The sequence below is a fragment of the Microtus pennsylvanicus genome, chromosome 8, assembly GCF_037038515.1.
Source record: "Microtus pennsylvanicus isolate mMicPen1 chromosome 8, mMicPen1.hap1, whole genome shotgun sequence".
NCBI classification, from domain to species: domain Eukaryota; kingdom Metazoa; phylum Chordata; class Mammalia; order Rodentia; family Cricetidae; genus Microtus; species Microtus pennsylvanicus.
This window is the reverse complement of record NC_134586.1, coordinates 104,639,375-104,711,463: the sequence shown is the minus strand read 5'-3', so window position 1 is coordinate 104,711,463 and position 72,089 is coordinate 104,639,375. Positions and strand designations below refer to the sequence as shown.

The window sequence follows — 72,089 nt, the reverse complement described above, 5'->3', positions numbered from 1 at the left end:
TACATGGCAAATATGCTTTATGTTTTGAAAAATATAAAGTAACTCATAGAGAAGAAAAACTTTTTGTAGGTAAGCATTGTGGGAAAGCCTTCACCAGTTCCACTTTTCATAAAATTCATGAGTGAATTCACACTGGGGAGGAGCTTTATGCCTGTAAGCATTGTGAAAAAGCATTTACCATTTGAATTGATGCAAAGAAATCATAGTGGAGAGAAGGCTTACACTTGTAAGCATTGTGGAAAAGCCTTTACCCAATCCAGTTATTGTAGCATTCATGAAAAGAGTCATACTGGAGAGAAATCTTATGTATGTAAGCTTGATGGCAAAACCTTTGCCATTTTGATAATGTGTAGTAATTATGAAAATATTCACACCGAAGAGAGCCTTATACATGTCAGCAGTGTGGAAAAGCAGTCACCTATTCTAGTGGGTATAACAATAAGAAAGGGGTCACACTGGAGGAAAGTATTACTTCTGTTAGCATTGTTGAAAAACCTTTAGAAGCTCTAGTTATTGTAACAATCATGAAAGCATTCCCACTGGAGGGAAACCTTATGCATGTAAGCACTGTGGAAAAAGCTTTGCCATTTTGAGGTCTCTTAACTCTCATGAGAAAATTCACACTGGAGAGATTTCTGCATGTAAACATTGTGGGAAAAGCTTCATTAGTCCCACTTTTTGTAGCATTCATGAAAGAATTCACACTTTAGGACATTCAAAGAGTTCAGTTGCTTAACAAGGAGAGTCACTTACAAAATTACCACGATTAGTCAAAACAATGACCTCTCATATGAAGAATATTTTCTTTTTTTAAGATTTATTCATTTATTATGTATATAATGTTCTGTCTACGTGTATGCCTGCACACCAGAAGAAGGAACCCGATCTCATTATAGATGGTTGAAAGGCACCTTGTGGTTTCTGAGAATTGTACTCAGGACCTTTGGAAGAATAGCTAGTGCTCTTAACCTCTGAGCCATCTCTCCAGTCCCTGAAGAACATTTTAAATGGTTATGATTAGAGGTCAAATTTGGTAGACTCCTGAATTAAATATTTGTGACTTTTACTCTTTACCTCTGTTAAATGGACAGTGTGAATAAGGGATGGAAAGATGCTCAGTATTTAAGAGCACAGACTTCTTTCAGAGGACCACAACATATGCATGGTGGCTCACAACAGTCTGTGACTCAAGTTCCAGGGGATACAATACCATCTTCTGGCTTTCCAGTTCACCAAGTGCACATGAGGTAATATACAAGAAAAACATTCATACTCAGGAAATTAAGTATATCCCAAATGTGCATTGGCATGACATTATTACTTTAGTGAATATTATGGTGTTGAAGGAATTATTCCATGACCCTGAAAGCAATAGCAGGCATGATGAGGTCCCAGGTTTAAATCTTTTAGTGTCTCTGCATCATCACTAGAAATGACCATTGTGGGGATCTTTGTTAGCAGTCAGAATGTTCCTGATAATTGGGAGAATTTACTCTAGTGAATGAAGGCTTTCTTCATGACCTTGGGCAAGGAACACCTTTTCTGAAGTTCACGGATTTCTTTTCTTAACTCTGAATCCATAGTGGTGTACTCTTGGTATCTATGTCTATTTTATCCATCCACTGAGAATTGTATCTTCCTGTTGGTGTGCTTGAATTTTCTTGGCAGATAAAGGATACAATGAAATATCAAGTGTGAGATAGCAATGGGCTGTTGCCTCATCCCTGATCTTTGTATTTTTCTATCAAGCCCTGTCTCAATTAGGGCTTTTTTTTTTTTTTTTGCTGCAACCAAAATCCATGACCAAAAAGTAAGTTGGGAAGGAAAGTGTTTATTTGCCTTACACTTCCACATTGCTTTTCATCACTGAAGGAAGTCAGAACAAGAACTCAAAAGGGCTGGAATCTGGACTTCCCTCTGAAACTTCACAAGCCAGGTCTTCATCGGTAGCAGTCTTCTTTTGGGACATTAACCAGGTGGTATTTACCTTCAATCCTCCTGGTCTATCCTGTGTTTTCTGTCTCAATTTCTCTCATTCTGACATTTTCTTAATCTTGTACCCTCTCCCAGATACCCCATGCTGATTCCTGTTGGAGTGGGTTCTGGCAAACAAATGTAGCATTTTTACATAGTTAAAGTAATATTCCACAACATGTACCCTCTGCACCACTCTGAACATTCTTACCTTCCAAGTTCCCACAGAACACCCCACAGAGCTTATAACACACAATGGCTCTTCTAGCTCGAAGTTCCAAAGTCCTTTCACAAGTCTCCCCAACACACAGGTCAGTTATAGCAGTACTCCACTATGCTGATAGTGATATGTCTTAGTGTTTCTATTGCTGTGATGAAACACCATGACCAGAAAAGCAAGTTAAGGAGGAATGTTATTTCCCTTACACTTCTACATTCCAACAGAATTAAGGATATTTTTTTTAGTATCATCCATTTTCTTGCAAATTCATGATGTCATTGTTTTTAATAGCTGACTCCATATGTAAGTGAACCACATTTTCTTTATTTCTGTTTTGGTTAAGGGACATCTTTGTATTTTCAGGCTAGTATGAATAATGCTTCTCTACTTATAGCTGAGCAAGTGTCTTTGTTATAGGATCAAGTTAGGGTCTGGGACACAGTGATGAGGAGGTGAAGTGTATTGGGGTAGAATGCAAAAACAGTAAGAGAGTGGGGTGGTCCTTGGAGAGGGTAGCCTACCTGAATTTCTGCTGGCTGATGTGACCTCTGGTATTTCTACAGGAGTTGGGGGCTGGGACATGATGACAATGGGAGGGTTATTGGGGATAGGGTGTGAGGCACTGCAAAAGTTTGGGGTCCTCAGGCTGGCAGCTTTCCTGTAGTTATGGTTGCTGGCATAGTCTCAAGACAAGTAGGGTGCTTCCACTGGAGTTGGGAGCAACACATTGAGTCTTAAGTTTATTTAAAAATCTCTCACTGGCAAGCTTTAGCCAAGTTGTATACAACAGCAAAATTATATTTTAATTAAAAATGTTAGGCAGTGGATAGGTTGAAGCATAAGTTTAGAAAAAGCTGCAAATGTGTTTACCTCATTCCAAGTTCCTGTGTTTGCATAGCAAGCCTTCCTCATTGTTCCTGTGTCTGGACAAACCTAGTGATTTCTTCTACCCCACTGTCTTAGTTAGGGTTTCTATTGCTGTGAAGAGACACCATGACTATAGCAACTCTTGTTGGGGGAGGCCCCTTGTTCGTTCCTGGCTGCCCAGACCATGAAATAATCACACAGAAATTATATTATTTAAATCACTGCTTGTCCAATCACTTAAGCATACTTCTAGCTTGCTCTTATACCCTAAACCAACCCATCTCCATTAATTTGTGTATCACTGCATGGCTGTGGCTTACCAGGTAAAGTTCTGTTTGGCATCTGTCTCCAACAGGGCTACATTGCTTCTCACTGACTCTGCCTTCTTTCTCCCAGCATTCAGTTTAGTTTTCCCTGCCTAGCTCTGTTCTGCCCTGCCATAGGTTCAAGCAGTTTCTTTAGTCATTAACCAATAAAAGCAACACATATACAGAAGGATCTCCCACACCAAACTCTTACAAAGTGTCAGAGCTCATGGATGTGAATCTGTTTTACCTTGATAAAAGGCCAACGAGTTCAGGCCTATTCCTGCTCCTTCAGCGTTATGACAGGTTTTCATGGCCCCTGACAATGTATTAGAGCCACAATTTGGTAGAGTCCTGGAGAAAATATTTGTGAAATTTACTGTTTATTTTTGTTAAAATCTTAATGTGAATAAGGAATGGAGAGATGGCTCAGCTGTTAAGGACACACACTTCTCTTCCAGAGGATCACAGTTGATGCTCAGCACCCCACATGGTTGCCCACAACTGTCTGTGACTCCAGTTCCAGGGGATAAAATAGCCTCTTCTGGTATTCCAGGGCACCAAGTACACATCAGGTACACTGAAATATGTGCAGGAAAAACATGTCTAATAACGTGGGCATGTGTGACATTATAACTCCGGGAAATATCTTAGTTTTGAAAGAATTTCTTCATGGGCATGGCAAGATGAGGTCCCAAGGATAAATCATTTGGTGTGTCTGCATCGTCACTAGAGAATGACTTTTGTGGGTCTCATTATCAGCAATCTGTGTCATCCTGATGCTTGGGAGTATTTACTGTAGTGAACGGAGACTTTCTTCATGTCCTTGGGCAAAAGAAAATGCTTGAAGTCCAAGCATCGCATTTTATGACTCTGAATCATTAGTGGAGAATTCATGGCAAGCATCTCTGTTTTATCCATCCATTGAGTAATTGTACTCTCTTGTTGGTGTATTTTAATTATATGGGCAGAGAATGAATATATTGAAACATGAAGTGTGAGAAAGTCAGGCTTTTGCCTCATCTCTAATCTTTGGGGTTTCCTATCAAGTGCTACATATAGTTCCTGTGCTTAGGGACTGTTTCTGCCACGAAGTCCCATTTATTCCTTTGAGGCAAGAGATTGGGATGTACAGAGCAAAGTTAATGCACTATCTTTACAAAAAAAGGCAGGTGGGGAATACTAGATTTTGAGGAAGTGAGTGAGTGCACCCCAAATCCCAGATCCTATTGTCCTTCAATGCAGTGCGATCCCAAAAGGGAACAGGTCCACTCCAGAGGGTACAAATGATATATTAAAGTATTTTAAAATTTGTTATTATTGTTTATTTTGTTTCTGAGAGAGTCAAGGAGCCAAACCAATGCCATGACAGGCTCCTAATAGCCTGCCAGGGGCCAGGCCTTAATTTAGGTTTACTGGAAGTGAACAAGCAGTTCTTGGAAAGGCCACAACTCAGGGGCAACTAGTCAGTAAGCAACTCTGCAGCCTTCTGCCATCTCCAGAAAGCTAAAGATAGCTTCTCCCACCCTGATGCTGTAAAGTCCCTAACCACTAAGCCACCAATCAATCTTAAAACAAGCTGTAAACTTAGGGTTTAAATCCACCAACCAACTACCAGACTAACCTCCCCTCCTCAGAATTTCCCTAATATTGCTTAAAAGGAGCCTATGAGCTTCTCTCGGGATCATCATTTTTGTCAGATGGTTTGACTTCTGCATGCAGGAATTAAACATTCTTTTTGATTGCATATGTGTCTGCTGATCTTTTATGGGACTTATCATGGGCCCTAACAGCTTCCTTGTAGATCCCAAAAGTAGAAACGTACAAATAAAGAAATATATAGTCATAAGTCTAGGAGAAGGAGAACAGACTGTCAGCAGCTTTCTCAGCAACTTGAGGATTAACTATTAACAGTGGGGTATTTCCCTTTACAACCCATAGCTCTGTTTACAAGGCAGGAGCTTCTCTCTGCAAACTGAGAGTAGTGTCCTGGCCATCCTTGATAAACCTTTAGGAGACAGAGATATGTGACCTCTGGGTTAGGCACTGTCTCTGCTGTGGGAAACTGACGCCATCAAAAGGAAGGCATGGGGCTTCAGTAAACACTGCCTGAAAATACCGGAAGTGACAGTGGATTAATACAGACAGTGGTTTGACTAATGAACTCTGTTAATGGAGGTTGTAAAGTCAAGAAATCTGTATCTGAGATTTACCTTGAGATAGTGTGAAAAGCTTTCTGCTATCTTCTAAATTTCCAGCCTAAGAACCAATTATTCTAATTGTTTAACCTTCTGATATTACTAGCTGTACCCCCCCCTTTTTGTTTTTGCTTTTGTTTTTTTCGAGACAGGGTTTCTCTGTGGCTTTGGAGCCTGTCCTAGCTCTGTAGACCAGGCTGGTCTCGAACTCACAGAGATCCGCCTGCCTCTGCCTCCCGAGTGCTGGGATTAAAGGCGTGTGCCACCATCGCCCGGCTTTGTCCCTTTTTCTAACTAATTGCTAAAGACATTTGTTTTCTTGCAATTAGTGACTTTCGCTTTAATCTCCTCTGAAACATATTTCATGATAGCTGCCTAGTTACCCATTGAAGTTAAAACTCACTCCCCTACTTAGGGTCTATGTTTACTAAGCCGCGGGTGGGGCAAGATCATAAAAATTCCTTTGTTCAAACCTAATGCTTGGTGTCCTAACTATAAAAGATGGGTTCAGAAACTGGCCTTTTGCCACAGCCTAACGAACACCATCTCTGGCTGTGGTCTCAGCTAGCTGATAAGCTTCTGTGCCCCACGGTGTTTTTTAATTTTATTTTTATTTTTAAGTTTGCTTCTGAGCTGGGCGATGGTGGCGCACGCCTTTAATCCCAGCACTCGGGAGGCAGAGGCAGGCGGATCTCTGTGAGTTCGAGACCAGCCTGGTCTACAGAGCTAGTTCCAGGACAGGCTCCAAAGCCACAGAGAAACCCTGTCTCGAAAAACCAAAAAAAAAAAAAAAAAGTTTGCTTCTGGTTTTCCTGGAATCTGGTTTCTGGAATAAAATTTGCTTCTGGTTTACTAGTCTTTGGTGGTGAAAGACCCTCAGAGAGGACCTTTCCTCTCTGATGAAGACCCCAGAACCAGGACACTCCGAGACCAGGCCACAGGATGCAATTAGCAAGAGGTTTATTGAGTAAACACAGGTACCTGCGGGCAGCAAGTCTTTCGGAGGACTTGCGCACCTGCCAACTGGAGGACGGGCTTTTTATAGGGAAGAGCAAAAAGCAAGTTTACAGAAGCAAAAGCGTGGTTATCGATCGACCGGAATGAGGCGGGGGCATGAATGGTTTCCCCTCTTAGCATGGGTGTCAGCAAGAAGCAAGTTTACAGAAGCAAAAGCGTGGTTATCGGAATGCGGCGGGGGGCATGAAAGGTTTCCTCTCTCAGCATGGATGCCTGGCAACAGTCATCCTGTTCCTATCTTATAACTAACCTGCTTTGTTGACATCCTATCTTATTGACATCTTGCCTTGCAGTCTTCCTATCTCTATCTCCTGTTCTCTCAGGCACCTGGGATGTTCTTACGGGAGCAGGCTGGCTGCTGATCCGGAGATTTGTTTAAAACAAACAGGACGTTCCCCCGGGAGCATGCTAGCTGCGGATTTTGAGGAGGGGGTCTGTAGGGTCTTTCATTTCCCCCTTTTTCTTTTGTTAATGAGTTAAATCTTTTACTCAAAGCAATTACAGAACCTCGGTATCTTGTTGTGGTAACATGTGATACTGATGGGTCAGTACTAGGGCCTGAATGACTGACAGCCTATCTTTTATAAACTGGACCAGGCGGTTTAAGATGCAAGGCCCAAACAGGAGTAGCAGAAGGAGGATAATCAAGGGACCCATCAAAGAAGACAATAGAGTTGTAAACCAGGGAGACTTATTAACCCATCCGTCGAACCATCCTTGTTGTGATTCGAACAGCTTTGTCTCTGTCTTAACCTCTCTCTAAGCTTGGTCATGGATCTTCTAACCAATCCAGTATGGTCAGCATAAAAGTAACATTTTCCCCTGAGTGTAGCACAAAGACTCCCTTTCTTTAAAAGCAACAGGTCCAGGCCCCTCCTGTTATGGAGCACCACCTCTGAAAGATTTGCTCAGACAATAGCCATATGAAAACTAGTACAACTGATGGGACAAAATAACTTATACTTTACAGAGCAGTATTGGGAGAAGATAGTAGAACATCTCTAGGGTGTACATAGCTCTTAACAAAATTATCTGAATGAGGCTTGAAAGTAACTACATGGTAGACATTGTGAACCACTGTAGACCCGAGAATAGCACCCAACACTGTGGCAATAATAGTCTATTGACTACAAAGAGCTTAACTCAGCCCTAAGAAACACATGGATGCCTTCTCATAAGAGGCAAGTTCAGTATTATGAATACAAATCTCTTTTGCTGTAGACACCGGGAGTGTTGTTCCTCAACTCCAGAGAATGTGCCGGAGAAGTCAGTTTCGGTCCAGCTGGCACCACATGGCATCTACAGGTTTCCATTGCATCCTGTAGCATCAGCTTTATCCAAATGTACAGGGTTGTGTCCATTGTGAGAACTTTAACAAACAATGAGAGAAAATACAATACAGGATGACAAATGTTTAAAACAAAACAAAAAGCCCTAAAACCAGAGGACAGCGAATGAGGACATAAATATCTTTTTGAGACTGACTTACTCAGGCTTTACATTTGTAAGTACAGCATTAAAAAAAGTTTTAACATCCCATTGATATCTATTTTATCATATATTAAACCATATCTGTTTATCTTTTGAAAGCCATATCATTTCATAACCCCACAGATTAAAACAAGATTTTCCTGTAGAAAAACAAAACCTATCAAGAGGTAAGGAAGCTTTAGGTGTGTTTGCTTTTTCTCTGAAGTTATCTGCACAAAACGGTCTGATCCGGAAAAATCTCAAACTGTAAAAAAATAATTCCTGTCAATAGGTCCCAGACACACAGTGGAGGAACAGAACAGAATTGCCTTTTGCTTCTGCTGTCTGATATTGTGCTTCAAAAGACCCTAAAAAAATGAGCAGAGCCCTGTGGGTTTCTGACTCTAGGAAAGAAGAGCCTTAAAGGTGATATAAGCCCACCTTATAGCGGATGTGCCTGCCCTGTGTAAGCCTTGAGCTCAGGATTTCATCACCAGGGTCAGCCACTGTCAGCGGATACATGAGCAGCAGCTAACTAGCCAGGCAACAGAACTAGTGGCAGCGATTGCCGGGGTGTTTTGAACCCAGGACAGGACAGGAGGGAGGGAGGTCTGTCCAGTCATTTGCTGGTCTCCAGGGCCAATTATGTCAATTTGTTCTTTTAGAATCTTATTTATCCTATCTATCTGCCCTGAGCTTTGGGGTTGGTAAGCTTAAGTTCCAATTGATCCCCAATGTCTTGGCCACACCCTAACTTACCTGGGCAACAAAGGCAGGTCTATTATGGGACATGATTATCTTGGGCATCCCAAACCTTAGGATGATTTTTTTTTATGATCTTCTTAGCCATTACATTGGATGTCTCAATCTTGGTCAATGTATGATGGCTGTCTTCTTTGGCAAATGTGTGGCCTCCTGGAGGCTCAAAATTTCAGCAGATGTCAACAGTCCTTTTTGTCTGTATATTGCTTTGAAGCATACCTGCTGTTAGTATAGACGTTCCCTCTGCCATCTGTAGAGCTTGTATCAAAGCCACAAGTTCAGCGTTCCAGTCGGGCCGCCATCCCTGAAGGGAGGTTACTGGCCCAGATCATTTGCTTCCTGTCCACCAATGTTGCCCCCGCCTTCCGCTTACCTTCAGTCTTGTGTACCTGCTTAGCTCGGACCGCCAGCCTTGTGCCCCTGGCAAGCTTCGCCCTCATTTTCGGCTCTGCCTGGCACAGCTTAGCCTGCCATTTTGCCATTCGCCTGTCCTTTATGCAGATGCTGGCAGGATCCATAGTCCATCGACGTCAGCCCAGCACAGGAGCAGTAGTCTGGCACAGGAGGGCACCTGTGGTAGCATGGTGACTGCTGTATCACAGTCTGACATGGGTGAGGGGAGCAAGACTGTAGAGTGAGCAGTCAGAGCTCATGCAGGCTTTAGAGCAAGCACAGCACCAAGGCAGTTGCTAGGAGGTGAGGATTTCTTCAGCGGTGATGGCAGGGAGAGGTGGTCATCCTGGTGAGGAGGGCGTGGTAGAGGCAGAGGCAGACAAGCAGCCTGCGTCTCCTGCAGAACTGAAAACAGCAGCGAAAGCAAAAGTCCCTCGTTTGGTCAACAAAAGGCTTTGGTCATACATTCAGAAGTGACCAGGGAGGAACGAGTCATTTATTTGTCTTTTTCCCAAATTTCTAGTTCGTACGGTGTCCAGTTTGTATTCTTTACTCAGTTCCAGTGTTCCTCTTCATTTGTCTTTGATCTTCTGTTGCCCAGGCTCCTAATCTGTCTGAGTCCTATCTTTCTTTTGCTTCCCGCCTCTCTCTCTTTCGCTTCCCTTTCTCTGTCCCTCGTTTAACATTTTTTTTTTGGTCTCTCCAAATTTTACTAGGTATAATCTTGTGACCTATCTACTTGCTGTAACTTTTTCTTATATCTGATGTTGCCTGTCCTATGTAGGCCATGGCTACTGCTGTCTGCTGACCTTCAGAGGTTGGGTAAAATGCCTGTAAACTTTTATTAATCATTTAAGGAGCATAGATTGTAACTGGTCCCTGGAGAACCTCTCTTACCTTGGCCGAATTAGTGGGGTGCCTTGCAGCCCCCCCCTGAGATTTGCCATGAGCCCAGCATTTTGACTGTCAGTTTCTCCCTTTAAGAATTAATTAGACATTATCATGTAGAAGAATGAAGATAGATCCATATTTATCTCTATGCACAAAACTGAAATCCAAACAAATTAAAGACCTTAACATAAAACCAACAATATTGAACTTTTTATAGAAGGAAAAAATGTTTAAAATTCATTTTCAAACACAGCCTCAGTGGCATAGACGTTGAGAGAAACAATCAATAAATAAGATTTTTAAAACTGAGACGCTTTTTGTATAGCAAAGGATATAATCAACGGAATGTAATATCAACCTGTAGAATGGGGAGGTATCATGAGGCATATAAGGAACTTAGGAACTTAATCCTCATAAAAACAAATATTTCAGTACAATTATGTCACAGACCAAAACTGTAAATTCTCAACAAATGAACTTGAAATGACTGAAAGATATTTAAAATTTGCAAATTAAACAATTCTGAGATTTTATCTTATTCCTGTAAAACTGACCAAGATTAAAAATATCATTTGACAATTTATGCTTACAGCTACTTTTAACATTAGCATGGTGGATTTTCAGAATTAGATAACATATTACCTTAAAAACTTAGCGACATCCTTTATATTATCATTGACAGAATCTGAAAACAACCCAAAATGCACCTTTTTTATATTAATAATAAATGAGAATCTTTGCCATGTTTTTTTTTAAATAGCCATAAACATTATAAAGAGTCAAAAGGGCCATTTTAACTCAACCTCATCATTCAGTAACACCCCCTTTGCCATCGTAGTGGGGTGAGAGGCTTTAGCAGATCTTTGCCTTGTGGGGCAACTCGGGGCCCCCACCTTATCACAAGCATTGTGAGCAAACAAGTGTTAAATTCAGATCTAAACATGGGCTGGCTTAGAAGCTCAGCTGGGCTGTTCATATGGCCCTGGCCCTGTGCCAGGCCTTTTACAGCAATAGTTCTTGAAGACAGTGTAGTCCTGCATCCATCTAAACAGAGCTGGGAATTTACTTCCTCTGGACACACTGCATAGTAAGAAATATAGAAACCAACAATCTGTAGGTTTTTTTTTATAAGCATATTATTTTAAAGTGACTTAATTTAATTTTCCCAATTTTTAAACCAGAGGCTTTTACCTGGATGCAGCACATGATGACTGGTATAGAGCATCCCCGGAAGACAGATGTTATCAGGGCTGGTAGGCCCTTTTAATGTCAGCTTACTCCATTACCTGCCACTCCTGAATCCACATTTACCATTTACCAACAGCCACAGGGATATTTACTTGCAATCTCTTGCCCTACTGCCAAAATGGAAAGGTCCAGGTTCTTTAGGGGACCTTTGCTTTTTAATAGGGTATCCGACCCCAGAGAAATAACCTACTGTAGGTTCCCAGGCTTACTGGGTCCTGTGGGGAGGAATTAGCACCAGCTTGGACCCAACTGGCTGGCATGTGTCTCCACAGGAGGCCTTAGTTCTGTGACCCTGGCGTTAGCACCAGCTACTTCCCCTGGGCAAGGGCCACAGATCTTTGGCACAAGGTTTTACATGGCATTTGCAGATGGGGGCTGCCATTCAATCTCTAGCACCTTATTTTCCAGGGAAAACAAGCCTTCTCCACAGGGAACCCCACTGGGGATCCTCCCAGGACCTGGCTTCAGTCTCAGCTCTGTCCATAGTGAGCTCCTAGTTGTATAGCACAAGCTTCCCATACCCCACCTCAGTACTCACAGCAATCTAGCAGCTTTTCTCTGAATGGGATTCCAGAGGCCCCAGGAGGAATTCCCTCCAGGGAACTTGTGAGGTCAGGATTGGTCCACCGTCTGGAAGCCTCAACTCAGTTCCTCTTTAGCCCTCACACTGCCAGTAGCAGCTGTGAAGACCTTTGCACTGGCTGTAGGGGGAGGGAACACCTTGGACTGTCTAAGGCAGCCCTCCTCCCCCAGTCCTCCCCTGCGGTGCTGGTGGACTTCAGGTCAGCAAGAGAGGACGTCACTCTCAGCACAAGGATTTCAGGGGGTGCCCACAGCTGCCCCCTTCTCTGACTTGGGCCAGGGTTGCTGCCATGCCCTGCCCTGCGTCCTGCTGAGAAGTTTGCTCAGAGGCTGGTTGCCCGCCTAGGCCTGGCTCCAGGCTGCGCCGCAGATCACAGCCCTGCTCCCTCCCCCCTTGCAATAGCAAGCAGGGCAGTTCAGCAGCACAGCCTCAGCAAGGCACAGCCTAGAGAAGTAAAGGAGGGGCAGACTGTCAGCATTCCTTTTGAATTTTCATAGAGTTGGGGTCAAAGAGGTGGTTATTTACTGCCCCATGGTACCAGATTTAGACTCGAGTACAAACAGATATACAAAACAAAGAACATATTAAGCACAAAAATACACAGACAATACAGATGCGCCGGCGCGGATTCGGCGTAATGCCGAAAGCAGAATTTCAGACGGAGACAATGGGAGTCCAGACCTCCCTTCTCCAACCAGATCCACGTATCTTTCCGACACGGGTTGAGCCCCGAAGGCTCCAGACGCCCCTGGAACGTCTTCCAAAAGGCTGCGAGGGAAAGTCCGAACTCGTCAGTTCCTTTCTACCTCGCCAGATTCAGAGCACTCAGATCTGAGCGTACAGAGCTTAACAAAGAACACAAATGACACAGACACAGACTAACGAATGGGTGCTGGCCAGCTTACCTCCCGGTGGTGGGTCGGTAGCTCCTGGGTGAAGGTCTTCAATTCCCGGCCCATGCACCAAATGAAAGACCCTCAGAGAGGACCTTTCCTCTCTGATGAAGACCCCAGAACCAGGACACTCCGAGACCAGGCCACAGGATGCAATTAGCAAGAGGTTTATTGAGTAAACACAGGTACCTGCGGGCAGCAAGTCTTTCGGAGGACTTGCGCACCTGCCAACTGGAGGACGGGCTTTTTATAGGGAAGAGCAAAAAGCAAGTTTACAGAAGCAAAAGCGTGGTTATCGATCGACCGGAATGAGGCGGGGGCATGAATGGTTTCCCCTCTTAGCATGGGTGTCAGCAAGAAGCAAGTTTACAGAAGCAAAAGCGTGGTTATCGGAATGCGGCGGGGGGCATGAAAGGTTTCCTCTCTCAGCATGGATGCCTGGCAACAGTCATCCTGTTCCTATCTTATAACTAACCTGCTTTGTTGACATCCTATCTTATTGACATCTTGCCTTGCAGTCTTCCTATCTCTATCTCCTGTTCTCTCAGGCACCTGGGATGTTCTTACGGGAGCAGGCTGGCTGCTGATCCGGAGATTTGTTTAAAACAAACAGGACGTTCCCCCGGGAGCATGCTAGCTGCGGATTTTGAGGAGGGGGTCTGTAGGGTCTTTCAGTGGTCTGTCCCCATCTTTTCGCGACCCTCCTGGACCCGACAGTTTTCTTTGGTACTGTTTTCTGTCCTGGAACTAGTTCTCTGGTCCAGGCTAGCCTCCACTTAGTGATCCGAATTAGAAATGCCTGCCACCAAGCCCGGCTTCTTTGTTTCATTTTGGGACAGGGTCTCACCATGTAGCCCTGAATGGGTTTGAATTCACAGAAATTCGCTATCCTTTTGAGAGCGGGCAGTCAAGACTCGCACCGGAACTTTTCTAAAAGCATTTGTTCTGATACTTTTCGCGAACTGAGTACAGTTCGCCAATCAGGGACCATATTACTAAAAGATGCAAACTGTCCAATCAGGAGCACATATAGTAGCAGCCTGGTCCCGGAAGCCTTTTCTAAAGCTTCGCTTAGGATAAGGGGATTGTTTTGAGGATCTGTGTTGGGCTACTGTGCGTTCTGCCGGGTGCAGGCCTCTTTGGGAGGGAGGACACCAGGCACATCAGACGCAGGGAATGGTGAGTGTGCCTTGGGCTCCTGGAATCCTGACTGCTGTGCGGCGCAAGCACTTAAAGTTTTCCCTGGAGCTGTGCAATCCAGTGGAATGTGGAATCTGGTCCAGCAATGCCTGTGCCCACATACGCTTGAAGTGTGCACCCCACAGACAGCCTTGAGCCCAGAGTTCACCACTGTTCTCTACTGGAATCTGCCCCGTCCTTGCCATCAACCAGCGCCTACACAGACCTTGCAGCGCTGGCGAGGTGGAGTTGCTCAGTCCAGATGCTGTGAAGGGATTTGGGTGTTCTGTGCAGCAGTTTCCCTGCTCATACTTCTGTTTGGGCTTATTTAGTTTTGTGTGTGTGTGTGTGTGTTGTTTGTTTGTTTTGCTTTAGTTTTTTATTTTAGATTTACTCATTTTATTTTGTGTGTAGCCTGCCTGAATACATATCTGTGCACCACGCGCATGCTTTGTGGCGCCTTTGGTTCCTATGAAACTGGAATTACAAATGGTTGTAAACCACCTTGTGGGTTCTGGGAACTGAACCCAGGTCCTTTGCAAGAGCAACACGTGAGCCACTTAGCACTGAGCCACTTCTCTAGCCTCCTTGTTTTGCTTACTTTCACAAAATGATAATGTGCAAGAATTTTTTTCTTGTTCTGACTGCAGTTGCCAAAATTGCCAGTCTGAAGGAGAGAAATTTCAATTTGGTTCACATTTTATTTGTTTGTAGTTTTTTATTATTATTTTTAATCTTATTGAAAACAGTTTCCATTCTCATACAACATATCCTGATTATCATTTTCCCTCCCTCTTATCTTCCCAATATGTTGCATCCAATGTAGACAGTGGGTTATTATACACAGTCACAGTGTGTCCTTTGCATCCAGTGTAGATTGTGGTTGATTATTATACACACAGATAGTCACAGTGTGTACTTTGCATCCGGTGTAGATAGTGGGTTGAACACATTGAAACAGTGTGTACATTGGATCAACAGGTGATTTTTAAGCACAGTGAATTTTCAATCCACCCAGTGTCCTGATGATATTCAGATGTGTTTGATCACCAGACACCAGCTCCAGTGGCTTTGTGTTGTGTTGATAGTCTAATGCTGATTCTCACCATGGTGACTTGATGGAAGTGCATATATGTGTATCTAGTCTGGAAACTTGGTCCCTTCTCCATGCCATCTTTTCTGGCTTTAATATCTAATTTCTTAATTTATTCCATCTCTTGAAAATTAATCTGTGGCCAGGATTTTTCTTGTTCATTTCCCAGTTTTTGGATGGCTAGATCCTTAAATATCTTTAATATCAATAGTAAATTTCATTTTGAAGATTTTTGGTTATTGAGTTGATACTGAGCTAAACCTTGCCTAGAGATGCCCCTTGCTTCCGCCTCCCGAGTGCTAAAATGGCAGAAATGTGTATTCACAGTCATGTGGAAATGATAATTTTTAGTTTGTCTAAGAACTTGTGTCTTGGTAAAGTAGGAGGAAACTACAGAATGATGAACTTACCAAGAACATTAGTATGGAGCTGGAAAGCTACGTCAGTAATTAAGAGCTTTTATGTTCTTGAAAATGACTTGATTTCATTTCCCAGAACTCATGCTGGATGGCTCACAGCCACTGTAACTCCACCTCCGGCGAATCTCTGTCTCTCTGTCTCTGTTTGTCTCTCTCTCTCTCTCTCTCTCTCTCTCTCTCTCTCTCTCTCTCACACACACACACACACACATTTAAAAAGAATGGCAGCTTAATTCCTATGGCTTCTTTCTGTTAGAAAGTCCCATTGCTCTAGTTCTATTGATATCCTTTGTGCCGCACAGTCCACAGTAAAGGCAAATGAACATGTGTGAGAAGAAATGACCAAGAGACTCTGGCTCTTAGAGTGAGTCAACCGTAGGGATAATTCACTTCTTTCCTTTCATGTTGTGAGAGGTGAAGGAAGGGGAGGAAAAGGGGTGAGGAAGAGAATGAGTGTCAATGTAAATTTGGGCACATGTGTCCCATAGCATGTATATGGAGGTCACAGGAAAGCCTAGTGATCACACAGAGCAGACATGTCCTTTAGGCCAGTTTCCGATAATGACACTGTGGTAGAACTAAGTACTGAACGTATTACAAATGGCATCTTTATAATGTCAAAAGTAAATTGTGGCAAACCCAGTTTGTATTAGAAAATTAGATGAACTTCAGGAAATGAATGTGTTTGGTGTCGTAGTGCACTGATAAATTTTTTATTGCCAATTTTGTCAAGTTACATCATTTGGGAGAAGGAACTTGAGTTTCAGGAATTGTATTGATCAGATGGACCTGTGGCCATGTCTGTGAGGGAGTCTTTTAATTGATGGGGATATGGAGGGCTGGTACAGAATGAGCAGCATCCTTTCACATGTGGTACTGGACTATATGAAAAAGTTATCTGATCATGATCCAGTCATCAGGGAGCCACTAATCAGGTTCTTTCATAGTTTCTACTTAGCTTTCTGTTATGGCTTTTCTCAGTGTTGGATTGTAACATGGATGGATAAGGCAAATTAACACATCCTTTGACAATGTTGCCTTTGGTCATGGCATTTATCACAGCAATCAGAAGCAAACTAAAACACAGTAAATTCAGAAAACTCTACAACAGGGCACAATCTTCAAAGATATTGTGGGATTATTTTATAAGTGATTAAATTCCAGTTGTCTGAAGTTGCTCTATAATCCAGAAATGGTAGCTTTGCTATAAGAAGGTAGGTTTGTGCAGCCCTGTTCCAGTCTCCTTCCCTCTTGCATTTTGAGGAGAGGGAGACGTAGGTTTGGATGCTTTCTATCTGAACAGTGATGCAATCAATAAATAAAGGTTCTATCTTCTCCTCAGTTTTAGTTCCTTTCCAGTTACTTCTCACCTCATGTTTTCTCTAAATTTATTGACATAATCTTAAAACTTCTGGTAATCTTTATTGAGAGTAAGGGATTATATAAATGTAATTCTAAGCACAGAGGCAAGGAAAACATCCTCTGTTGGGATCCTGATCTTCAACAATTCATTTCTCTGGCATATACCATGACCCATGATGTAGTCATGTGACTGAGGGAAACTGTAAGCATGGTAGAAGTAAAATCTAGCAAGATGTCCTTTGGGACAAGCCTGGGCCATGGGATCTCTCCCTTAAAAATATAGACTTGAAAGTCATCATCAAATAGCAACTGTCTAGTGATATAAATGTTTAAAAGGCATTATATATCACACCTAAATAGTTATCATTCTGAGTGTATTAGATTTTAGATTATTTTTAAATCATTTAATGATGATGTTCTCCTACAATAGATACAAAGAATAGAATACTAGACCCCCGGAGTTGGTAAATGGTATCTGTCAAGAAATGTGTCCATTTCTTTTAGATTTTCCAGTTTTGTGGAGTCCAGGTTTTTGAAATATGACCCGATGCTCCTCAGATTTCCCATTGTCTGTTATTTTGTTGTCCTGTTTTCTTTCTGATTTTGCTAATTTAAAGATTCTCTGTCTGTATTTTAGTTTGGATAAGAGCCAACTCTTTTATTGATTCTTTGTATTGTTCTCTTTGTTTATATTTTACTGATTTCACCTCTCAGTTCGATGATTTTTGTAGCCTACTTTCCCATTAGTGTATTTTGTTTCTTTTTGTTTTAGAACTTTCAGGTGTACCATTAAATCCTAGTATAAGATCTCTGAAAATTCCTTGTGTAAGCATTTTGTGCTACGAACTTTCCTTTTATCACCGCTTTCATAGTGTCCTATAAATTTGGATATGTTGTATTCATTTTCATTGAATTCTAGGATGTCTTTAATTTCTTTCTTATATATGTCTTGACTCAGTGGTAATTCAGTTGAGAGTTGTTCAATTTCCATAAGTTTGTTGACTTTCTTTAGTTTGTGTAGTTGTTCAACTCTAACTTTAAGCTTTTTGATTTAAGGTTTTTTTTTATGGTAATCACCTTTGATTTCCTTCCTCTCTCCTCCCTCCCCCACCTGCTTTCTCTAGCTAAGTATTCTCTCCAACATCTCCTGGTGTTGGGGGTTTTCTCACAGAGCTGAGGATTTACCTTTTCACACCTCATCCAGTATGGGGTTTGCATGTTTACTTAAAAAAAACCAAACAAACAATGTGCGAGATTTTTTATTGTCGTTTCTCCTGCAGTGTTCAAAATTACCACTTGGGAGAAAGAGAAAAATTTCTATTCGCTTCATATTTTATTTCTGTGGAGTGATTATTTTTGAGGTTAAAATTGGAATTTTGAAAGCTATGCCCAGATTTGCTGAATGTGGAAAGGGCCTGGAAAATCTTGTAAAGATCTCCATGAAATTGGAATCATATTTCTGTTGCTGTTACTTGTTTTGCTATAGGTTGCTTTAAACAAAAGGGATTGGGTGTGTGAATTTGTAACTAGTAAATTCTCAGCATTCCAGTCCTTGAAAAAGAACCAAAACAGAACATTAACAATTCATCTCTTTGCTTTTGTCTTCAAAAAGTTGGTTTTGTAGGTATTATAATTTCTGATCATTGGGAATGCTTAGGAAAGTTGAGAGAAAGATATTTGCTTTCTGCCTGCTGGAGAAAATGCTTTTAATTTGAAATTAGCATTGATTGTGCAGTACATTAAAAATATATTTATTACTCTTGTGTGTGTCATTACTTTGATTTTCATTTTCATTTATAATTAATGTTTAATTTAGTATGTTTTTTTTTTTGTCTCTTTGGTGACAGGGTTTCTTCTGTGTAGCCCCGGAGTTCCCTGTGTTGACCAGACTAGCTTTGGACTCAGATAACACCTTTTTGCTTTATGTATTCTGGAATTAAAGGCTTGCATCAACATCTCTGACTTTCTTTTCCTTTTTAAATTTTTTTTTTGAGTCAGAATTACTTGTGTGCCACTAGGCAGGTCTGTAAATCACTCGATAACGGAGGATCACCAAGAGCCATTATATTCCATCTCCTCCTCTCTTCCCTTTCCAGTGCTTGTTTTATCCTTTAAGTCCTAGTGTGTTGACCATTCTACTTGCATATTGTGGTGGTTTCAAAGAAAATGGTCCCCAAAAGGGAGTGGTACTATTAGAAGGTGTGGCTTTTTTGGAGTGGTCTCGTTGGAGGAAGTGTATCACTGTGAGTGTGGGATTTTGAGGTCTTCTTTTCTCAAGCTGTGCTCGGTGTGGTACACAGTTCACTTCCTGTTGCTTGCAGATCAAGGTGTAGACCTCTCAGTTTCTTTTCCCACACTATGCCTGCCTGCACGCCGCCATGTCACTTGCCCTGATAATAATAGAGTAAATCTCTGAAACCATAATCTAATCCAAATCAAATGTTTCCTTTATAAGAGTTGCTGTGGTAATGGTATCTCTTCACAGCAATGGAAACCCTAAGAAAGACACCAGTTGGTACCAGGAACAGGGGTATTGCAATAGACCTTTGTTTGGAGGAATTTGGACTTTGGGAGTTTGGGTTGGGAAAGAGTTTCTGTGATCGTGGTGTCTCTCCAGAGCAATAGAGACTAATTAAGACACATACCTAATGCAGTCTACAATACCTGCAACTTTCTACCTATCCGCAGATCTCATGAGCCTTTCTCCATGGTCTCTATGGACACTCAGTATGGAACAGATGGATAAGAGGTCAAAGAGTGAATACATACATGAGAGAGATAGCATTTGACTTTGCATACTTAGCTTACATGGCTCAGTATATTTATACATTTGTAGTTACATCCATTTTCTTTAAAATTTCATTGCAGCATCAATTCCCATGTGTTTAGGTGCCACAATTCCATTTTCCAGACGTCAGTTGTTAGACCTCCATGCTGATTCTTTTTCTACCTGTTGGTACCGGAAGAGCAATGCACATAACTGTGCATGTATCTGTGGTAGTGTAGGGCCTTTTTTCATCACATTTGGAGAGATGTTTTTACTTCTGAGCTGAGCTCATGCTGATTGCTTGTTAATTGCAGCAGTTTAAACTCCGCTCACAGTGCCTAAGTATTCACTTTCCCACACATTGCCCATAGGATTTGAAGGCTTGCATGACAGGCTTTTCACCTGCTTATGTGTATCCTAGCCCTCTGGACAGCTGTTTTGTTGTTTTGCTATTAAAAGGCTAATAACTCGGGCTGAAGAAATGGCTCAGAGGTTAAGAGCACTGACTGCTCTTCCGGAGGTCCTGAGTTTGATTCCCAGCAACCGCATGGTGGCTCACAACCATCTGTAGTGAGATCTGGTGCCCTCTTCTGGCCTGAGGGCATACATGGAGGCTGAACACTGTTTACATAATAAATAAATAAATCTTTAAAAAAATAAATAAAAGGCTAATAACTCTTTCAAATAAATGTTTATTGTTGGGAATTTTGTACATATGAGGTATTTTATTAGTATTTAGTATTTTATTTATACCCTTTGCACATGTGTCTTTTGTTTGGTTGATTTGTTTTCATTTTATTTTTGTATTTTATAACCCATTTCATTCAGTTAGTGCTGTACAAAAGTGTGTGGCCTCCCAGGTACCTGGACAGCATATTAGTGGCCATATTCCTAAAGATAAATGACTTTCCATGCCCCCAAAGCCATCAGTTGCCAGTAACTTCTTAGCTAGTGGTGGCCTTCTTGAGGACCAGTCACTTTCAACCCAGTATTTTCACTGTCATGACGTAAAGTGTTTGGGGATTTTGGAATTTGATAGCAGTATCGTAGAATATTGTATGAAACTGACCTCCTTCTTAATAAGGGTACTTTTCTTTCCCTTGTGTCTTTGTCCATTGACCTTCTAGAAACTACAATGGTCATACTTGTAATAAATAAATTATTATTTATGTAACTGGTGCAGTATTTTGTCAATATGAAATCCGTAGTTTCCAAATGATTTGTTCTGAATGACACAGGAAGAAAAAGAAAGCAAATGAGACAAAGACAAAAGAAAACATTTCTCATAAGTGACAAGTTACTGTAGATCTAGGACAGAGAAATTGTCCTAAATTGAAATCAAGTATTCCTACATTGTTTGTGATTTGGCAGAATGATCTATTAATCCACTTTCCTTGTGTTTTCTATTGATTTCTTATCCATTTCTGGTGAACAACATAGAGGTTGCAAGCTGTATCATAGGACATGGAGGCCTTGGGTTGGATTCCTTTAGTCAGAACTGATTAGTTCAGTTAGTTGTTGCAGCCAGAGGTACCACAATAAAAATGGGGCAGAAAATATGGAGGATAATTTTTAGTTGTTAGAGGAAAATTTGTTTACTTCCCTCTTTGCCCAGTACTTAATTGGTTGTTGGAGTCTGGACAGGGAATTCCCATGTAGAGGAAGGTAACTTTGTTCAAAGCAAAGACATACTGCAGGACAGAAATACGCAGTGAAAGGTGTCAGCAGGCACCATAAGTAAGGGTAAACAAAGATATAAGTTATCTTGGGGGGCTTTGGGAGAAAGGGAATTTGGTTGCTAAGAGACACAACATGCACAGAAGAAGGTATGGCGTTTTGACTGACAGGATTGCATTTGGTAAGCCTTGCTAACTGCACATGACACTTCACATAGTCATCTGGTTTTTTTTAATTTTTTTTATTTTTATTTTCATTTTTTTATTGAAAAAAATTTCCGTCTCCTCCCAGCCTCCCATTTTCCTCCCCTTCCCCCTACTCCTCTTTCCCTCCCCCCACTCATCTCCCCCTCCCTCTCCAGTCCAAAGAGCTATCAGGGTTCCCTGCTATGTGGGAAGTTCAAGGTCCTCCCCCTCCATCCAGGTCTGGGAAGGTGAGCATCCAGACTGGTTAGGCTCCCACAAAGCCAGGACATGAAGTAGGATCAAAACCCAGTGCCATTGTGCTTGGCTTCTCATCAGCCCTCATTGTCCGCCATGTTCCGGTTTTATCCCATGCTTTTTCAGACCCAGCCCAGCTGGCCTTGTTGAGCCCCAATAGATCAGCCCCACTGTCTCAGTGGTGGGTGCACCCCTCGCGGTCCTGACTTCCTTGCTCATGTTCTCCCTCCTTCTGCTCCTCATTTGGACCTTGGGAGCTCAGTCCAGTGCTCCAATGTGGGTCTCTGTCTCTATCTCCATCCATCACCAGATGAAGGTTCTATGGTGATATGCAAGATATTCATCAGTATGACTATAGGATAGGGCCATTTCAGGTTCCCTCTTCTCAGCTGCCCAAGGAACTAACTGGGGACATCTCCCTGGACACCTGGGAGCCCCTCTAGGGTCAAGCCTCTTGCCAACCCTAAGATGGCTCCCTTAATTAAGATATATACTTCCCTGCTCCCATATCCACCCTTTCTTTATACCGACCATCCCATTCCCCCAAGTTCCCCCCATCCTCCCCTTGTCATCTGGTTTTCAAAATGTGCAGTCCCAATTACTTACAGGCAAACATTTTTCTTTAAAAAAAGAGAGAGCAAAGAGAAAAAGTCTTTAACATTCATTTTGAGAACAAAGTTTACCTTATTGCACATGCACCTAGAGCTACTTAATTTCAGGTCAGCCTGTTTCCCATGGGTTCCTTAAGTTTACCAAAAGCCATCTGAATACAAAAAGAAGTTACTAAGGCATTGCTAAAGGAACTAACTTGTTATTTTTTTTAAATCAGATATAGATACAGCCCACTAAAGATGATTTTCCTAAGAAGGATACCCATAGGCTGCTAGGTGCATTGTTCAGAGAGGACTGTGCAGAGCCCAAACTAAGTAGAGTCCCAGGTTGCTCAGTTTTCCCTACGTTGCCTGCTTCACTATTGTCTCTGCATAGTGACATCTGATAAACTTGTTATCAATTGAACTGCTTTCCCTGTTTAAAATTCTGGTTTGCTCAATTCTTTTCCTCTATTAACGTTCTTGACAATCTGTACATTCACATTAATTTCAAGTTCTCTGATGTAAGGCACAATGAGCTATAGTCTTGACTACACTAGCACGGGAATGGCCCTTACTCTAGTTCTCTGCAGAATCCTTGATCCTACTGACATTTCCTGATTCACACCTCCTCTGTGATCATTTCTTTTAGCATTTTTGTCTTTGAAGCATTTACCAGAATGTTGTATGAGGCCGCTTGTTTGTTCCCGACTGCCCAGACCTGAAATAACCACAGAGAAACTATGTTAATTAAATCACTGCTTGGCCCATTTGCTCTAGCTTCTTATAGGCTAACTCAAAGTCTTAATTTAACCCATTTCTATTAATTTGTGTATTGTACGTGACTGTTACTTACTGGGTAATGTTCTGGCTCGTTGGTCCCTGGTGTCAACTACATGACATCTCACTGATTTTGCCTTCTTTCTCCCAGCATTCAGTTTAGTTTCCCCACATACTTCTATTCTACCCTCTGCAGGCCTAAGACAATTTCTTTATTAGCCAATGGTAATCACAGCATACAGAGGAGAAGCCCACATCACCTCCCCTTTTCTGTTTAAATAAAAAGGAAGGTTTTAATTTTAACATAGTAAAAGTACATATAACAAAACAGGTATCAAGCAAGAATTACAGTTACAATATTTATATCTAGTTTATCTTTCATCATAGCTAAGGAAAATTATAACTATATATTCTTTAACTTCATCAAAGACTCCAGAAGGATATACTATTACCTAAGTAAACAGGAAGTACATTGTAAATAACTTCCAAAACTCTAGAATTGACAGAGACATCTTGTTGCCTGGACAGTCACCCAAAGTTCTTCTGTATTGTTGGGGCATCCAATTGTCAGTCTACAGACCCATAGCATCCAGCAGTCTTTTCCACAAAACACAAAATTTCAAAGACAGTTCAGCCTAGTATTAGCAGTTTGTCAGTCACTTTCTTCTGTGTCCTGCAGAATGTCTGGCAGACTCTTTCATGAAGCAGAAACCCCAATGGACTGTCTCACCTTTAGGCAAATTTTGAAGACAAGGTACCTTTAAAGTATATATGTTGGTTACTCAGCTCCCTCATAGTAAAAATATTAAAAGAAAATACAATAATTACATAATCCAGATTCTCTGTGTATTTTCCATCTTTATGTGGTTTATTTTTCTTACTCTATTACTTTTCTACAAGCTTAATATTTATTTTATTATCTTTACTCCTTTAATCTTTGACTGTCTCTTTTTAATTACATTTACTGTCTCTTTACTCTTTTTCTTCTTTCTCCCAAGCCTATGTACATTTTTTAAACACAGTATTCTCATTTAGAGGTCTTTTATGTCTGAATCTGTCCGTATTGTGTATCTGTAATCCTTTTCTGACCAGGATGACTTCTTAAAATGCTAAGCACGAATTAAAAACTTAGGCAGCATTGCTAGGACAAATATGGCTTTGCCTGCTTGCTCCACCCAGTCCATGCACTGCCTCTGAGACTGCTGGTGGGAGCTGTGTTCACTCTGGAAACCAGCTGGCCCATGCTGCCACCAAGTAATGTGCAGCATGCTGCCCACACACCCCATTTAAATGCTCAGCCTCCTGAAAGAGCCAGAGTTTGCACTGGCAGCATGGCCCAGAAAGCTGCTGTTTGAAAACTGAGTGGCATTTTATCTGCTGCCGCTGAATCAGTAAGGCCTTCCTTAAAGGAACTGCAGCATGCCACCAGCAAGCAAGGTCATTCAGGGGGAAACAATATGGCTAAACTTTGTTTTTTAGTGTCTAGAATACTTTTCCAATCCCTCTCTGACTTTATGTGGATTTAGCTAGCACATGTTGGAGCACCAAGGAATCCCATTATCACCAGAATAATTCTTTAAGCTCTGCTTTTAGTGTGCTCAAGCTTTGGTCCTTTCTAAAGAAAAACTTCTTGCCAATTCCTCCACATTCCTTCCAAAACAAATTCTAACTGGAAACAGAAAGAACCTGGTTAGATTTGCTTATACCAGTGGCCCCAGTCTTTCTTTTCGAATTCTTATATTAGGCTTTTCATTTGGTTCTCAAAAATGACACTGAGAAAAGTGACTTAAAGCAAAAAGAATTTATTTTAGCTCACATTAAAGGGTATAGTCCATAAAAATGTAGCACATTGAAATGGCTGGACAAATCCTACACAATCAGGAATTGAGTGATATATGGTTGTCTGTGTCTTAGCTCCCTCCATCCACTGATGTAATTTCTCTACTGTTGATAGGATACACCCTCTCATGTAGGTGTATGCATTACTTTGAATGTAACTGACACCACCCCCAATATGCTCCTCTGTTTGGAAGCTTGGCCCACTGTTAGTGGAGCTATTTGAAAAATACTAAGAGATGTGGTTTTATTTTAGGAGGTGTGTCAATGGGGGTGGTATTTTAGGTTTTAAAAGTCCATGCCAGGCACCGTGTTCACAGTGTCCTGCTGCCTTTGGATTAGGAATAAGACAATCAGCTACTGTTCCTGTTTCATGCATGTGTGCTTCTTGTCTTGAGTCTCACTGAGCAATTCTCCTAAAGTGTAAGAAAGCCCTGACTAAATGTTTTCTTTTCTAATAGTTGCTTTGTCCTGATATTTCTTTTTATTTTTTCTTTTCTTTTCTTTTTTTTTTTTTTTTTTTTTTTTTTTTTTTGGTTTTTCGAGACAGGGTTTCTCTGTGGCTTTGGAGCCTGTCCTGGAACTAGCTCTTGTAGACCAGACTGGCCTCGAACTCCCAGAGATCTGCCTGCCTCTGCCTCCCGAGTGCTAGGATTAAAGGTGTGCGCCACCACCGCCCGGCCCTGATATTTCTTCACAACAGTAGAATAGTAACTGTGTATCTTCCTTTGAATAAAAATCCAAGGCAGCATCCCACAGATATTCTTGGGTTAACGTTTATCTCCATAATCACTTAGCAGTGTCTTCAGAAACATCTGCCTAGATCATTTGATTCCCTTCTGCATATGTATGAAAAGTAATCATTCCAATATGTGCACTATTTTAGGAGCCAGTGACCATTGAGGATGTGGCTGTGAACTTCACCCCAGGAGAGTGGACTCTGTTGAATTCTAGTCAAAAGAAGCTCTACAAAGATGTGATGAAGGAAACATTTTTGAACCTGATTTTCATTGGTAAACACAAACATGTTCCTGCTGCATATTCTATCAGAGAACAACTGTTTTGTGTTTTTTTGTGTAACAGTATGATTTGAATTCTTGAATGGAACATTTGATGACTTTAGTATGCATGCTCATCTCATAAGAGCTAGATAGTAATAATTTTTAAAATCTTGAATATGTCATAATGAATTCTTTTGGCTTATTTCTAGAGAAAACACTGGAAGAAAATATTGAAGAGGACTACAAAGATCTCTGCAGAAATCTGGGGTAATTTACATTCAATAGAAAGGAATTTTCATCAAACATTTGGGAATGGTAGAACAAGTGAGAACCTTGAAGATGATCCCAATATATCTAAATGCAATATTACAGAAAATCCTATAATGGAGTATTAAATTGTATCATTTAATATTTAAGTATCTCCTCTATATAATCTATGAATATCACTGACATGGATGCCACATTAAGCTACAAAAGAGATTTTCAGTGAATTATTACATAAAAACTTCCCTTTATAGCCAAAGGTATTTACTATCTTTTTATATATTCTTTTGAACCTTTGAAAAAAAAGTTTTTTTGCTTTCTTGTGCTGTGACAAAAAACAACTCTGTGGCGCAGCTCATTGTTAGTCATACTTCCTTGCCACCGTCCCTTCATAAAGAGAAGCTAGGGCAGGAACTCGAGCATGGAAAGAATCTTGAGGCAGGAACTGAAACAGAGGTGATGGAGAAATACCGTTTACTGGTATGCTCCTCATTCCTTACTCAGCCACCTGCCTGATTCAACCCTGGCCCACACCTCTAGCGGGACACCACCAACAGCGAGGCTGAGCCGTTCCATATCAGTCACTCATTAGGAACCTGTGCACACAGATTCACCTGAAAGTCAATCTGATAGAACTGTTCTCTCAGTTGAAATTTCCGATTCTCGGAAGTGCTTTCTAGCTTGTGTCAAGCTGTGAAATGCAGTCCAGGACAACTGATCTCTTGTCAGGTGACACACAAATACATAGCTAGTAATCTCTACTCTTCCATTCACTGTTTGTCCCTAAACAGTCCTGATAGCACAATATAAAGTATAACATGACATTAGAAGTCTCCCAGTGTTTAAGACACTAACATGCGTCTTTCACATCGTTCTCAGCATTCCTATTCTCTAAGCTCCTGCAAATGTTCATTAACCTCTGACCATTCAATGATTTTTTTCTTTTTCTTTTTTTGGATTTTCAAGACAGGGTTTCTCTGTAGCTTTTAGTTCCTGTCCTGGAACTAGCTTTTGTAGGCCAGGCTGGCCTTGAACTCACAGAGATCCATCTGTCTGCCTTTGCCTCTCGAGTGCTGGGATTAAAGGCATGCAACACCACCACCCAGCTCAATGATTTTTTTTTTCTAGCCCAGTGTTCTAGGCATTCTCACAGTCCTTGGTACAGTGATAAGCTCAGCTCTGTCAGAAAAATACCCCACGAACCTGGGAAACAATTTGTATTTTAGAGTGCTTTTGTTCCTGTGATAAACACAATGACTAATGTCATCTTTGGGGGTAATGGGGCTTATTTTGGTTTATACTTCCATGTTACATTCCAAAAAGGAAGGCAGGACAGGAACCTGGAGGCCAGAACTGAATTGGAGGCCATGGAGGAATGCTGCTCACTAGCTTGCTCCTTTTCTACACAGTTCAAGCCATTCTGCCCAGAGACACACCATGCAACATGGTTTAAGCCCTCTTGTCACTCAGAAATGAACAAATGCTCCCATAGACTTGATTACACACCAATCTGATGAAGCCATTTTCGCAGTTGAGGGGTCCTGTCCTTAGATGGCCCTGGCTTGGGTCTACTTGATCACAAACTAAGCAACACAGGCAGAGTATATAGAATACCAAAATACCACCGTGTTACATACTTTAAGACATTTTTATAATTGCCTCATAATGCCAGCATCTTTGCCTGAATGTTCACTCCTTTGATGTCCGTTGATTATGTTATGTGTATGTGTGCTTGTGTATATGACCTGTACAAAAAAAAAAAGAACTGTGGAAGGCAGAAAATGGCATCAGATCCTTCAGATCATATAACAAGAATTTGTGAGTCCTCCTCATGGATGCTGGTAAGCAAACTGCAGTCTGCTGGAAGAGATCGGATTGTTCTTAATTTCTGAGCTTTCAGCTACTTTGTAATTCTTATAAAAGTTAAGTAAACACTATACTATACATGTTAATACATGAGAGGGTCTTTACATGCGGTCCATACTGCCCTGAACAACCTTCAACCTTTCCCTTGTTTACACTAATGCTCTCTCTCTTTCTTGCAGAACTCAGGTGATTGAGAAAGACTGTGGATATGAATGTGGTAGTCAGTGTGATGAAAATCAGGAGCCATTGCCAGAAAATATTAATAAAGACACGCCTTCTTCAATTAGAGTTTATGAAAGCCAGTCACATGTAAGAAACATCATTGGTCATTCATCCTCACATATTTGTCCACGAGACCAAACTGGAATAAAACAGTCTGAATATATGGAAGCTGTGGCAAAGGCTTTCAAACATGAGAAACATTGGAAAGATATCAATCAGATACTTGAAACTTTTGCAGAGAAGTCCTGTAAAAATCAATATAATGAGGTCTGTAGGAATCTCCCTTCTGGTAAGTCTCAGGAGAGAACTCACACCAAAGATAAACTCATTGTAGAAGTCTTAAAGAGGTACAAATATGGCCAGAAAGATGAAGGGATCCATACAGAAGTGAAACCATTTGTGTATAAGCATTGTGAAGAAGCTTTCATTGATTCAATTGACCTCATCAGCCATGAAAAAATTCATACTGGCGATAAAAGTTACATTTGTAAGCAATGTGGGAAAACATTTAAATATGCTTCATGTTTTGAGAAACATAAAGTAAGTCACAAAGGAGAGAAACTTTATTCATGTAAGTACTGCGGGAAAGTCTTCACCTGCTCCTATAGTCATAACATCCATGAAAGTATTCACACCGGAGAAAAGCTTTATACCTGTAAGCATTGTGGAAAAGCTTCACCAGTCCCACTTATTTTAAAATTCATGAAAGACTTCACACTGGAGAAAAACCCTACACATGTAAATATTGTGATAAAACGTTTGCCATTTTGAGTTCTCGTAATACTCATGAAAGAGTTCACAGGGCTGGGAAGGCTTTTCCATGTAAGCATTGTGGAAAAGCCTTTACCAGCTCCAGTTGGAGAAATATTCATGAAAAGAGTCACACTGGAGAGAAGCCTTATGCATGTAAGCATTGTGGAAAAACCTTTTATGGATCTAGTTCTCGTGACTCTCATGAAAGAAGTCACACCGGGGAGAAATCCTTTGTTTGCAAAACGTGGGAAAATGTTCCTTCTCTCTCATCATCTTATCAGCCATGAAAGAATTCACTCTGGCAAAAAACCTTATGCATGTAAGCATTGTGGAAAAACCTTCACCAGTTCCAGGTGGCGTGAGACTCATGAAAGAAATCACAATCTAAAGAAGCCTCAGTTTGTATGTAAGCATTGTAAGAAGTCTTTCACCAGTTCAAAGCTCTGTGCCATTCATGAAAGAACACACACTAGAAAGAAACTTTATGCTTTTAAGCATTGTGGGAAAACCCTCAACAGTTCCATGCACTGTAACATTCATAAAAGAACTCACACTGGAGAGAAGCCTTATCCGTGTCAGCATTGTGGGAAAGCCTTCCCTAATTCTTATAATCGTAATATCCATGAAAGAACTCACACTGGAGAGAAGCCTTATCCCTGTCAGCATTGTGGGAAAACCTTTGCCAGTTCCACTTGCCGTAATATTCATGTAAAAACTCACACTGGAGAGAAGCCTTATACATGTAAGCATTGTGGAAAAACATTTACCCGTTCCAGTCATCTGGATATTCATGAAAGAACTCACACTGGAGAGAAGCCTTATGCCTGTAAGCATTGTGGGAAAGCCTTCCCTAATTCTTATAATCATAATATCCATGGAAGAACTCACACTGGAGAGAAACCTTATGCACGCAAGCATTGTGGAAAAACTTTTCAAACTTCTTATAGTTGTAACATCCATGAAAGAACTCACACAAGAGAGAAACCTTATGCATGTAAGCATTGTGGGAAAACCTTCACTAGTTCTACTTACCGTAACATTCATGAAAGAAATCATAGTGGAGAGAATCTTCCTGCATGCAAGCATTGTGGAAAAACCTTTCAGACTTCTTATAGTTGTAACACCCATGAAAGAACTCACACAGGAGAGAAATCTTATGCGTGTAAGCATTGTGGGAAAACCTTCACCAGTTCTGCTTACTGTAACATTCATGAAAGAATTCACAGTGGAGAGAATCTTCATGCATGCAAGCATTGTGGAAAAACCTTTCAAAGTTCTTATCATTGTAACATCCATGAAAGAACTTACACAGGAGAGAAACCTTATGCATGTAAGCATTGTGGGAAAACCTTTCAAAGTTCTTATCATTGTAATATCCATGAAAGAACTTACACAGGAGAGAAACCTTATGCATGTAAGCATTGTGGGAAAACCTTCATCAGTTCCATTACTTGTAAAATTCATGAAAGAACTCACACAAGAGAGAAGCCTTATGCATGCAAGCATTGTGGCAGTACCTTTGCCATTTTGAGTTCTCTTAACATTCACGAAAGAACTCACACTGGAGAGAAAACTTATGCATGCAAGCATTGTGGAAAAGTTTTCACTTGTTCCAGTTATCGTAATATTCATGAAAGAGGTCACACTAAAGAGAAGCCTTAAGTGTGTAAGCATTGTGGAAATTTTTGTCAATTTCAATTGGTGGAACACTCCTGAAAGAATTCAGACTAGTTAAAAACCCTTTGTGTGATTTCTGTTCAGTCTGATGATCTTACTATTCATGGAAGAATTCACATGGGAGAGAAGCTTTATGCATGTAAGCATTGTGGAGGGATCTTCAGTTGCTCTTGTCATAAGAATCATGAAAGCGGTCACTCTAGAAAGTAGTATAATACAAGTAAATGTGGGTAAATCGTTCACAAGTTCCACTTGCCACAGGAGTCATAAAAACATTCACACAGGAGAAAAACCATTTGTAAACCATGGAAAACTGTTTCTTTGCTCTAATTATTTTACTAAGCATAAAAGATCTCATAGTGGAGAGGAACATTACTAATGTCACCATTGCGAGAAGCCTTTAATGCTTCCAGTTCCTGTAGCATGCAGTGGAGCAACTTACACTGGGGAGAAGCCTAGTGCATGTAAGCATCTTGCAAAAGCTTTCACAGTTCCATTTGCTGCAACATTCATAAAGAATTCACCTGGAGTGAAGCTGTACATGTGTAACCATGTGGAAAAGCCTTTGGCAGTGATGTTTTCTATTATACTCATGAACACACTGATGGAAAACTTTGTAATAAATGTGCGTTGACTGAGTTTTCTGTCCTGCCTGGTTTCCACAATCATTAAGTCCCAAAGAAATCACACAGAGGTCTATATTCGTTATAGACTGATTGGCCCATTAGCTCAGGCTTCTTATTAACTCTTACAACTTATATTAGCCCAATTATTCTAGTATATGTTAGCCACATGGCTCAGTACCTTTTTCAGTGAGGTAGTCACATCTTGCTTCCACTGAGGCTGGGTAAAGGACTGCAGAAAGAACTTTCTTCGTCCCAGAATTTTCCTGTTCTCCTTGACCCACCTCTACTTCCTGTCTGATTGTCCCGCTTCTACTTCCTGCCTGGCTACTGGCCAATCAGCATTTATTTAAAATATAACTGACAGAATACAGACCATTATCCCACACCAAATGTGGAAAATGATTCATAGAGTTTAGAAGCTTCTGAGTAGTGTGTGCCTATATTTCTGTTTTTCATAGCCTTACACAAACCCATAGAATCTCAAAGTGAAAAGGAGTGTACTGGGTAGAACTTATTCCAGTATTAACTGTGGCAGTGCTTTGGTCAAGTTGCCTATAGTGTGAAATATAAAAGAAGAATGTTGCTGGACATGAGATGTATCAGCTAGTAATGGTTCTTTCCAGAAAACCTGATGATTTCAGTTACCTTCCTGGGTCTTATATGGTGGAAATAGAAAACCAATTACTGAATGCTGTGTTTTGACAATCATATGCACACTTGTAAACGAACAGAGAAAGAGATACAAATGAGTAGAGTAAAATGTGCAAAGGAGTGGAGACAAACTAAGAAATATGATGTATTAAATATGGAAAGAAACAGATTGGGAGACTTCAAAACTAATTTCAACTATCAATATGTTAGTATATATAGGATGAAAACCACTTGCAGTGTGTGTAATAATATGGATCATTTTTCATTCCCTAGGACAATAGGCTTTGAATACAAGTGTAGTAGTCTGAATGAGGATGCCCCTATAGGCTCATAAATGTTAATGCTTTGCTCTCAATTTGTGGGACTCTTTGAGCATGTTTAAAGGGTATGGTAGGTTGAAGAATATCTGTTAACTCTAGCAAAGTTCTGAGGTTTCAAAACCCGAAACTCCCAGTGTTTTCTCCATCTCCTGATTATGGATTAGGAGGTGACCTCTCAGCTATTCCTGCTACCATGCCTTTGCTGTGCCATTGTGGACATGAAACCTCTGTGACTGTAAGGCCAGTGTAACCCTTCCTTTTAAAAGTCGCATTAGCATTTGATTTGTCACAGTTATATAAAAGAAACTTTGACAACCAACTTGGGGCTTTAACAAAAACCAAGTTCAATCAAAAGAAACTTTCATTATAAAATTATGAGAAGGCTTGGTCTCGTTTTAAATGAGATAAAAATTTGTGAAAAATTTTTAAGTCATTAAATTTTATATCAGAAATAAATATTTTGTACAAGTGAGTCCAAATTATTTTAGAAATAAATAGCTTGGAAGAAGTACAGTCACATTCTCAGCGTTTTTATTATTCATTCAGTCCTACAGAGGAGTTTTACATTGCATTATGTCTTTATTAGGAAGGTAAGATGTGGCCTCTCTAGTTACTCTAGGTTATATTTTAATATCTGAAGATAATGGAGCTGGGACCCGTATATGAGTGATGATAAATGGTATTTATCTTTCTGGGTCCGGGTAACCAGTTGGTGGAGCTGCTGAGAAGGATAAAATGATATGGCATAGTTGGAGAGGGTGTGTCACTGGGATGGCTTTGAGGTTTCCATGCTTTTACTGTTAAAGTTGGCCCTATCTCAAGTTTGAACTTTGAGATCATGATGGCAGCTCTCCAGTACCGCTCAGGACTATATCCTTGCTTGCCCACTGCCATGTTGCCTGCCTTGCTAGTCATGGGCTCTAACTTCCGGAAGTGCCAATAGATGTTTACTCTCATAAAGTGTTTTAGTTGTCACGTCTCTTCACAGCAATAGGAAAGTTACTAAGAACCCTATGAACCACAACAGTGATCATAATGGCAAAGTATATCAGTAAAGGCATTCATGTCTTATGGGCAATAAATATATAAATATATTTATATTTAAGGTCTGTTCAACAGGTGGGCAATTATACCTGTAACTGGAACCCTAATCAGCCAATACCGGGCCCACAAAAGTGGGTCCACTCCACCTTAACTGAAGGTCAGAGAGTTTAAGCCTGCTCTTTCAAAGTTGTTGAAAAGAAGTCTGACTTAAGGAGTGATTATAAGCAAGATATTCTGACCTAGGGCATGGTTACTTGGGGTTTTTGGGTATTATGATGGCCCATAGAGGTGGATCCACTCCACCCTGACTTTCATTTTTCAGACCGGAGGTTTGACCCGGGGAGTGACTGCCTACAGGATACTTGGTCTAAGGTGTTGTCGCTTCATGTCCTGCCTAAAACATTAGAATGCTTAACCCAGGAGATATTGGTTTGATGTCTCAATATTTGATGAACAGACCAAGTGATGAGTGGATGCTTAAAATAAATCTCACACTAGTTCAGAAATGAGAAATAGATAGTTTATTTAGGGTTAAACTCACAAATCAGAATTCTCTGCTTGAATGGTGGACATAGATCGAATCCAGCAATCCAACAATCTGAACGAACAGCTGGCAAAAAGGAGAAAGGGGCAGATGCAGGCTCTGCATCAGCATATATGGTCTGAGAGGCCACACCCCAGTAGGCAGGTAAACACAACTGTAAGACTTCCTACAGTAACTATTGAAACAAGTAGTTGTTGTCTTTGTCCTTTGTGTCATGTTAAAGCAGTCTTGCCTTCCTCCATTTTTGGATTGGAAAATAAACACAGGCATATTCAGGATTCAATATTCACTGGGTTGCCCTCCAAGTACTATCCTGTGTCTCTGTATTTCTTTCATATCTCTGTCCCTCTTGCCTAACATTCCTAACCCACATGCTTCTACCCTGGAACTTACAAACCCATCGAGGCTGGACTGGGACAGATGTCATCGCAATGTGTGGCTATGACAAACCTGCCAGAATAGGTCATGGAATTTAGGGAACCAACATCTGCCTCTACTAAATCCAGTTGTTTAAATTTTATAAATCAAAAATGGTAGCTTGAGTATAATCAGGTATAGTTGTACAGCCTTGTTAAGTTCTCCATTCCTCTTGCAAACTGAGGGTGTAGACTAGAGAACGTTCTTCATCAACATTGATATATAATCCAGCAAAACAGTTATATCTGTTCCTTCTTGGTCTTAGTTTCCTTCCAGTTATTTTTGCATCATATTTTCTCTAAATCTGTTGACATGACACGATCTTAAAATGTTTAGTCTTCCTTATTGATGGAATGGATTACATGAGTGTAATACCCAGGACAGAGATGAGAAATATATGCAGGAAAGGCTTTCTGTTTGGGTCTAGAAGGTCTGGAATTCCTTTCTCTGGCATAAATGACCAATGTGTGGTCATTTGAGGGAAACTGTAAGCATGATAGAAGTAAGGTCTGGGAAGATGTCCTTCAGGGGACGCACTGGTCATGGCCTCTCTCTCTCTCTCTCTCCCTCCCTCTCTCTCTCTCTCTCTCTCTCTCTCTCTCTCTCTCTCAAGCAGATTTTAAAATCATCAAATAATAATCAGCTAGTGATATAAATGTTTACAAGAAACTATACATTACTAATAAATAGTTATCATTCTGACTGTATTAAGATTTTAGATTTTTTAATACCATTTAGTGATGATGTCTAATACCATAGATCTAAAGAACGGAATACTTGACATCCAGAGTGGCTTCCTCTGCTTTACAGACATTCCACATGACACAGCCATCGGATTTTATCCTCCATCTCCAAACTAGTGTGGCCACATGTTCACATTTCCCCCAATCATTCCAGATTCATAAAAAATGATCAACAACCCTTCTTCTGGAGGAAATTGCATTTTCTCTATGGAAAAAAGCAGTCACGTTTAAACTCAGACAGTGAAGGCCTCTTGTGGATCCCGAATCTCTGACTGGGAAGCTCAGTTCTGCATGACTAATGTAAATCTGGATTTCAGTGGAAATCAGCTGTCCCAGTTCTCAGTACACCTTTAGGCCTTGGTTCTAGACAAATTAACTGGAAGTGAGCAGTGCAGTAACTACAGTCTAAGTGTTCTATTTCAGTACTCACCACTAGGAAAGGACCTCCGTGCCAGTGCGATAGTGAGGCTCATAAGTATATATTCATGTAAATATAAGCATATTCAAACATATGAATATGTTCACATTTGTGGCTGCACATTTTTCGCCAACTAAAGAGCAGGCACGAAGGAATGTGCTTCATGTGTAAAAGGTATTATCATGCCTCTTTTGTCTTTTGCTGTAACTTCCATAGGATAATTGTCAAATCATATTTGGCACATAAATATTACTCATATCCCCATTTTTGGAAATTTAAAATATGTACATACCATTGCAGACAACTATTCATTGGTCATGTTTGCTCTTCCTCTATCAGGAGAAGTAGTTAAGGATGCTATCATCTTTTTACTTAGAGTTTTGCTATTTTAGAACCCTGTAAAATATTTGAAACTATTAGTAGTCCTCCTTTTCATGAATTTTGCCAGCATCATGCTGTATCCCACATTACAGGCATTCCATATAACCTGCAGGGTCAATCTTTTGGTGAAAGAGTCAATGGACAACTTATTTCTTTAGAAATAAAGAAGCAGGAGAAGGGTAGTATAGCTACTCCTTATAATATTGATTTTCTATTTTATATACTTAAAATTTTTTAAATTTGGGAAAGGGTGGCCTTACTGCCACAAAATATTATTAGGCCCCTTCAAGTAAATTTAGGATCAGGGTTCTTTGGTAAGGTATTATGTCTGATCAATGGAGTAGCTCAGATCCAATAATTCACTGGAGCCAAGCTTACATTTGCGTTTTTCTTTTTCTTTTTTTTAAATATTAATTTATTATGTATGCAATATTTTGTCTGCATGTAGGCCAGAAGACGGCACCAGACCTTATTACAAATGGTTGTGAGCCACCATGTGGTTGCTGGGAATTGAACTCAGGACCTTTGGAAGAACAGGCAATGCTCAACCACTGAGCCATCTCTCCAGCCCTGTGTTTTTCTTCAGAGGACTGAAAAGCCACTGTGGATGCCTGGAAGACTGACTTAAACTGTGGAAGATTGATGAAGAGGTTCCAAGTCTTCTGCAGAAGTTTTAGATTAAGAGAAGAAAGTTGAAGAGCTACTGGGGCAACCTGGACCTGATTCTCAAGTCTACAGTGGCCCTATTCTAGTTAGCCTTTGGGCCAACCCCAACTCGAATCAGCAGGGGACATAGAGGATGTACCCCCAGACTCTTAGGTCTGTGGGGACCCCATTCATGCAGGATCCTCGATCCCTACCTATGTCCTGAATGGGTGATGGCCACAACACAGTGGAGCAGGCCATGTGATTCTAAACCTGGCCTGCAGTGATACTTCAGCCAAAACCCCACAAAAATGCCGCAACCAAGAGCCCACCCTTATGGTGGTTAGGCCATGGGGCACTATAAGAATCTCCTAGTAATGAGGATTCATGGATCAGCCTTGCATTACAGTGCTCTGAGTGGTACAGGGAGACCCACCATCAGGCCTGGGGCTGGCCATCCCAGGATTCAAAAAGAAAAAAATGGGCCCATCTGGTACCTTACAGTATCAGCTAGTAGGCCACTATTAGAGTGAGCAGTGGCATGGTATTGCATCTTATAGGAGAGAGAGAGAGAGAGAGAGAGAGAGAGAGAGAGAGAGAGAGAGAAAGAGAGAGAATGGTTCAGTTATGTGGGTTTCCCCTCTGTATAGCATTGGTTAATAAAGAAGCTTCTTTGACCTATGATAGGACAAAATAGAGCTAAGTGGAAAAACTAAACTCAATACTGGGAGAAAGGAGGCAAAGGAGAAACATGCCATGTAGCTGTGGAGGAGACAGATGCTGGAAGGTTCTTGGTAAGCCATGATTGGTGCACAGATTAATAGAGATGGGTTAATTTAAGATTTAAGAGCTAGCTAGAAATACTCACAAGCTAATAGGCTAAGCAGTGATTTAATTTATACAGTTTTTGTGTTATTATTTCATGGCTGGGAATGAATGAACAGACTCTGTCAACAGATCAGGTCCTGTGGACAGAGGCAAATCTGAAGAGATGTGAGAGGAAGGGAGTGGGTTGAGATAGTGAGGGAGTGCAACCCTTGACCAGGGGCAACACTCAGGAAAGGGAGCCCTGCACTTTGTCTGAGCAGCACACCAGAGATGATCCTCTAGATGAGAGTACGGATGAGCCAACTCTGAGGACTGGATAATGGAAGACCTAGCCTCACCCCTCATCTGCAGCATAGCAACACGGGATGGCAGGGGATGACCCTCCCCTGCCCATCAACACTGAAGCAAGTAGGAGAGTTGGCCCTGTGTTCATAAGTGAGGAAAGCCATCCCTGACCCATACCAGCTGCACCAGTCAGGAGAGCAAGCCCTGCACCTCATCTAGGCAGCACAATCGATCCAACACTGTTGGCATAAGTATGGAAGAATGAATGCTGTAAGAACAAACCACGCCTTTCTCATTGGTTTTGTTACCCTCTCCACAGAAATAAAACACATTCCAAGGTCTTATAAACTATTTATTTTACTTTTCTGCTCATTTGTGTAGATGTATTTGAGTGTAAATGGGTGTGTGTGCATGAGAGAGAGAGAGAGAGAGAGAGAGAGAGAGAGAGAGAGAGAGAGAGAGAGAGAGAGAGTTTGTGCATGTCTCCAAGGGCTAGAAAAGAGTCATGACTGCCCTGGAAAAGGAATTACATTAGTGTCACTCACCAGTATGGGTGGTTGGGAATGAACTGGGGTATTCTAGAAGACATCCAAGTGTTCTTAGCTCCTTAGTCCTCATTCTGGCTCTTTTCAACTTGGTTCAGAGTCTGTGACAAAGAAACCACCCAAACTGCCATACAGATGGAGGGTTGGTTTGGTTTGAAATAGGTCAGTCATATCCTCCACTCCAAGCTTCAAGGAACATCTAAGAAAAAGGGTAGAGATTCTAAGGGCCAGAACATGAGAAGAGCAACCAAGGTTCTTTCAGAATATGATATAGTCACTGCACACAAAAATTCTGTACATGTGGCAATGTTCAAAAGCTACATGGGATTGAGCTTGTGGGTGTTTTATCTTGGGAAAAGGAGGGGCAAAACTACTGAACTGTATCACTCAGGGAGAATTTCCGATGAACAGCTACTGAGTACAGGGGAGTTGGGTTCTTCAATTAATAAATTGCCATCCAGGCTTCAGTAGAAAATCCAAATTAAATTCGGTTGACCACAAATAGATACAAAAGGGGGAGAATGTGCTGAGAAGTAATTGTTGAGGAATAGAAAGAAGGGATTAAAACGGGTAGTTGAAAATTTGAAAAACTAAACTTTTTTATACAAATACATAAAACTGTTTAAAGATTAAAGGATCAGTAAAAATTGAAAAATAAAACACTGCAAATGTTTATTTGAACACTGATGAGTATAAAACAGAATTTATATAAATACAGGGGTAGAACTAGTACAAAGATTAAAAACACTTACTGCTCTTCCAGAGTACTGGAGTTTGTTTCCTTGTATCATGTTCACAACTTCTTCTAGATCTAGGGCATCCTACACTGTAGGAGAAAATGCAGGTATAATCCAGTGGCCAGCCTAGTTGGCATACCGCCCTTCTAAAGAAGCATGGCTCACCATGCTCCTGAGTATTCCCAGAAGTCAGAACGCTGAGTTCTGAAGTACCATGAGTAGATGGTAGCTGGCCTGCAAATGAGTCTGCACTCTTCATGTCTCTAGTGTGCTTCTGTATAGAGACCCTGGTGGTACGGGTGCTCAGTGACCAACCTGAGCTAATGTGCTAACCTGTCAGAGTGGAAAGGTTTCCAGTAGAAGCAGTTGTTCATGTACAATGGAGCAGATGGTGCTCCCTGAAAGTGTTTATAGAGTGATATATCTCTCCACTCTTTCGTAAGTCACAGGCATTACTGTCTTGTGGAGGAACATCCTGGTACACACACACACACACACACACACACACACACACACACACACACCAACTAATTATTTTCTGTGTGAAGAAATAACCTATATTTTATTTAGTGGCACAATTATTTCTAAGGGCTCTTTAGCAGTAGGGGATTAAATGCTATGAGCTATCATTTTACTAACACCATTTTTAATAAGACAATAACCACCTTAGCTTCAGGTCATACATGTTTTATAGAATTTAATTTAAGTCTCCAGAAAGCAATTTAAGGAGCAGAGCCAAATCCTTAATAGTGATAAGCAGGTAAGAGTGTATCCCATTGACCTAAGTCAAAATTATAAATTTTGCTATTTTAGTTTGCTTACTATGGAAGCTAAGCATTCATTTTCATGTTGATTATACATGAAGGAGAAAATGACATCCATATCTCGAATGACTAAGAACTCTGGAAATTTTATCTGTGTTGGTTCAAGTGCTTAATGTCGTAATTGTAACTGTTTCTCTAGGAGAGGTTGGGCTTTTTAGGCCTTTCCTCATGAAGGGACCATTGTCAGTCTGTATTTATTATTTCCACTATGACAAAAATGCAAACAAACAAAAATAAAAATAAATAAACTAAGAGAAATCAATCATTCAAGCAAACAAGCAAAGAAGCAACTACTATAGCACAAAATAACCTCAGGTTTGGGGCAGTTAAACTAGCTCATAGTGCAGGCCGTGGACTCCCACCAGCCATTTCTTGGAATTAAGATATTGTAGTGGCCTATCTTGGCATATTTGTGGCAAAAAAGGCCAAGAGTCAGAGAAATTTGGTCTCTATTCAGATTGCTTGGGAGGGCCTGGCTGCAGAAAACATTTATTCACCCTGCCCAGAGTAACTGAAATGTGGCCAGCAGAAGACCATCCATCTTCCCTTCTCCCTCCCCCACCATCTCAATTTAAGAAAATACTGATATGAATTTTAACTCTGCTTTCATGGTCTCTCTTTTTTTGTTAATTGAAGAAAAAAATCTCCGCCTCCTCCCAGCCTCCCATTTCCCTCCCACTCCTCTCCCCCTCCCCCGACTCCTCTCCCCCTCCCCCCACCCTTCTCCTCCTCCCTCTCCAGTCTGAAGAGCAGTCAGGGTTCCCTGCCCTGTGGAAAGTCCAAAGTCCTCCCCCCTCCATCCTGGTCTAGGAAGGTGAACATCCAAACTGGCTAGGCTCCCACAAAACCAAAACATGAAGTAGGATCAAGACCCAGTGCCATTGTCCTTGGCTTCTCAGCAGCCCTCATTGTTCGCCATATTCAGAGTCCGGTTTTATCCCATGCTTTTTCAGTCACAGTCCAGCTGGGCTTGGTGAGCTCCCAATAGATCAGCCCCATTGTATCCGTGGGTGGGTGCACCCCTTGTGGTCCTGACTTCTTTGCTCATCTTCTCCCTCCTTCTGCTCCTCATTGGGACCTTGGGAGCTCAGTCCGGTGCTCCAGTGTGGGTCTCTGTCTCTATCTCCATCCATCACCAGATGAAGGTTCTATGGTGATATGCAAGATATTCATCAGTATGGCTATAGGATCGGGTCATTTCAGGTTCCCTCTTCTCAGCTGCCCAAGGAGCTAACTGGGGACATCTCCTTGGACACCTTTTACATCTTAATATTTCAATGATTGTACAAAATGCATTGTCTCAAAGAACTCGTATCAATTTATCTGGCATACAGATGCTAGAAACCAGCCAAGGTCCTCTGGAATTGACGTCTGTGGTATCATCTGCTGAGCCATATATCCACCTCTGATTCATATTAAGATTTTAACAGAAATAAACCATAACATTCACCAATACTTTCTTCAGATGGCCACCCTGGGGTGTTGAGATAATTCAGCCAATAAAAGCTAGGCTGGAGTCTGTCAGCTGCCCTAGGAGTCTTGGGCCCTTGGCTGCTGTCGCTGTCTGCTCAAGCCTCTCGGGAACTCTGTCCGCCTGCTCAGACTGCCCAGACCATCTGCATCTCTACCCAGCGCTGCCTCTGAGCTCTCAGCGTAGGCCCTGCTGCCGACATGAGTGAGGACCATCTCCTCAACGACTCCCAGATTGAAGCGGATTTCCGACTGAATGATTCTCACAAACACAAAGATGGAGAACACCGACATAAAGAGCACAAGAAGGGTAAGGAAAAGGACCGGGAAAAGTCTAAGCACAGCAACAGTGAACATAGAGATTCTGAAAAGAAACATAAAGAGAAAGAGAAAACCAAACACAAAGATGGAAGTTCAGAAAAACATAGGCAAACATAAAGACAGAGACAAGGAAAAACGAAAGGAGGGAAAGAGTAGAGCAGCTGGGGATGCAAAATTAAAGGAGAAGGAAAATGGCTTCTCTAGTTCACCACGAATTAAAAATGAACCTGAAGGGCTGGAGATATGGCTCAGTGGTTAAGAGCACTGACTGCTCTTCCAGAGGACCCTGGTTCAATTCCCAGCACCCACATGGCAGCTCACAACTATCTGAAGATCCAATTGCAGGGGATCTGACACCTTCACACCAATGCACATAAAATAAAGTTAAATAAAGCATTAAAAAAATGAACCTGAAGATGATGGCTGTTTTGCTCCTCCAAAAGAGGATATAAAGCCCCTGAAGAGACCTCGAGATGAGGATGATGCTGATTATAAACCTAAGAAAATTAAGACAGAAGATATTAAGAAGGAGAAGAAAAAATTAGAAGAAGAGGATGGCAAATTGAAAAAGTTATGAAGCTGAGTCCCAAAGCAGAAGAAGTAGTTACATTCTTTGCAAAAAATGCTTGACCATGAATATACTACTGAGGAAATATTCATAAAAAAATTCTTTAAAGATTGGAGAAAGGAAATGACTAATGAGAGAAAAATACGATTACCAACCTGAGCAATGCGACTGCACACAGCTGAGCCAGTGTTTTCAAGGCCAGTCTAAGGCTCGGAAGCAGACGAGCAAGGAAGGAAAATTGAAAATCAAAGAAGAAAATGAAAAATTATTTAAAGAATATGGCTTTTGTGTTATCGATAATCGTAGAGAGCGGATTGCAAACTTCAAGATAGAGCCTCCAAGGGCTTTTTCGTGGCTGAGGCAACCAGCCCAAGATGGGCATGCTGAAGAGAAGGATCATGCCTGACAACATCATTGTCAACTGTGACAAAGATGCCAAGGTCCCTTCTCCTCCTTCAGGACATAAATGGAAATAAGTCCGACATGATAAGAAGGTTACTTGGCTGGTCTCCTGGACAGAGAATATACAGGGTTCTATCAAATACATCATGCTGAATCCCAGTTCCCGAATCAAGGGCAGAAATACGAGACTGCTCGGCAGCTGAAGAAGTGTGTGAACAAGGTCCAAAATCAGTATAGGGAAGACGGGAAGCCCAAAGAGATGAAAGTTCGGCAGAGAGCTGTAGCACTGTACTTCACTGATAAGGTTTTTAAGAACTTACAAATATTTATGTAGAACAAACAGCCCGAGGATGATCGTTTTGATGGATTTAATACTGGTATTCTAAATAAGCATCTTCAGAATCTCATGGAAGGTTTGACTGCTAAGGTTTCTGTACGTACAATGCCTCCATCACGCTACAACAGCAGCTCACAGCCCCTTATGAGAATGTACCAGCAAAGATTCTTATAACTGTGCCAATCGAGCTGTTGTGATTCTTTGTAACCACCAGAGGGCGCCACCAAAGACCTTTGAGATGAACTTGCAGTCTAAGATTGCTGCCAAGAAAAATCAGGTAGCAGATGCTCGAAGGGACCTGAAAAGTGCTAAGGTTGATGCCAAAGTCATGAAGGATGCAAAGACCAAGAAGGTTGTAGAGTCCAAAAAGAAGGCTGTCCAGAGACAAGAAGAGCTGCTGATGACGCTGGAAGTTCAAGCAACAGATGGAGGGGAGAATAAACAAATTGCCTTGGGAACTTCCGAATTCAATTATCTGGACCCTAGGATCAAAGTGGCTTGGTGTAACAAGTGTGTGTGGGGGGGTCCCAAATGAGAAGATTTACAACAAAGCCCCTAGGGAGAAGTTTGCTTGGGCCATTGATATGACCAATGAGGACTACGAGTTTTGACCAGTCTTGCCAGGGGTTCTATGAAAAGGGACAGTGTGGTTTGGGGAAGATGGGAGAGGCTGCAAGTCTTAACAAACCAACATCTTTGCAAAAAGATAGACCTGGAGATATTATAAGGGACATCTGGGCCAGTTATCCTATGGACAACTTATTTAAAAATATTTCAGATATCAAAATTCTAGGTGTTTGATTTATTTTGAATTTTATTTTTATTTTCAAGATTATATTGGTGTGTTTTTACAGTTAAGGTTTTGCAATAACTTCTATATTTTAATAGAAACAAATTCCTAAACTCCCTCCTCTCCCCTATTTCAGGAATTTAAAATTAAGTAGAACAAATCAAAAACCCAGCACACCTATTGGAGTTGTCACTCTATCGTCATGGGAATCAGATTTCATTAAACTTGGAGCAGTTGTGACATTGGCTGTGTTTTGGTTCAGGCACCTATTCACAGAAAAGCATGATGGGAAAACATTTCCTGACTTGAGTGTTCCTTTTTAAGTGTGAATTTTTATTACTTTTTAAATTATTTTAAAATATTTAAGCCTCTTCTTGATCTTAAAGATCGTGTAGCTGGGGTGAGGAGAGATGAAGGGCGAGCGAGTCTAACGATAATGAAATAAGCAGTGACCGAAGCCATTTTCCCGTCAGTTTTGGTTTGGAGCATTCTTGGTGCCCTTTAAGAGATCCATCTTTTTCATTGGAGACCCCAGTCTTTCATTTGAAAGATTTTATTGTCTAAAAACTTCTACAGGTCAATAAATTTAGATGAAAATGAGCATTTGGTCCAAGAAAAAAAATAACAAAAAGAAAAAAACCAAAAAGGAAAAGTAATAAAGATTTTAGTGCTTTTATTTTTTCTTTTGTAATTGTGTAAAAAAAATGGGGGGGGGACATAAAAAGCAAAATTTTTAATGTGAAGACTTTTTTCTACAATAATTAGTTTTAAAGGCATTGTTAGCTTAGTATATGTGCAGAGGCCATTCCCTCATTTTTCCTCAAGTATCTTCTATTTTTATCATGAATTCCTTTTTAATCAACTGTAGGTTATTTAAAATAAACTCCTATAACTTAATGGGAAAAAAGCTAGGCTCACTAAATTTTAACTAAATTGCATCTCTGAGCATGACCATCACAGACGTTCTTCATATGACAGTGACTGTTTTAACTAATCTTAGTCATGATGTGTTTGAAACAGGTGGTCAGAGTTTTCTTTCTTTCACCGACTTCACACATCCATCCTAGTTCATGGGACCCATTAGGAGCAAGGCTCCTAGCAACCTATCTCTCTTGGGCAAATGATTTCCAAAAGGAGAGACTGCATAGCACGGTTTCCTATAAGAAGTTGGTGCAATGTCCTCATTGCAAAGCCCGCCCCCATCAGCCCTTTGAAGGATCTCTGCCGCTTTCTCCCATCGCACACCTTCCCTGCATAGCAGCAAAGTAGGTGCCACTTGATAATGAGCTCTTTGTCTTCTGAAGTAAGACTCCACTCTCCTTTCTGCGTTTAGTCTTCTGTACCCAGAAATGTACTACTAGTGAAAATTCTATTTTTGCCTCCAAAGAAGTTCACCTTGTAAAATGATTAATTCCTGATTAAATATTCCTTCACGCAATTTCTTCAACTTGGAGAGGCTGAGAGCAAAACAAGCAAACAACAACGCAATACCAAGCCCTTGATCCACTCTCAAAGGGCAAGCCTGGGAAAGATTTTCAAATACTTCAATTTTGCTCCAGAATTAGTCAGTGAAAAGATGTCGGATTTAAAACTTTCTTCCTCCATGACTGGGAATTGTGACAATTGTGACACCCTCTTACAGAGCAAACCGTTCGACCCTTGCATATGATTAATGCCACTTCCCTCCATCTTGACTCTCCTCCACTGTGTAAAATGTACATTGCTTAGTTCTAACCAGAGTCTTCCTTCTTGTGGCCTCTCTGATCTACAGAACAGGAAACTATCAGAGTCAGAGATATTTCACTGTGTCCTGTAATCCCATGGAACTCAGTTAACCTGGAGACAGGATCCAAAATAGTATTCTCCTGTCCACACTGGTCCAGGTTCCCAAACATGAGTTTTGAACATTACAATGGATATGTGATACAGTAGTGAGGAAATCCTGCTTAAAAATGTAGCTGTTGAAGCCGGGCAGTGGTGGCGCACGCCTTTAATCCCAGCACTTGGGAGGCAGAGGCAGGCGGATCTCTGTGAGTTCGAGACCAGCCTGGTCTACAAGAGCTAGTTCCAGGACAGGCTCCAAAACCACAAAGAAACCCTGTCTCGAAAAACCAAAATAAATAAATAAATAAAAATGTAGCTGTTGAGGCTACAGTGAGGGTGCAGTGCTTAAGAGTCCTTATTGCTCTTACAAAAGGCATGGATTTTATATCCTGAAACTACTTGGTGGCTCCTAATCACCTATAAATTAAATTCCAAGTGATCTGGTTCCCTTTTCTGACTTCCACAGCAAACAATCATGGTGGTTATACAAACATGCAGATAAAACATTGTGGCATACAAAATGAGATTCATTCATCTAAGGACTTTAAAATTTTTAACTGAATATTATTTATTTATTTGTTTGTTTGCTTATTGTTGTTCTACAAAGCTTTATTTTTACTTAGTCCAAGTCTTGAGGGACACCATAGCTGTTATAAAGCTGCCTAACGACTTGAAAGGTTCAGGTGGAGGTCCTCAGGCTGACTGGTACAAAGACAAAGCCACAGCATCTTGGATGGCAAGGAGAACTCCAAATCATGCATGAGTGTGAAACACTTAGGGACATAGTCACCCAGAGATGGCCAGTCTGCTTGGATCTTGCCCTGTCAGTCTAGGGAAGTGGGTCAGGTTGTTGCCAATCTTCTTGATGGGCTTCACCTCCTCATGCAGGAGGTGGTTTTTCAAGATGTCACAGAACTGCGTCTTTGCAGGCAGAAGACAGGGAATGAAGACACAATAGAGCTTACTAGAGGATCTTCTCCTGGGCCAAGACAGGTTCCATGGCTTCTTGAGTTTTACCTCACTCACTTTAAGAGGGCTTCTGCACATCCTAGAAGACAGTGTGGCCACAGTGACTGTTTTGCAGTTTGAAGAGATCCTTGGCACCCTCAAACTTCTCCTTGGCCAATTTGTAGAAAAGGGGCCTATACCTTCCAGAGCCACATCAAGCCAATCAAATTGTAGTCCAGACATGGTAGGTGTAGGAGGCCTGGCAGTGCAAGACCACCAGGGGTTCCATGGCAGCTTCCACTTCAGTGGAATAATTCTGAGGAATCCACAAGGTCATTGCTGATCACCAGTGTGGATCTAACTGCAAAGAGATGGTGCTGGCTGGTCCTAGGAGCTGACGGCAGTGAGGCTATAGTCCCAGAGGATGCCGCTAGAGGGACTGTAAGGAGACTGCAAGCTAACAAAGAGGGAGATCCTGGATCTTTTCTGTCCTAACACTGTTGAAACAAGACCCAGATCCACAGGACCTCCAAGGTACTGTTCACATCTAACAGTTTCTAAAGTAAAATATTTTTTTTTGTCTGTTGTATAACTCTTGGTTTAAACTTGACAGTGACAGATTTTTAAATAAACTTGACTTAAGACTCTATTTGTAAATTAGAAATCTCTCCCATTTAATGGAAACTATAACCAAAAACCATATTGACCAATGTTTTATCTAACTTTTAAAAATGTTCAAATACACTATGAGCCAGGCGGTGGTGGCAACACACCTTTAATCTTAGCATCAGGAGACAGAGGCTGATGGATTCTGTGAGTTCGAGACCAGCCTGGTTACAGAGCAAGTGCCAGGACAGGTTCCAAAGCCACAGAGAAACTGTCTTGAACACCCCCCCCCATACACTATGAGCTAAAAGAAATTTCGGTCAACATGCAAATTATAATTAATAGGAATTTTTTTGTGTTTGTGTCTCTCTGTATTATTCTTTTTGTTTTTGCTTTTCTTTTCTTTTTTTTATACAGTGATTCTCTGCGTAGTCCTGGCTTTCCAGGAACTTGCTCTGTTGAGGAGGCTGGCCTTGCTCTCACAGAAATCCACATGATTTGGTCTCCCAAGAGCTGTGCCACCACTGTCCAGCCTAATGTGACTACCTACTTAGGAACCAAATAGTACCATATTAGTTTATAAAGAGTACCTTTATATAAAGATTTAATAAAGATAATTTTAAAGCTAAGGAATTGCATCGTTTCTCAGTTTTAAATTACTCTGTTGATTAAAGCATACTTTAGAGTTCCATGGTAGTGGAGGCACATACCTTCAATTCCAGGATTCAGAAGGATAGGTCGATAGATCACTGTGAGTTCAAAGCTACCCTGAACTACAAAGCATGTTCCAGGACAGCCAGGGTACTTACACAGAAACTCTCTCTTGACAAACTAAAAACAAACAACAAACAAACAAACAAAAACCATATTTATATTTTACCAGAATTAGCAATCTTTAATCTAAAGCTTATTCTTTTAAAGATATGATTGTGATCTAAATAGAAAACCTGAATGTCCAAAACATAGAGCCTAACCTGATTATTGGTAAGCCTTTTAGACTGAACAGACATCACCAGGTTAGCATTTAAACCACTTTTTAAAATTTATTTTAATTTGGGAAATTAAATAATCAAAGCTTGGGAAAGTCAGTCTTCTAAGCGGAGAGCATGATCTTCGATAGGAAGGATCAACATAATAAAAATGGCAACCCTACCAAAAGCAATCCCTTCAAAATCCGAACACAATTCTGCACAGATCCTGAAACAAAGATAATCAACTTCATATGGAAAAACAAAAAACCCAGGGGAGCCAAAACAATCCTGTACAATAAACAAACTTCCAGAGGTATCACCATCCCTGATATTGAGATTCATTATACAGCTACAGTGATAAAAACAATTTGTATTGGCATAAAAACAGAGAGATTGATCAAAATTGATAATCTAACTACCTCAGGACCCAACAGTACCACTCTTGGGCATATACCCAAAAGATGCTCAATCACATTACAAGGACATTTTCAACTATGTTCATAGCAGTATTATTTGTAATAACCAGAACCTGGAAACAATCTAGATGCCCCTCAACTGAATACTGAATAAAGAAAATGTGGTACATTTACACAATGGAGTACTATTCAAAGGTAAAAAACAATGACATCTTGAAATTTGCATGCAAATGGATGGGACTGGAAATAATTATTTTGAGTGATAATTCACACCCAGAAAGATAAACATAGTATGTAATTGCTCCTAAATGGATACTAACTCTAAAGCAAAGGATATTGAGTCTATAGTTTATGATCCTAGAAAAGCTAAGTAAGAAGATGGACCCTAAGAAAAACATTACATAGATCCACCTAGCAAGTCAAAATAGACAAGATTGCCTAAAAAATTGGGAGCATGTGGGTGGGCGGAGTAGGTAGGGTAGAAAAGGGAGAGGAGGGGAGAAAGGAAGGAGCGAGAACTTGAGGGAATATGATAGTTGAGCTGGAGGAAAAGCAGAGATGAGAGGAAGGTAAGATATATTTTGATTGAGGGAGCCATTATAGGGCTAGCAAGAAACCTGGTTCTACAGAAATCCCCAGGAACCCACAAGGATGACCCAAACTAAAACCCTAAGCAACAGAGAAGATGGTGCCCTAACTGGCCTTGCCCTGTAGTTAGATTGATGATTATCTTAAATATCACCAGAGAACCTTCATCCAGCAACTGATGGAAACAAAGGCAGAGACCTGTTTAAGAGCACTGGACTGAGGGAACTGAGGAAACAAAGTCCAGTCGAAGAGTGGGAAGAATGAGAATATGAGCAAAGAGGTCAAGACCATAATGGGGACACCCACTAAAACAGTTTACCTGAGCTAATGGGAGCTCACCAACACCAGTCAGGCAAAGGAGCCAGCATAGGTCCAAACTAGTACCTCTGAATGTGGGTGACAGATGTATGTCTGGGACAGACTGTGGGGACACTGGTAGTGGCAACAGGATTTATCCCTACTGCTTCTACTAGCTTTTTTGGAATGGAGAGCCTTGGACTTTCTCCAAAGCAATGTGCTTTACCCTCTCTGAGGAGTGAATGGGGAGTAAGGTGGTGAGGTAGGTGGAGGGAATTAGAGAAGGGGAAGTAGTGGGAACTGGGATTGGTGTGTTAAATGGAAAAAGATAGTTTATGTTTAAAAATGTAAAGAAATAAAGAGGAGAGCATAATAGACAGGCCATCAGTCCTTTTTAATGTTATAAGTTAAATTTATCTTAGATAAGATCCTTCTTAATCTTAGAAAAATGAAATGAGATATTAATTATTATGATTTTAATACTTATCAGCATAGCCAATATTACTTGTATGGAATAATAATACTTGGATTTTGAATGTGACTCTTTTTTTGGTTTTGGGTGTTTTTTCATTTTCACCATGGAAATGAAATTACACACACACACACACACACACACACACACACACACACACACACACACACAAAATACCAAGTTCGCAATGGTGCACAGACATGCAGACACACACCCATACACATAAAAAATAACATTAAAAATTTTAGAAACATATTTTTGAAAAGGTATCCATAGCAATTTGTCCAACAATGATTTACAACGAATATTATCCAGAGGCATCCAAAATGCCATAAAACAAAATTAAGACTTATTATTTTTGTTATGCATGAGAATTACCACAAAGGAAATCAAGTTAATATTTTCTGTAAATAGATTATTATTAACATCTCTGTACGAATGTTAGCTCTTCTACTTCATTGAAAAAATGAAGAGTTTTATAGAAATAAATGGCAATATAACATGTTATCAAACATTGAATACAGCCCTAAATATTTCATTTAAATATTTTACAAGTTGCTGTGGCAGAGAATTAAATTCTCTTTATTTAATAGCAGGTAAAATTATGTGTCGCTGAGGCTGAGTATTTGAATGCACTTCATATACTATAGATATTCCACTGGTCAATTCCAGTTAATTTGCCTACAATGAAGGCCTAAATATTTACTGATAATTGGATAACATGATTTCCGTTCAAATACATATTCACATTAGTCACCCAGGACCAGGGTTTTCAAGTCTGAGAGTTGGGACCTATGTTATCTGGGTTTGCCCTTAACTTTTTCCCCAGAAGAATATGTAGTTTGCTCAAGAAGACAGGCTATTAATTTTTTTAATCTGGAATGTTGTGGAAAAATGTAAACTTTTTGCCACTGTGTATTTGAGACAGAGGTGAGCTAAATTTCCTTTATAATCCCATGGTTATATTGTGCAAAATGTCTCTAAAACAAAAAAACCAGCACTGGCCGTCTAGTACTCCTTTCTACATTTATTGTATGGGAACTTCATCATTAAATGATTTAAAAATACTATGAAATTTAGTACAGTCAGAATAATTACTTTTTAGCTGTGATGTGTATTTCCTTTTAAACATTTGTATCTCAAGCCAGTTGATGTTTGATAAAGATTATAAGTCAATATTTATTTAAGAGTGCAATGCCATGTCCGATAAAAGCCCTAAAGGACATCCTTTTAGACCTTACTTGTATGATGCTTATAGATTTCCTCAATCATATGAGCACATCTTGGTCATGGTTTATACCAGAGTAAGCAATTTCTGACCTCCAGGGCCCAAACAGAGCAATTAATCTGCATGTTTTCCTAGTCATTGCTTGGTATTACATTCATGTAATCCCTTCCTTCAATTAAAAAGACTGAAAATTTTAAGATTATGTCAACAAGACTAGAGAAAACATGAGACAATAAATAACTGGAGAGAACTAAGACTGTGGGAGAGGAGATATGACCTTATTCATTGATTATACTGCAGGAAAGGAAGAAGGTAACTAAATCTACATCGTCCTCTCCTCAAGATGCTAGAGGAGAGGAAAATGAAACAAGGCTGTACAAATCTACCTTCTCATACCAAAGCTAACATTTTGGATTATAACAACATCAAACAGTTGGAATTTAATCACTTATAAAATCTTTCCACAATATCTTTAAAGATTAGGACCCATGACAGAGTTTTCTGAAATTATTGTGTTTTATTTTGCTTTTAGTTGCTGTGATAAATGCCATGACCAAAAGCAACATAGTGAAGAAAGGCTAATTTAGATGACACATCCATGTCACAGTCCAATACTAAGAAAACCCATGGCAGGAAGATGAGCAGTAGCCATGGAAGAACTTGATTAGTGGTTCCACTGTAGGCTGAATCATGAACAGATAACTTTCTTATATAGTACAGGACTACCTGCTATGTGATAGTGGTGACAAATACGTACTAGTCCCCCAGCCACCAATCAAAAGAATCCCTCAAAGACATGGATGGCCACAGGCTGTACTGACCAATACAATATCTAGACTGAAGTTCACTCTTCCAAGGGAACTTGGAATAAAATTGCAATAGTACACTATGACACCAAACATTCATTTTTTGAAGTTCATCTAATTTTCCAAACAAACTGAGTTTGCAACAAATTACTTTTGAAACCGCAGAGACAACATTGTTAAAAATTCAGTACTCATTTGCACCACAGTGTCATTATCAGAGACTAGTCTACAGTACAGGTCTGCTCTGTTGTCCTGTGACCGCCATATATACGCTATGGGACACATACGCCTAAATTTACATTGACACTCCTTCTCGTCATCTCCCACTCTCTCTCCTTCCCTCTTGCTCACAGTATGAAAAGAAAGGCATGAATTATCCCTACAGTTGGCTCACTGAAGGAGTTAGAGTCTCTTGATCATTTCCCCTCACACATTTTGCCTTTCTGCCAGGGATTATGCAACACAAAGGATATCAGTAGAAGTAAAGCAATGGGACTTTTTAACATAAAGAAACCACAGGAATTAAACTGCATTCTTTTAAAATATTTATAACTGTGTGTGTGTGGGGGGCACTCAACATGGCTGCTGGGAAAAGAACTCTGTTCATTCATAAGAACACAAGAGCTCTATCTATACTGCTGACACATCTCCACACTTATGTTCTTAGTAAGTTCATTGTTCTGTAATATCGTCATACATGAAATTCTTAGACAAAGTGAAAATTATCATTTCCACATGACTGTGAATAGACATTTCTTCCATTTTAGAACTTGGGAGGCTGAAGCAAGAGGCATCTTCAAGGTAAGCCTTAGCTAAATAGCAAACCAATAACAAAAATCTTCAAAATTTAATTTACTATTGGTATTGAAGATATTTACCGACCTACCCATCAAACCAAAGGAAATTGAGCAAGACAAAACCTGGCCAGAGATTAATTTTCAAGAGGTGGAATAAGGTAATAAATCAGAATAGTCAAAAGACATGGCATAGAGGGATGATTAAGTTCCCAGACTAGATACATATACATGTGCACTCCAACAAGCCACCATGGTGAGACTCATTATCAGTTAGGCAACACACAGCCCTTGCAGATGGTGTCTGGTGGTCAAATATGCATGGAAATCATTAGGACATTGGGTGGTTTGAAAATCTATTGTTCTTAAAATCATCTGTCTGCTCAAAGTACACACAGATGACTATCTATGTGTATAATATCCCAGTGTCTATACTGGATGCAAAGTTGAAACTTTGTCAGTCTAGTGAGAGAAATGTTTTCTGATACCAGCACACATAATGACAAACATTTCCTGAGGAGGCACAGAAGTCACAGTGCTAATTAGTTTCCCCTCTCTCATCTTGTGATATTTTTAATTTCTTCGTAGAGCATGCCCCAAAAGTAATGGATTATAGAACATTATGTGATTGTGTACTACCCAGAGCTGAATTTCTTTTGATTTATAAATATAAATTTTTATAGAAACATCATCAGCATTTTATTGCCCCCTCCCCACAAATAGGGAGTACTAGTTTGTCCCAGATAAATCTCAAACACGTTGTGCTTTTTCTAATGAATCCTAATAGGACAATAACAAAGACACATCTTCCAGTTTTCAACAGTACTTAGTGAAATTTGAATGTGTAGTAATGCTATCCTCACTGTTTTTCAGAACAAAGGTGTGAGAAATACTATGTGTAGATACTGAAAGTGTGGTAAATACATATAGTGAAAAATTGGTACATGGTTATAAACATTTAAGCTATTGAATTTGAGAGCAGTTAGATGGGATTTGGAAAATATCATGGGTGAGTGAACCTGACACAGAAAGAAAAATGCTTAGGTTTTTTTCTTGTATGCAGATCCTAGCTACCACATTTTCATGTTTATTTAACCATGTGTATAGGAAAGACAATAAAATAGGGACAATTAGATGGAAGAAGAGTTTGTTAGAACACATCACAAAAATATTGGGAGAGAGTATAACAGTGGGTTAAAAGGTATAAGCAAAGAGGGTAGTTTTAAGATTTGAAGAATAGGGTGTATGTGGTAAAAAAAAAATCACACCATCCATGTCACAGAGAAAGCTAGTTTGAAACCATAGTTAAAATACAGATGACTCAGTGGATATTTCTCCATTGATGATCACTGCTGCCTCAAGTGCCATTGGCTAGTAATGAGAAATTAGTGCCAAGGATGGGATACTTTCCTTCTATTTCCCGGCCCAAGTGTAACTAAGGTCTCCCTCCCTCAAATTGCAGGTTATTGCCAATATTCTTTGTTGTCCATCACAAAGCTTTTTCGAAAGGAAACATATGGTTTGCAAACAGTACATTGAGAAATCAAGTTGTAACTTAGCTAAAAATTTTCTTTTTAGCTAAAATAAGTAAAAACCCTTATTTTACTACATGGTAGAAAAAAAAACAATTATTACCAGCAGTAAAACCAGTAAACCACAATAACAACCGGTCAAGAAAAAATACGTATTTTCAAACACTAGAATGAATATTAGAAGAATAAATTACTCCTCTCTATATAGATTTGTGAAGACCTCCAAAGAGAAAACACATATGAAACGTTTTTAAACTACTCATTTTTATGTAGTGTGAGTGTAAGAGTTGTGTGTTTTCATGTATGTGCATGTGTATTTGTTTGGCATGTGTATGTACATGACTCCCGGGGCAAGAAAAGAATCATACATAAGTTGTGTGCTTGATGTGCAAAATTGCAATGTAACTCACCAAATGTGGGTTGAAAGTAAATGGGTATTTTGGAGGACACGTGCACAAAAGAGATTATGAAATGTGTATATTTGTAATTTAACTCCTAATATTTAGTACATATAAAATGAAAACCAATTATAGTAAGTGCAATAATTCCTGTCATTTTTTGCTTTTGTTTTTCTTTTTTAAAAAATTATTGCTAGTGTAGTAGGTTTGAAAACAATTGCAGTAGAGGTTCACTTGAAAATGGCCCAGTAGGTTTTTTGAAACTTTGTTCTCATTAGTAGATATGTATGAGGATGATTAAGAGCTATGGGCTCTTGGTGAGTATCTGTCATAATCTCTTTTGTTCTACATTGGAATTTTTTTTTTTTGGATTTTCGAGACAGGGTTTCTCCATAGCTTTTTGGTTCCTGTCCTAGAACTAGCTCTTGTAGACCAGGCTGGCCTCGAACTCACAGAGATCTGCCTGCCTCTGCCTCCCGAGTGCCAGGATTAAGGGCGTGCGCCACCACTGCCCGGCAACTACATTGGAATTTTTTATTTGTTAATTGTATCTCCACCTCTATGAATATGTTATTTATTTATTTATTTTTGGTTTTTCGAGACAGGGTTTCTCTGTGGTTTTGGAGCCTGTCCTGGAACTAGCTCTGTAGACCAGGCTGGTCTCGAACTCACAGAGATCTGCCTGCTTCTGCCTCCAAAGTGCTGGGATTAAAGGTGTGCGCCACCACTGTCCGGCTGAATATGTTATTTTTTACTCATTTGTGTGTCTCTCTGTGTTTGTGTGTGCACACATATGTGTATGTGTGTGTGTGTTCAATAGTAAGTGTACATGTGATTGTTAGAAGACAGCTTCAGAATATGATACATTATTTCCACCATGTAAGATCCAGGAAGGCCATGCACATAATCACATTTACTGGGAAGAATCATGACTAGCTGATGTAAATCACAGAATATCCGGAACACGCTACCAAAGAGGACAAACACTTTTAAGTTTTATTCATTCTAAACCCTTTGACTATTTTCCCACATTTATTCTAAACATAAAGGTTCTCACAAAGTGAAAAATTTATTGAGTATAGTAGGAACTGTGGATGCTAAAAGATTTTCCACATGGTTATACATGTAAAGTCTGTCTTCAGAGTGAATTCTTTAGAATGGCAGCAGGAACTCTGAAGGCTTTGGACAATACTTAAATGGATCTATGCTTTAGAATTCTTTCCACTGTAAACCTGTGCATGCGGGTTTCAGAAGCTGGATGTGCTGAAGACTTTCCCACATTACAGACACTGTGTGAGATCTTTATGCTTGTTAAAATCACAAGAATAAAGAAATAGTTCATATACCATGTGTACATACAAAAGGTTTCTATCCAGTGTGAATGTTTTTACTCTTGGACCAAGTGAATCTAGTAAAGGCTTTCTGACAATGGTTACACGCATTAGGCTACTGACTAGTGTGAAAAGTTTCAGATCTGTTATGATCACAAGAGCAGCTGAAGGCTTTTCCACAATTCTTATGTGCATAAAGCTTTAATTTCAAGTGAAATATTTTATGCCTGTTAAGGTCAATAGAATGAACAGTTTCCACATCTTTTACACACACAGGGTTTTTCTCAAGTTTGTTTTTTTTCATGCAAATCAGGAGAAGTTGAAGTGTTCAAAGTTTTCCTGTAATGTATACATGCAAAAGTCTTCTCTCCAATTTGAACCCTTTCATGCATGTTCAGCTGAATGGAGTGGATAAATGCTTTTCCACAATGCTTTAATGTATGAGACTTCTCTTTAATGTGAACTCTTTTCATGAGTCTTACAGAACGTGAAATTGGTGAAGGCTTTTTCCACAGTACCTATACGAACAAGGTTTCTATGCAGTGTGACTCCTGCCATGGCTGTTACAACTACTGGGGTTGTTGAATGAATTTCCACAATGCTTACTTACATAAGGCTTTTTCTCCAGTATGAATTATTTCATGGATGTTCAGATGACTACGCCAGAAAAAGGTTTTCCCACAATGCATGCATATATAAGTCCAATGCTTCTCTGTAGTGTGGCTCTTTTCATGTCTGTTATACCTACTGGGTTGTTGAAGATTTTTCCACAATGCTCATGCATAAGGTTTCTCTGCAGTGTGGCTCCTCTCATGCCTGCTACGACTACTGGGGTGGTTGAAGGCTTTTCCACAATGCTTACATGCATAAGGCTTTTTTCCAGTGTGAATTATTTCATGAATATTAAGAAGACTGAGACAAGAAAAGGCTTTTCCACAATGCGTGCATGTATATTGACTCTCAACCCTGTGCATTCTTTCATGAATTCTACAAGCATTGGAATTGGTGAAGGCTTTTCCACAATGCTTACATGCATAAGGTTTCTCTCCAGTGTGAATTCTTTCATGAATGTTTCGATAAGTAGAACTGGTGAACTTTTTTCCACAATGCTTGCAGGCATAAGGTTTCTCTGCAGTGTGGCTCCTTTCATGCCTGCTACGACTACTGGGATTGTTGAAGGCTGTTCCACAATGCTTACATGCATAAGGCTTTTCTCCAGTGTGAATTATCTCATGTGTATTCAGAAGACTGGGACAGGAAAAGGCTTTTCCACAATACTTGCATGTATAATGCCTCTCTGCCGTGTGCATTCTTTCATGAATGCTACAAGTATTGGAATTGGTGAATGCTTTCCCACAATGCTTACATGCATAAGGTTTCTCTCCAGTGTGAATTCTTTCATGAATGTTTTGATAAGTAGAACTGGTGAACTTTTTCCCACAATGCTTGCAGGCATAAATTTTCTCTGCAGTGTGGCTCCTTTCATGTCTGTTTCGACTACTGGGGTGGTTGAAGGCTTTTCCACAATACTTACATACATAAGGCTTTTTTTCAGTGTGAATTATCTCATGTGTATTCAGAAGACTGGGACAGGAAAAGGTTTTCCCACAATACTTGCATGTATAATGCCTCTCTGCCGTGTGCATTCTTTCATGAATGCTACAAGCATTGGAATTGGTGAATGCTTTCCCACAATGCTTACATGCATAAGGTTTCTCTACAGTGTGCATTCTTTCATGAATGTTTCGATAAGAAGAACTGGTAAACATTTTTCCACAATGACTGCAGGCATAAGGTTTCTTTGCAGTGTGGCTTCTCTCATGCCTGTTACGACTACTGGGGTGGTTGAATGCTTTTCCACAATGCTTACATGGATAAGATTTCTCTCCAGTGTGAATTCTTTCATGAATGTTTCGATAAGAAGAACTGGTAAAATTTTTTCCACAGTGCTTGCAAGCATAAGGTTTTTGTCCATTGTAACTGCTTTCATGACTGTTATGATGATTGAATTGGATGAAGGCTTTTCCATAATATATAGAAGCATTTGGCTTCTCTCCTATGTGAGTTACTTTATGTTTCTCAAAACATGCTGCATATTTAAACGTTTTGCCACATTCCCTACAAATGTACCATTTCTTTTCAATATGACTTTTTTCATGGTTGGTAAGATCGCTGGAATCAATGAAGGATTCTTCACTGAGATTACATATGAATTTTCACTTCTTTATGGGTTCCTTCATCATTCTGGTCATATGTGCATCTCATTAAGACATTCTCATTGGGTTTATTTTGAGTATGACTTCTCTCCTGAGGCTGATCAAAACAGAGACTCCTACCGGCTTCATTACACTGTTGAATTTTACTGGGTTTTTCTTCAGGAGAAGCTTCAAGTACTTGAAGTGATTCAGAATAACTGCTATCTTTCCAATGTTTCTGTTGTGTAAAAGCTTTTGCCACAGCTCCCTTAAACAGTGGTGGTTTTCCTCTAGTATTTTTTCTGAGATACCCATGTAAGGATAAATGACCAATAATGTTTCTTACATAAAATGAAGTCTCATGAGCTTTTACTCTGGGTGGCATGTCTTTATTGATCATACTCTCTAGAATAGATTGCTGGTTTTTATCACACTCAGTATAACATTCATATCCATGGTCTTTCTCAATCCCCTGAATTCTGCAAAAAAAAAAATGAGAAAAACAATACTGTAGCCAAGAGAAATATTGGAGGCTGGCCTGTGTGGAACACAACTATACTATCTCAGAGGGAAGAGAATAATGGCATCAATGTCAAGGACAATATGTATGACATGGAAAGAACCTGCCATCTGTGAAGGAGTATTGATTTTACTTCTCTAAGAATTATGAAGAAGCTGTATCACAGGCTTGGAGGTTAAGAACAATTCTTAATCTTTAAGAAAACCAGATTTAATGACAGGGATTCATGAGAAGAATTTTTTTTTTGGTCACAGCAAAAGAAAGCAGACAAAGCACAGTATTGATGCTCAAAGCCTTATAAGTATGAACAGAAACTAAAACCTTTTGCACATGACGGGATGTTTTGTGTAATAATCCATTGGAAACACTTTTTTCTGTCCTCTGTCCCACTTGACATATTTGTAATATTAATAGATTAAAGACATGAAATACACAAATATTGAATGTCACAATACAATGCTCCATTACAAGAATTTGTGTAGACTTGTTTTTTACTTCGGTATATTTGGAGCACTTCACAAATTCTCAATTGTCCTTTGAGTTCTAAATGTATAATATAAATTATTTTCTACTGAATAAAAAATTACCCCATATTCCTGCTGAGATCTTTATAGTCCTCTTCAATATTTTCCTCTAGTGCTTTTTCTAGAAAAAAAATCCAGAGAATACATTATGACACATTCATATTCAACATAAAAATTACTGCAATCTAGTTCTTATGATATGGGTATGCACACTAAATTCACCACATTTTCACTTCAAAAATTCAATACCAACATGATATGCATAAGTATGACACAGTTGTTCACTGACTGGATAAGCAATGGGTATATGTAGTACTTTTTACCTATGGAGATCAGGTTCAAATATGTTTCCTTCATCACATCTCTGTAGAGCTTCTTTTGACTAGAATCCAGCACCGCCCACTCTTCCGAGGTGAAGTTCACTGCCACATCCTCAAATTTTACTGGCTCCTATGAGTACATATATTAATTAGGATGGTTAATTTTCACTGAAAGACCAATAAGATATATAATCATCTTGTATATATATTTCTGAAGAAACCTCTGAGTTATTATATCAATAGGATTTACTGAAGAATATCATGGGATTCATCTTGATTACTTGATGACCCACTGTCTCATTTACTATTTATTAGTGTTTCCTTTATTAGCATCTTCACACTTCTGAATTTTATGAACTGGACTCTTTAATTGTGATATGAAATAAACTGCTTCTGCCTTAGGAAACTTTTCTCATAATAATCTGTGACAGCCGGAGGAAAAGCCTGATAGGTAGAGCAATGCGGAAATCCAAGCAGCGACAGAGGAAGGAAGAAGGTGGAGTCAAGATGATGCCATGAGCTGTTGAAGGAGAAAAACACCAAAACTCTTCTAGTCACCCACATTAATAGAAATGGGTTAATTTAAGATGTAGAGCTAGCTAATAAGAAGGCTCAGCTAATAGGTCAAAGATTATATAATCAATATTAAAGCAGTTATTTCATAAGCAACTGTAGGAGGTAATGATCAGGACCCAGTGGGTGGAGAGAAACTGGTCCAGGGCAATTAGAGGAATGGAGAATATTTGCAACTACATAAGGGTGCCCAATATCTGGCAACATACATCTACATAAAGCCCCAAAAAGCGTTTAAAAAAGTGTTTCTGGACAGGAGTCGAATTGGAGCTTCCTGGTAACTGCATTTTTTTCCAGAGAGCCTCTGTTTACGGGTGGCTTGGAGAGACGCTGTTCCTTTAAGACATGGCATCATGATGATCATGCTCTGTCTGGAATGATTCTGGCTCTTTCAGGAGGTCCTGCTGTGGAGCACTTACGGGGTTTGTGAGCAGTATGCAGCAACATGTTTGCTGGAGCTGGGGTGGCGAACATGGTTTAAAGAACTAGCGGAACCTCCACCATACTGAAAGGCTGAGAGAGGCAGAGTCAACATCCAGGGACTCAGAAACCATACTGCTTACCATGTAAATAAACTAAACAAAGAAAAATCTCCTTGTTAGAAAAGGATTTCAGATACGCAATAGGACAGATTTAGACATAAAACCCCTCTAAAGGAGACATAATGTTTCAAAAATGTGCACAGGCTTCGGTGAGAGAGGACAAATATAGACACGTATAAATAGAAAGTTTTAAAAAATAAAGAATTTGAAGAGAAAGTAAAAATAATATAAAACAAAAAAGTCACATAAAAATGGAAAATACACAGAGTATCTGGATTGTGCATATTATTGTATTTTCTTTGAACTTTTCACTGCAGAGAGACATTTGATTCTAGGGACTGATAAACTATATATATATATATATATATATATATATATATATATATATATATATATGTTAAAAGTATATATGTTAAAAGTATCTTGACTTCCAAATTTGAGTTTAAGGATATGTTACTTTGATAAAGATGTTCTGCTTTTGTTTTCACACATGAAGAGCACCTGTGGATTCCTTCCAGGCCAATGTGTTTTGATGGAACAAGAACCACCCAAAAAAGGTCTTCATGAACCCTAAAAATACTTCACCCAACAACAGCAGGAAGTAGTTTAGAAAAAACAATGTACAGACACCGTAAATGTTTGTTTATAATTGTTTGCTTTCATTTTAAGTGAGTTGATTAGAAGTGGTTAACAGTCACAGTCAATCTCCTTTTTAAAAAGAGGGTGGGGTGGGATATGATATAGAAATGAATACTTTACATTGGTATGGACTTTGGTTTCTCAGTAAAAAATTTAGGTCAATTTTGTTATATTTCTAGTCTTGTTTAAAGTATTAGATTTATAAAGTTCATTTAAAAATGTAATGCATAATTAAAAATTACAGATTAATAGATAGTCATTAACAATAGTCAAACTTGTAATTATGTAAGTTATGTTTCCTAGATATACTGAGATATTTTTCAGTTAGATAATCTCCAACACTTCAAAGTCCTAGAGAATATGGCATTTAAAAGTCTTTAAGAACTTAGACTTTTTCAAAAGTAACACATGTCTGCTTCTGGCAGCACCAATTACTTTGGAGAGGTTGATGGGCACTGAAGAAACCCATTACAGAATTTGCCTTCAATGTGACAAGGCGCTAGCCATTTAAGCAAGAAACTGCTCTTCCCTGGACTGATTTACAGTAGCCTGTATAAATTGGACATGCAGGACCCACATCTGGCAAGGAGACTACCTCCCACCTGAACCCAGCTTCAGGCACTGCCTGAATTCCCAACAAGTCAGGATACCTTTCTCATCAAAGTTGTAGGTATCCTGAATACCTTCCCTTCACAGTTGTAGGTAGGTATTGCCGGACTTTCAGACAAGTCAGGATACCTTTCTCCTCATAGCTGTAGATACTCAGCATACTGGCCCAAAACAGCCACAAGTATAGTCTGGCTTCCTGATAAGTCAGTATACTTTTCTCTCCAGAGCTGTAACACTTGCAGGTATAACCTGATTTCCCAACAGTCAGGATACATTTCTGTCCAGAGATGTAATACTTGCAGCTAACACACAACTCTCTCTGAACAATGAACCTACCAACTTTTGGGCATCCTTCTCAGAACAATGAACTTTATAGGGCTGTATCAATATCTTATTAACAAATTGCAACAATGGCCATCCAGATAGAAACTAAACAGAAAAATAAAGAAACAGATGTTATGACTCAAAAAGATGTAGCAGATATCTATAAATACACAAACACAGAATTTACCTTCTTATAACCCTTCCCCAAAACTGACTATGGAACTGAGTATGTAATCATCTCCAAAACTATGTAATTGGCCATAAAGCAAGTCTCAACAGATATAAAAAATTGAAATAACCCCTGTATATTTTTGAACTACCAAGGATTAAAGCTGGATTTCAACAACAACAGAAAGCCTACAAACTCATGGAAATTCAGCAACTTTCTACTGAGTTACCACTTGATCAAGGAACAAAAAAGATAGAAAGAAGTTAAGGAATTCCTAGAATTCAATGAAAATAAATGGTCAACATACCTAAATTATGGGACACAATGAAAGCTGTACTAAGAATAAAGTTCATAACACTGAGTTCCTTATGCAGAATTTGGAGAGATCTCATACTCAAGACTTAACACATACCAGATTTAACAGCACAAAGCTGTAGGACAAAAGGAAGCATATACATCCAAGAGCAGTAGATGGCATGAAATAACTAAATAGAGGACTGAAATCAATAAAACACAAAGAGAACAATCCCAAAGAACCAATGAAACAAAGAGTTGGTTCATCAAAAAAATAAACAAAATAGATAAACCCTTATCAAAAGTAAAGGCAGAGAGCAAATATCCAAATTAACAAAATCAGAAACAAAAAAAAATACATAACAACAGACTCTGAAGAATTCTGTAGGATCATTAGGTCATATTCAACAAGCTTTACTATATAAAATTGAAAAAAGGAATGAACAAGTTTCTTGATAGATACCACTTATCAAAGTTTAAACAAGATCAGATGAAAAGTGCAAATAGACCAATCCCTCCTAAAGCAATAGTAATCAATAATTTTTTTGATTATTTTATTGCTTTATAAATAATACCATTCAAAATTTCCACTTCCTCCCCTCCTCCCATTTCTCTCCTGCTCTCACACTCACTCTCCCCTCTCCCCCTCCAGGCCTAAGAGAGGGCAGGGTACCCTGCCCTGTAAGAAGTCCAAGGCCCTCCCCCTCCATCCAGGCTTAGGAACGTGTGCATCCAAATAGACTAGCATCCCCCAAAACCAGCACATGTGGTAGAGTCAAATCCCAATGCCATTATCATTGGCTTCTCAGTTGGTCCCAATTGTCAGCCACATTCAGAGAGTCCAGTTTGATCACATGCTTGTTCTGTTCCAGTCTAGCTGGCTTTGGTGAACTCCCATTAGCTCAGGCACCCTGGACCAACCCCTCGCAGTCCTGACTTCCTTGCTCATATTCTCCCTCCTTCTGTTCTTCAACTGGACATTGGGAGCTCAGTCCAGTGCTTCAATGGGGTCTCTGTCTCTAGCTCCATCTGTCGCCAGACGAAGGTTTTATGGTGATATTCAAGATAGTCATCAGGAACACGTCCCACTGGATGGCCAGAAAAGTTTCTCAATAAAAATTTTCAACGAAAAGACTTTCAAGGACAGATGGTTTGAAGGTAAAATTCTACCAGCATTTCAAGGAACAGTTAATACCAATACTCTTCAAATTATTTCACAAACTAGAAACAGAAGGAACATGGCCATTTTTTTCTATGAGCCAACCGTCAGCAAGATGCCAAAACCACACAAATACTCAACAAGAAAAGAGAATTACAGACCATTTTTACTCATGGACATTGACGTGAAAATACTCAATAAAATACTGGCAACCAAATCTAAGAACACATCAAAAAGATCCTCTACCATGATCCAGAGATACACAGATAGTTCAACATAAGAAAATCTGTCAATGTAAGCCTCCATAGAAACAAAATAACTGGAAGAAAAAAACCACATGGTCATCTCATTAGATGCTGAAAATCCTTTGACAAAATCAAAGACCCCTTCACAATGAAAGTCTTGGAGCAATCAGAGATAAAAGGGTCATACTGAAACACAATAAAGAAGTATACAACAAATCAAACAACAGCATCAAATTAAATGAAGATAAACTCAAAGCAACTCTATTCAAGAAAAAGACAAGACTGTCTACTCTATCAATACCTATTCAATATAGTACTTCGAGTTCTAGCAAGGGGATACAAAATAGAATGGAACAAGTTAAAGTACCATTATTTAGAGATGATATGATAGTATATACAAGAGATCCCAAAAAGTCTACTACGGAACTCCTCTGGTGTGGGAGAATAGTCTGTATTCTGTAAATTATATTTTAAATAAATGCTGATTGGTCAGTAGCCAGGCAGGAAGTATAGATGTGACAACCAGACAGGAAGTAGAGGTGGGTGAGTGAGAACAGGAAAATTCTGGGAAGGAGGAAGCCCATTCCTCCCCAGTCCTGTCCAGACATGGAAGAAGCAAGATGTGACCTATCCTGCCGAAAAAGGGGTAGTATAACCAAGCAAGTGAAAGACCTTCATGCCTTTGTAGAAAGAAATCGCAGAAGATATCAGAATATGGCAAGATCTCCCATGCTTTTGAATTAGTAGGATAAACGTAGTAAAAATGGCCACCTTACCAAAAGCAATCTTTAGAGTCAATGCAATCCCCATTAAAGTCCCAACAAAATTCTTTACATACTTTGAAAGAAACATACTCAATTTCCTTTGAATACAAAAGAAAAACAATACCAACAAAAAACTCCAGCATAACTCAAATAATCCCATATTATAAAAAAACTTCTGGAGATATTTTCCTTTATCCAAGTTGGCCTTCTCATCTTCTATGTAATTATTTTAACTATTATTAGTCAGAATTATCTCAAATGCTGTTAATATTTCCTTCAATTAGAGAAGAAAGATCAGAAAGTAAAGGGGAAGTTGCGACCTGTATGGATCCTAGCAGAAGAAGAGCTGCCAACACCATGGATGACTGCCAAGGACAGAAGCAGTTGTGGACTTGAGGAGTATAGGAGTCAAGTGATGTGTGCTGTGGCTAGCAGGACAGAAAAGTTGTGTCCCCTAAGCCCTTTGAAGACTAGACTATCATGCGTGAAGCCCAGATGAAGGACACTGAGGTACAGAATGTGATTAACATTGTTGAATTATGGGTTTGCTTTGAGCTAATGGTACCTGTGCTCTGCATCTTTCGTTTTGAAATAAGAAGTGCATATCGTATACTTGATTTTACAGGAGCCCAGGGAGGAGACATTTTGGATTTAAGGGACACTAAATATTTAAAGTATATATATTTTATTTAAGACTATGGAGATTCCCAAAGTTATACTCTGATTTATATTGTGATAATAACATGAGATCATAGGGACAAACAGGAAAGGAAAAGTTATGGTGTAATAGTGGTGAATCTGTATGTCAAGATCACAAGGAGTCAATTGTGCTGGTTAGGGTTTTGTGCACTTGACACAAGCCACAGTAATTTGAGAAGAGAAAACCTCAACTGCGAAACTGTTTCCATCAGATTTGCCTGTCGGCAATCTGTGGGGTATTTTTTTGATTTGTAATTGATGTGTGAGAACCTAGTCTGCTCTGGGCACGATATATTAGCATATGGGCCTGAGTTCCATGAGAAATGAAACTGAGGATGTGTTGAGGAGCAACCCAGTAAGCAGTGTCCTTCTCTAATTCCTGTCTCAGTCCTGGTGTTTATCTCAGCAATAAAAAGCAAATTTAAAGGACACGGCTTATTGGGTTGCTCCTCAACACATCCTCAGTTGCATTCTGAGCCAGGCGATGGTGGCGCACGCCTTTAATCCCAGCACTCGGGAGGCAGAGGCAGGTGGATCTCTGTGAGTTCTAGACCAGCCTGGTCTACAGAGCTAGTTCCAGGACAGGCTCCAAAGCCACAGAGACACCCCGTCTTGAAACGCCCCCCCCCAAAAAAAAAGCTCTTCTGAGGCTAATGAGGTAACTCAGACGTTTAGAGGACTGATGGTCTTCCAGAGAGACCACGCTTGATTCCCAGCACCACAGGTGGCTCCCAACTGTCTGTAACTGCAACACCAGGGGATGGGGATCTTACACACTCTTTTTCTTTCTTTTTTTAAATATCAACTAAAAGGATTTGTTTCAGCCAGCTGAGACTACACTCAGGTATTTGGGACCTAAGGGAAGCCCCAAGCATTTAGACCAAATCCCACATCCTGTAATCTTGCTCAACAGTGCAGGGGGAGCTTTTGCCCCAGCAGGCAGTTTAACAGTAGCCAAGATAAGCAGTAGCTGGAGGGGGAGGTCTTATACCCTCTTTTGGCCTTCAAAAGAGGTCAAAATGTATTCACATACTACATGAAAGCTGAATACAGACATACATGCAAATAAAGCATGCATGAAGAACAAATAATTCTAAAAACCAAGATAACAACAACACACATCTCTTATAGATAAAGCCCCAAGAAAACATCATAAAAATACATCAAGTACTTCTGAGTAAGTTTTTTTGTAATGAACCACTGAAAAATCTCTTACATAGTTAAATATTGCAGCATATTTTGGTGACATTCAGAAATTACAGAGATGGGATATTCAAATTCTGAATGATCATATACAGTTGCAGTTTCATAAACATCCATGTTCGAATTAATTTATACTGATATATATTTAGATAATATACTAGGTTCTCAGTTGTCTTATCATACTCAAATGCTTGATGAAAATTTCTCTCTCTTGAGTATAAATTACCCCAGATTTCTCCTGAGCCTCTGGTAGTCCTCTTCAATATTTTCTTCATGTGTTTTCTCTAGAAGTAAACCCAAAGAAATCATGACTTAGTCAACATTACAAAAATTTATTACATTCTAAATTTTATGATGTGACCAGGCACATTAACTTCACTCCATGTTCCCTTTCGATATTTCAAACCAAAAGCCACTAAACACATAAGCAGGAAATAGTTGTCTGAATGAATAAGCTAAGGAATCATAGTGTGTTTTACCTATGGAGATCAGGTTTTATAGTTTTCCTTCATCACATCTCTGTAGAGCTTCCTCTGACTAGAATTTAATAAAGTCCATTCATCTGATGTGAAGTTCGCATCCATATTCTCAAAAGTCACGGGCTCCTAAAACAGTGCACATATTAGGATGGGTGGGTTTATCTGACAGGTTGATAGGATGCAGAACCGACTAGCACATGTGCTTCGGAAGACACTTCTAAGTGGTTATGCAGATAAAGGTTAACATGAGGAATTATAGGGATTACATGAGTTAATGTGAGAAAAACCACTCAAGGTGCATGGAAGCAATCTCTGACTTGTATGTAGGATTATATTAGAAGAAGAAAGGAACTGACGAACATATAGCCACACATTGTTAATTGTGCTTATGATTTTGTAGACAGAAGTTTCTGTACCTTGGTCCTTCCGTGTTAAGTCCCAAAGAAACACACAGAGGCTTATATTAATTATAAACTGCTTAGTCTATTAGCTCAGGCTTATTATTAAATAGCTCTTAGAAATCAAATTAAGCATAATTCTTGTCTATGTTGAGCCATGTGGCTTGGTACCTTCTCTCAGTGAGGCATTCTCATCTTACTTCCTCTGTGCCTGGATGGTCTTTAGCTCTCTACCTTACCTCTTCCCAGATTTCTCTTAGTCTGGTGGCCCCCAACTACACTTCCTGCCTAGCTACTGGCTAATCAGCATTTTCTTAAACCAAATGGGTGACAAATCTTTACAGTATACAAAAGGATTATCCCACAGCATGATTGGACCATCTGTTTCACTCTCTAGCTTTAAGGTTACTATCATGATTTACTAAACCCTTCAACCATGAGAAGAAATAAACTTTTACTGCCTTATGTCATTTTTGTCAGGTAGTTTATCACAGCCTTAGGAAAAGGCTAATATAGGAACAGACACAAAGAAGTTGGGCCATTGTTGAAAATAAGCCTGACCAGGTTCTCTAGGCATTTTTAAACTTGTGTGTGCATCTGTTGGAAAATAGTTTTTTTCTTAAAGCACAGAGAAAGAGAGCGAGCGCGAGAGAGATCATCATAGAAGACAAAGCAAATCTGAGCAGACCATTCGGTAGATGCGGTCTAGACAAAAATAATGAAAGAAATGCTTACAGAAGACACATAGATCAGGAAGTCTCAGAGTAGAACAAGGATTCAGTTTTGAAGTAAGATGGAGGTCATTACTTTCTAATTTCTTCAATAACCTAGCTTCATTCTGCCCTGGGACCAGGAACATAAAGGAACTTATGTTTAAAAACAATGAAGTACTTTAGTAAGTGAAAAAGAGTATAAGCAAGCTTAAAATTTTAAGACATGACGTGATGATAAACCAGTTGTAATTGGTATGAAATTAATTCTAGGCCCTGGGAGAATAGCGAGACAGAACAAGAAAAACAACCTGAGACTTTACTTGGGTTTTGCACCCAACACCCTGTGAGTATTCTTTGAACAGTCATCAACTTGTGTATATAACCTTGAACCACATCTGCTATCAGGTTTCATGTTTAAGAAAAATAGCAATGTGTTAGCCCCTCAGACACCTTATTAATCCCTTACATCTATTTAATTGCATTTTGAAACACATCTGGGAACAATGAAAAATGGCCTGAAAGTAATGTGCCATTTTGGGGCACGTGTACCATAAGTCAAACTATGTTTTCAAAATTAGCATCTAAGGAAAGTCTTTTTACCACTTTTCATGTGAATAAGGCATATGATTAAAATCAGAGGCATGATGGGAAAGGGCATATGCAGGGAGCAAGGCTTTCCAAATGTCCCCCTTTCTGTCAAAACGCAGAACCTGCTGTTCATTCTTAGACACCAAATCTATCTTTAAAAGCCCCAGGCAATAATTGGTGACCCAACCCTGTTCATATCCACAGTTTGGATATTTTAGGAAGATTATTGAAAAAGAGTTTCTGTGGGAGCACATTCTGTTCCTTTAGTCAATAGCCTTTAAGGTACCAGCCCACTTGGGCATTGTCTCTTATACTGTAAAAGCAGTGGTAAACATGAGCCTGTTCTCTTGCTTCTGGCTCCTGCTTCTGGCTGCTAGACTCGGTTCCTGTTCACATACAGGACTGTTGTCGAGGATAGTGATCTGTAAATTTTCCCCTTAAATAATAACCCTTTTATTATTCGTAATTCTGAACTGGTGTGGGATTGTTTTGTGACTTACATCATCATCCTGAGCCCAAACATTTGGTTTTAGAACGAGCTGGCTCTATTGTCTGCCACCAGCTCGGAGTGTGCCTGACAAGGCATAAGCCCCCTCCCTCAGCTGACCATGGCCTGTGCATGGAGCCAGAAGTTCATTTGGATATAGACTTTTCACGGAGCGGCGATTTTTCTTGCTGCTGACTAACCGATCAGGGCCTACTACAGGACACACAGGTTGTGATTTCTATTAATAACCTAGCTAGGTTAGTTTTGTAGGTGGCCTGCAACATCTACTGGTAGGTAATGGTTATTGCACCTAATCCAGCTAATTAAACCACAGGTAAAATTTAATATTCTAAACATAGATCATAAGTTGCTAATTTAATAAGGGACAATATGTCAGACAACCTAACTGTCCAAGGTTTGAATATCCTCTTTACTTACACCATGTGTGAGGCTTTACAAGAGTTATATGATGTCCCTTCTACATCACTATTTTTGATTCTAGGGATTAGTCTTGTCCTCAATATTTTTTTTCTTAAAAATATGGTTTGACAATAGGACGAAGAATGAGGTGTTTTTAGAAATGGTAAAGTCTTTACAGACTGATACCAAACTTTTTAAAAAAGAGTTTGGAAATCTGAAGAAGAATATGTCCACTTTAACAAAACTCAGTCAACTGAGATACGTTTAGAAATGGTACAAACTCGTACCAAGCTTCTCAAACACGAGGTTGGGAATCTGAAGGAGGATACAAACAATTTTACTAACAAAACTCGGAAAACTGAGGTACTTTTGGAAATGTTACAGACTGATAGTAATTTATTTAAAGGAAGATTCAGCACTCTGAAGGAGGAAACAGCCAATTTGGCACATAAAACCCAATCAAGGATACTTCCCACTTTCTTTTCTATAAGGTTCAGTGTGCTGGCTTAATGTTGAAGACTTTGATCCATTTAGACTTGAGTTTTGTGCATGGTGATAGATGTGGGACTATTTTCATTCCTCTACATGTTGATATCCAGTTATGCCAGCATCATTGGTTAAATATGCATTCTTTCTTCCATTTGATATTTTTTGCTTCTTTGTCAAAAATCAGGTGTTCGAAGGAGTGTGGATTAATATCCGGGTCTTCTATTCAGTTCCATTGGTCCTCATGTCTGTTCTTATGCCAGTACCAGGCTATTTTCAATATTAAAGCTCTGTAGTAGGGTTTGAAGTCAGGGATTGTGATGTCGTCAGAAGTTCTTTTGTTGTACAGGATTCTTTTGGCTATCTTGGGTTTTTGATTTTCCATATGAAATTGAGTACTATTCTTTCGAAATCTGTGAAAAATTTTGCTGGGATTTTGCTGGGCATTGCATTAAATCTGTAGATTGCTTTCGGTGAGATTGCCAATTTTTACTATGTTAATTCCACCTACCCAAGAGCATGGGAGATCTTTAACTTTCTGGTGTCTTCTTCAATTTCTTTCTTTAAAGATTTAAAGTTCTTGTCATACAAGACTTTTCCTTCTTTGGTTAGAGTTACTTTGAGATATTTTATGCTACTTGTGGCTATTGTGAATGGTGTTGTTTCTCTGAATTTGTTTCGGATCCTTTTATCATCTGTGTACAGGAGGGCTACTGATTTTTTTTTTTGAGTTAATCTTGTATCCTGCTATATTACTGAAAGTGTTTGTAAGTTGTAGGAGATCACTTCCTAAATATAACCCCAGCAGCACAGACACTGAGAGAAACAATTAACAAATGGGACCTGCTGAAACTGAAAAGCTTCTGTAAAGCAAAGGATATGGTCAACAAGACAAAACAACAGCCTACAGAATGGGAAAAGATCTTCACTAACTCTACATCAGACAGAGGTCTGATCCCCAAATTATATAAAGAATTGAAGAAATTGGTCATCAAAAGAACACATAATCCAATAAAAAAAATGGAGTACAGAGCTAAAGAGAGAACTCTCAAAAGAGGAATCTAAAATGGCTGAAAGACACTTAAGGAAATGTTCAACATCCTCAGTAATCAGAGAAATGCAAATCAAAACAACTCTGAGATTCCATCTTACACCTGTAAGAATGGTCAAGATCAAAAACACTAATGATAACTTATGCTGGAAAGGTTATGGGGAAAAGGGAACACTCCTCCATTGCTGGTAGGAATGCAAGCTGGTCCAGCCCGTTTGGATGTCAATGTGGCAATTTCTTTTTTTTTTTTTTTGTTTTGGTTTTTCGAGACAGGGTTTCTCTGTGGTTTTGGAGCCTGTCCTGGAACTAGCTCTTGTAGACCAGGCTGGTCTCGAACTCACAGAGATCCGCCTGCCTCTGCCTCCCGAGTGCTAGGATTAAAGGTGTGCGCCACCACCGCCCGGCAATGTGGCAATTTCTCAGAAAATTAGGAAACAGCCATCCTCAAGACCCAGTAATACCACTTTTTAGTATATATCCAAAGCATGCTTAATCATGCCACAAGGTCATGTGCTCAACTATGTTCATAGCAGCATTGTCTGTCATAACCAGAAGCTGGAAACGACCTAAATGCCCCTGGACTGTAGAACGGATAAGGAAAATGTGTCCAAAGTTGAGACATTATCTCTACTGGACAGACTTCATAACTTGGAATCCTCAATGAGGGCATTAGAGCAGAACACTGGACAGCAGATCCAGACATTACAAAAGGCAATGGTAAGCAAATTTGAAAGGATTGAGCAAATTATTGAATTTGATGACCAGGAACAAAAGGTGAAAAGGCACAATTTAACCTCGTCGATACATAAAAATCTCCAGGATAGCTTCCCCACA

General features: G+C 39.8%; 2 protein-coding genes and 1 pseudogene across 2 annotated transcripts in view; 2 read left to right on the top strand and 1 right to left on the bottom strand.

Annotated features, from left to right (window-relative positions):
* Window positions 1-13,962: 13,962 nt before the first annotated feature.
* Window positions 13,963-30,829, top strand: LOC142855645 (uncharacterized). The gene is given in 6 exon segments (XM_075982103.1): window positions 13,963-14,000; window positions 25,851-25,977; window positions 26,175-26,232; window positions 28,275-28,987; window positions 28,990-29,314; window positions 29,316-30,829. Coding segments are annotated over 6 exon segments (2,643 nt in total). The 5' UTR covers window positions 13,963-13,997; the 3' UTR covers window positions 30,733-30,829.
* An 11,123-nt stretch (window positions 30,830-41,952) lies between these two features.
* Window positions 41,953-43,679, top strand: LOC142856571 (DNA topoisomerase 1 pseudogene; annotated as a pseudogene).
* An 11,031-nt stretch (window positions 43,680-54,710) lies between these two features.
* Window positions 54,711-72,089, bottom strand: part of LOC142856570 (uncharacterized) — a 23,342-nt gene continuing 5,963 nt past the window's right edge. The window contains 4 exon segments of the mRNA XM_075984186.1: window positions 54,711-58,057; window positions 58,059-58,528; window positions 59,157-59,214; window positions 59,417-59,543. Coding sequence (XP_075840301.1) covers window positions 56,631-58,057; window positions 58,059-58,528; window positions 59,157-59,214; window positions 59,417-59,543 — 2,082 coding nt within the window. The 3' untranslated portion in view covers window positions 54,711-56,630.